Raw genomic sequence first — 57,299 nt, 5'->3', positions numbered from 1 at the left:
AATGGCAAGCACCCAAGTGTCCTTGGTGATGATGGACCACTTGTCAAAAAGGAGCAAGCCGGGGATGATGGGGATAGTCCAAGAGAGTAGAGTCAAAGATATTGCTTGTTTTTTCTTGCAGGGCAACGGAAACGTTGTCTGCGTTGAGTAGGGGCCTGGGACCGGAAAGGAGGAGCAAAAGAGGAAGGCTGAGAAAAGTTGGATCTCTCAGGAGTCTGAGCCGGAGGTTTGTAAGGATGATAGGGGTGCTGATATGATTGATGGAAAATGAATGGTTTATGTCACTGACTGCATTGATATCTGAGTTGTTGAATAGAGTAGGAGTGGGCAATCTTGCGAATTTTATGTAGGTTTTCCATCACCTCGTCAGTCTTGTCGTTGAAGAGGCCTATGCCATTGAAAGGCAAATCCTCGATACGGGTCTGAGCGTCGTCAGTAATCCCCGCAGACCGCAGCCACGCATGCCGTCTAAGGGCAATGGCAGAAGCCAAAGAGGCATTTTTTGCTTAACAGGCACCTGGAAATGGCCACCGTATGGAGGATCTTTGCTGGACGAGCAGGTATTCAGCCCATTGGAACGCATTGAACGGTTTTCAATGCATTTCAATGGGCTTTTTTATTTCGCTTGACATTTTCGCTCTACAGTGATTTCACTGGAACTAATTAATGTTGTCAAGCGAGGCACCACTGGATATCGGTCAATGTCATAAAGAAGCTCTCTATATTCATGAAAGGCATGGCATGGAGATGGACGCAGGACAAAGATTACCTCCCAATACTGCAGAGGTGGAGATATGTGACAACGCTTTTCTGTCCTTTTCCTTGGAGGGGATTGCAAAATCGATGCCTCCGAATTCGACAGGTGTATCAGAGTCGCCCACCTGGTCGAAACAGGGCTAGAAAGGGCCGAGGCCGGGCTGGATATGGTATCAGCCTCAGAACGGTAGTGACTTGGTGACAAGCTCCATACAGAGACGGAAGCTTGAGCCTGATTAGGAAGGGTCGATTCCCTTGCTTCAGAAATGGAGCCTTGGTTTAGGAAGTCCCTCGACGATTCCTCCAGGATGGGAGGTGGTGGGGAGACGTGGAGAACTGGCAGCTCACTAGGCTGATGAGGTTTAGGAGCCCGTTTTGTTTTCCTCTGTTTGATTCTTTTTGTTTATTACCAGATTGAGTCTTTGCCAACGCCAAGGAAGACTTTGACAACCAGTCCTTGGCGATGGAGTTGGAGAACTCAGACTGAGACTGTGGAACTGGGGTAAGTTCCATTGTAGGATTGGTTGGCAGAATGGAAGGTGCCAATCCCCCCCTCCCCCAAAATGGGACCTCAGTCATTGAAGTCGGAGTTTTAAAGCCCGTTTTGTTAACTTTTTACACTCCGGACAATTGTGAGTTTGGTGACTCTCACCCAAACAGTACATGCAATGATCGTGGCCGTCGGTAAAAGGAATTTTACAAGCACATATTGTGCAACACTTGTAAGGGCCTGAGGAGGCCATTAAAAAGGGTGGGAAGAGAAGGAGGGGGGGAAAGGGAAGAAGGATAAGAAAAATAACTCACAGGGAAGGTCCGTAATTGAAAAACTTGATTTGAATCCATAATCTGAAAATAGAAAAGTGTAAGCAGTCCAAATATCAATATGCCATTAATAGAATCACAAATCACAAAGCTCTAAGTCGCAAAGAAGTCCGATTTCAGCGGTGGTAAAAGGAACTGAGGTATTACGGGCGGGCAGAACATGCGGGCCACAGGGCAATGTACTACTAATCACATCTTTTTAAGCTCTAGAATATTGCGAAGAGTTCTGCGCAGGGGCAGTAAAACCCATTTGTGTGCATTCACATAGGCCAGGAAGAAGAATAAAGCATCATTTGAATTATGCAATAATAATACAGAATAAAATTGGTGTGTATGCATGTCATTGTTTCCAAATTTCTGATAGCCAAGACACGCATACACTAATGTTGAAATTCGATGTATGTATCACTGCTGTGCACGGAAAAAAATTCTTCTGGAGAACTTTAATAATGCAATCCTACACATATCAACTTGAATTTCAGCCTCACAGAACCTTCCCTAACATGGTTAGAAATTAAGAGGACAACTTCCATCTTCCCCTCCTAGTCAGCACATGAAGTTGTGACATAAATTGTAGTCCAGCACATCTGGTTGACAGCTGGTGTACAAGATTAATGTGAGAATTACTACGTGATACCAGAAAATACAATTTCCCACTTCAGGGCATGTTTATGATGGAAGACAACAAGCCCAGAGCAGTTACTTTGGTAGGGAGAGAGTCAGCCTCTCTGCATTAGCCAGTTTTTCTTGCACTTCTGTATATGTGGAACTTAATGATCTAAAATTATAACCAGTGGGGCAAAATTACGTGCCAGTAGTGGAAATGTATTGCAAAGTCAAAGCAATGAATGATTGTTTTGGGTTTTTCGTGCTCTTTGGCCGTGTTCTGAAGGTTGTTCAGCTTACCTCTGAAAATGCCGGTGAAACGTTAGGAAGAACAACCAAAGAGCCCGAAAAACCCACAACAACCATTAGATCCCGCCCGTGAAAGCCTTCGCGGATACATCAAAGCAATGAACTCTGCTGGAAATAAAAAAATTGGTTTTTAGGTGGAATGGTCTGCTACTTTTACTTTTGACATGTTGATGTGTTTTGATATGCTGATTTCTTATATCACAATTACCATTTGTTAAAGCAAAAAGCAGGGATGGATTGTTTTATTTTTTTTAAAAAAAATCAGCAAATAAAGCACTGCTTATGGTTGAATACTTAGAACTCTTTGTTATTGTTTAGTCGTTAAGTCGTGTCCAACTCTTCATGATCCCATGGACTAGAGCATGCCAGGCCCTCCTGTGTTCCACTGCCTCCTGGAGCTGGGTCAAATTCGTGTTGGTAGCTTCAGTAACACTGTCCAACCATCTCGTCTTCTGTCGTCCACTTCTCCTCTTGCCTTCTCACTTCCCCAACATCAGGGTCTTTTCCAGGGAGTCTTCTCTTCTCATGAGATGGCCAAAGTATTGGAGCCTCAGCTTCAGGATCTGTCATTCCAGTGAGCACTCGGGGTTGATTTCCTTCAGAATGGATACGTTTGTTCTCCTTGCAGTCCACGGGACTCTCAAGTCTCCTCCAGCACCACAATTCAAAAGCATAAATTCTTCGGCGGACAGCCTTCTTTATGGTCCAGCTCTCAATTCCATACATTGCTACTGGAAAAACCATTTGTCAGCAAGGTGATGTCTCTGATTTTTAAGATACTTTCTAGGTTTGTCGCTTTCCTCCCAAGAAGCAGGCATCTTTTAATTTTGTGGCTGCTGTCCCCCATCTGCAGTGATCATAGAGCCCAAGAAAGTTAAATTGTTCACTGCCTCCATATCTTCCCCTTCTATTTGCCAGGAGGTGATGGAACCAGTGGCCATTATCTTATTTTTTTTTTATGTTGAGCTTCAGACCATTTTTTGTGCACTCTCCTTTCACCCTCATTATGAGGTCCTTTAATTCCTCCTCACTTTCTGCCATCAAAGTGGTATCATCTGCATATTGGAGGTTGTTGATATTTCTTCCAGCAGTCTTAATTTTGGCTTGAGATTCATCCAGTCCTGCCTTTCGCATGATGTATTCTACATATAAGTTCAATAAGCAGGGAGACAATATACACCCTTGTTGTACTCCTTTCCCAATTTTGAACCAATCAGTTGTTCCATGTCCCGTTCGTAACTGTTGCTTACTGTCCTACATATAGATTTCTCAGGAGATAGATAAGGTGGTCAGGCACTCCCATTTCTTTAGGAACTTGCCATAGTTTGTTGTGGTCACCACAGTCAAAGGCCTTTGTGTAGTCAGTGAAGTAGAAGTAGATGTTTTTCTGCAACTCTCTGGCTTTCTTCATAATCCAGCGCATGTTAGCAATTTGGTCTCTTGTTCCTCTGCCCCTTCGAAATCCAGTTGTACTTCTGGGAGTTCCACGTACTGCTGAAGCCTACCTTGTAGGATTTTGAGCATAACCTTGCTAGTGTGTGAAATGAGTGCAATTGTAGGTTAGTTGGAGCATTCTTTGGCACTGCCCTTTGGGATTGGGATGTAAACTGATCTTTTCCAATCCTCTGGCCACTGCTGAGTTTTCCAAACTTGCTGGCATATTGAGTGTAGCACCTTAACAGTGTCATCTTTTAAGATTTTAAATAGTTCGACTGGAATGTCATCACCTCCACCGGCTTTGTTGTTAGCCATGCTTTCTAAGGCCCACTTGACTTCACTCTCCAGGGTGTCTGGCTCAAGGTCCGCAACCACAGTATCTGGGTTGTTCGGGACATCCAGATCTTTCTGGTATAATTCCTCTGTGTATTCTTGCCACCTCTTCTTGATATCTTCTGCTTCTGTGAGGTCCCTGCCATTTTTGTGCTTTATCATGTCCATCTTTGCACAAAATGTTCCTTTAATATCTCCAGTTTTCTTGAACAGATCTCTGGTTTTTCCCTTTCTATTCTTTTCCTCTATTTCTTTGCACTGTTCATTTAAGAAGGCCCTCTTGTCTCTCCTTGCTATTCTTTGGAAGTCTGCATTCCATTTTCTGTAACTTTCTCTATCTCCCCTGCATTTTGTTTCCCTTCTCTGCTGTTTGTAAGGCCTTGTTGGACAGCCAGTTTGCTTTCTTGCATTTCCTTTTCTTTGGGATGGTTTTTGTTGCTGCCTCCTGTACACTGTTATTGGCCTCCATCCATAGTTCTTCAGGCACCTTGTCCACCAAATTTAGTTCCTTAAATCTGTTCTTCACTTCCACTGTGTATTCATAAGGGATTTGGTTTAGATTATATCTGACTAGTCCAGTGATTTTTCCTACTTTTTTCAGTTTAAGCTTAAGTTTTGCTATAAGAAGCTGATGATCAGAGCCGCAATCAGCTCCAGGTCTTGCTTTTGCTAACTGTATAGAGCTTCTCCATCTTTGGCTGCAGAAAATATAATCAATCTGATTTTGCTATTGCCCATCTGGTGATGTCGATGTGTAGAGTCACCTCTTGTGTTGTTGGAAAAGAGTGTTTGTGATGACCAGTTTATTCTCTTGACAAAACTCTATTAGCCTTTGCCCTCCTTCGTTTTAAACTCCAAGGCCAAACTTACCTGTTGTTCCTTTTATCTTTTGACTCCCTACTTTAGCATTCCAATCCCCTATAATGACAAGAACATCTTTCTTTGGTGTCAGTTTTAGAAGGTGTTGTAAGTTTTCATAGAATTGCTGTTTCAGCCTCTTCAGCATTGGTGGTTGGTGTATAAACTTGGATTACTGTGATGTTGTATTGAAATCATTCTATCATTTTTGAGATTATATCCCAGTACAGCTTTTCCCACTTTTTGTTGACTATGAGGGCTACACCATTTCTTCTATGGGATTCTTGCCCACAATAATAGATATGATAATCATCTGTATTGAATCCACCATTCCCGTCCATTTTAGTTCACTGATGCCCAGGATGTCAATGTTTATTCTTGCCATCTCCTGTTTGATCACATCCAATTTACCAAGGTTCACAGATCTTACATTCCAGGTTCCTATGCAGTATTTTTCTTTGCAGCATTGGACTTTCCTTTTGCTTCCAGGTGTGTCTGCAGCTGAGCGTCCTTTCGGCTTTGGCCGAACCACTTCATTAGCTCTGGAGCTACTTGTACTTGTCCTCCACTCTTCCTCAATAGCATGTTGGACGCCTTCCGACCTGAGGGGCTCATCTTCCAGCATCATATCTTTTAGCCTTTTGTTTCTGTCCATGGGGTTTTCTGTCCACTCCAGATACTGGAGTGGCTTGCCAGTTTCTGCTCCAGGTGGATCATGTTTAGTCAGAACTCTGCACTATGAACTGTCCGTCTTGGGTGTCTCTGCATAGCATAGCCCATAGATTCTCTGAATTACTCAAGCCCCTTTGCCACGACAAGGCAGCAATCCATGAAGGAGACTTAGAACTCTAAAGACTTTAAATTCATTTCACATAGGAAAATGAGTAGTTCTCAGCACAAAAGAATTCCCAGTTGCCATTTTTCAGGAACTGTTGGTTTACATAGTTGTGCTCAGGCTGTCCCCTAGTGATAAAAGGATGAATGTACATGAGGAATTTCCCTACATACGGCAATTTATATACAAGTTAACAGATTAAATTTACAACACAGGATGACCCTTCACATGTGCTTTGGTCCAAGGCAATCAGTTGCCCTTCCTATAGAATCTGCAACAGATTCTAGACTCCTATCCTTATGTAGGTGAAGAAAACGTAGCTTACTTTTGCAGTTTAGGGGAAACCAGTGCACCAAATCCCTAAAATACATGCGGTCCAAAAGCGGTGTCCTCAAATAGTCAATATTATGGCAGGGAAATTGTTATTTCTGTTTCACTGCTGCCAGTTCTAGACCTCCTTGTTTTAGATGACTATATCTGGGGATCTACGTGGCACACCCCACCAAAGTTATACACACATCCACAATCACACATGCAACTTTAAGGCCACATTAAGAAAAACTGATTTCTGTAACTTGAGTCCCATTCTTAGGAGAAAAGTAGAATAAAAATTAAACAAATACACATAAAATAATTAAATAAAAGTATTTTAAAAATGTGTATATAGGTTTACTAATGATCGGGTATGAAGAAGCTATACAAGGAGCATGTGGAAGACCTCTCCCTGCCCTCAAATCTTGATCTAGCAAATTAAATGAGCCAATCCTCTTGATTTCTGAATTTGGTCAAGGCAGTAGGAAGCACGTCCCATTCATCTCTAGAGGAAATCACTACGGATATAAGATGGAGAACTGCCAGGTTTAGATTAGGGCAGAACCTCTCCAAACAGGGCAAACACACAAACTGAAAGCCAAAATAAAATATTCAGCAGGTACCAAACCACTCTCTAGCAAACAAGCAGAAGAATGTACATGTAAAGAATTAGAACAGCCTGTGTCCTAGTGGGTGGAATGTGCTGGATTGCTTTGCTTGTTATGGGGTTCTGAGAGGCTGAATTCAGCACAGAATACATCAGATAGACCTGATTGTAGCATAAGTAGTCTAGAGGGGTGGGGTAATCTAGAGTAGACGTAGTCTAGAGGGACGGGGTAAAAATTGAATAAATAAATAAAATAATTAGGTATTGTGGCATAATTAGGTATTCACAGTCCTATACAAAGCCTTCTGTGCACTCAAAAAGAAATGGTCACAATCTCCATGGGGGTGTGGAGAATACCAAGAAAAAAAACGAATTGTTAGATCTTTTAAATTATGTAATTTCCCTTCTCCAAGTACACTCCTACAGTTTAGAAAATTATCTCATTACCAAAATTTCACCAGGCATTTATTATGTCTTTTGAGCCTATCTTCTCAAGGTCTAGAAATCCTCTAAGGTCAAATGTGAATCAAGAAATTCTCACAATGGTGAGATATTGTACCTGTTCTAAATTCCCTGTTTGTAGTGTGTGATTACGGGATGTGCACACTGTAAGTACAAAAGAAAAGAAAAAAAAGGTGGTGCTTTACTTCTATTTCTCTACAAGTTTGTTTTCATCTTTTAAACTCCTGACCTAAAGAATTCTGTGCCATTCAGAAATTTGCAACCTTACTCTTGTTTAGTATTGGATCAACAATCAAGCCAAGAGAAACTGCTCCCTCTCTATCTGACATTGTTATTCCCACTGGAGGTGTGCATGTTTATGGGCTTGAATAAACGGCTTGCTAATTCTGTAAGGGCAAGTGATTTGCTACACATGACTACTTGAGTACTGTCCCACTCCGCCAAGATAAGCTACCCATGAACAGTTTTAAATGCAAAAACAAAAGAGCAAAGAGGTTCCGTTTCTTAAAACTTGTTTAATATCCATATTTTTGTCTGTTGGGCAAAGCCAAAACAGTCTGGCCTAGTTTCAAGTTACAAATCCATACACTTTTCCTCTTTCCGTTCAGAAAATGAACAGTGTGGCAAAATAATAATAATCATAAAAAAAGTTTTGTTACCCAAAATAAAACCCATTCCAGCAACAGCTTAAAAAAGGAAAATCGTCACATTCCAGAGTGATTTAACCTGCTGCAGTGATAAATGCCATGAAAAGGCAGAGGTTTTGCTCAGGCACAACTAATAGGGACTGAAACATCCCACAGCCACTATTTGCAGGGGATGCAGGGAACACATGACTAAAAGGCTGGGATTTTTTTTTTAAAAAACAAAATTAAATTAATCTCATTTGGGATAAAGTTCTCTATAGATGATTGAGAAGCAGTAGATGCCATTCAGAAATGATGATGAACTGGCCAATAAAAATTTTCACCTGTCCAAAGTGAAAATGTGGTTAACCCCTAAAGAGGGAAAGCAAACGGCACAGACGAGAGGCTGGAACATTTATACATACAATCAGCGTAGTGCCTTGGTTAGAGCTGCAGAAAAATAAGATGAACCCTATCCCAAAACGGCTGAGAAAAGGGGCCAAAGCTTATTGTGTCAAATAAGCAGTCAGTACCTGTCTTCTACCATGGCAGCCACACTTGTTCCTGCAACGTGCCACTTTAATATATGACTCCAAGCTGCAATTTGGGAAGGATCTGTGAGGAAACCCTGGCGTAAGCAAATACTAAAAGGAACACAAACATGTGCTGGCTTTCTTTTGAAGAAACGAGGCTGTGGTGTGTAGAGGAAGAAAAAACAAAGCAACTGCCTTTGTATTATCATACATGTCTAGAGGAAACTAACAACTTGATTGAGGAGAGACAGAGAGAGAGGAATGAACTCTACCAGATGCCTCTCCACCCATTCCTAGCACTAGATTCTTCCTACTTTCTCTACCTATCAGGTAGAGTCTAAACTGCAATTGCCCTACCAGCGGAAGATCTACAACTCATAAAAGTTACTCCCCTGATTCTGAGGCACAAGTTATCACACACTCATGGGGAGACTCCCACCATATCCCCCTCCCCCAAGAAAGGCTCAAGACACCTATTTAGGGAGGGATTTTTGAAGCCTCATGAGCCTTTTTACAGTGCCTTCAGATGTAATAAAGACATATATATCATATTTCTTCACTTTCTTTTGCAGACTCGTAATGCCATTTAAACAGAGCAGTGGGCTCACCAAATGGTACATTTAATCAGGTGACTGAGCCCCTGGGGAAGGAGAGGTGAGATACACACAAGCACGCACGCAATAAGAACCTAATACCTTGCCACCTGATCTGCAGAAATAGTTTGAGTTGTGCACGTAGAAATAAAACATAGAGCCTTTACTTCTCAGCTCTGCTCTGCACTCTTAGTCACTCTAGATCTCAATATGGCTTGGTCCCTCCTCATCTCGCTTCCTACCTCTGCATACTCTACTGCCTGTAGGAAGCAAAGGAGGCAGGACTGAGAGTTGTCAGTTATGTGTGAAGAACTGACGTCCTGACAAGGATGCCTACAGCACTGTTTAAATATTCCCAGAAATCATCATTTTGGCCACATGCAGGAGTAGCATTCTGCCACAAGTTTCAAGCAAATGGATTCTTTGGTTTAAACATTTTTTCCTAAAGGTGAAAAAAAGGTTTATTAAAGACTGTTAAAAAAACTGTTAACAAATAAAGGGATTTAAATACAGGAATGAAGATTAGAAACTGTGCCTGTTTCCTTTGGGGGACGGTGGTGGTTAATGTACAGTACAGAATGTATGAAATGAGAGGGGAGAAGAGAAGGTGTTTTAACTTGAGTGTTTTGCCAAAGCCAGCCATTTGTGTGTGTGTGTGTGTGTGTGTGTGTGTGTGTGTGTGTGTGTGTGTGTGTGTGTGTGTGTGTGTGTGTGTGTGTGTGTGTGTGTGTGTGTGTGTGTGTGTGTGTGTGTGTGTGTGTGTGTGTGTGTGTGTGTGTGTGTGTGTGTGTGTGTGTGTGTGTGTGTGTGTGTGTGTGTGTGTGTGTGTGTGTGTGTGTGTGTGTGTTAAAGAGAACACCACTGCCTGAATGAGACCCCAATGAATTGGTCAGAGAACCACACGAGGAGAGTATATTTTTTTTAAAAAAAGAAAAACACTTAAATTTATTGAGCAGAGGGTTGGGGGGAACAACCGTCAAGTGCCTGTCAAGAAGTAACTTTTCTTCTGAGAGGCTTGGGAAGGAGAGAAACTTAGGCTCACAGATGTTATGCAGCTTCCGCATTGCACTGTACTCTCCTCTCACAGAATATGAGGCCAGCTTACGAAGAAGGGGACTGCCACATCAACCTATTTAGTTTACCTTATAACCATAAAACCAATAAAAATGTTACTTTAAAACTGAAATTATTTGGGGGAACATGCTAATGTTGGTACAGTACTGTCAATGGAAAGGACACATGGCTCCCTTACAAAGGGCACAAGGGGCCTATAATACCCCAGTCCCTCAGTGAAATCTCACAGTGTTCAGCTCTGTGGTTTCTTCCACTTCCTTCCAATGAGATGTAGCCTAAATTTTATTTCAAAGAAAACAACATATTTTTAAAATATTGACAGTGGACTAAGTCCAGCCTCTTTACCCTGCTGCCAAGTCCTCATTTCTCCACACAAAGTGTGTGCACCCTGTGTCATGGAACCACTCCCTGGCTCCGTGATATTTGGAAGTTCACAGTACTTGGAACCATCTTTCCTCTCCGCTGCCTCGAGCGGTTAGTGCCTTTGCAGTTAACCAACCTCCTCTTCCGTGGCCACTTAGCTTGACTCAAGTAGCCATAGATCCTTGCCGAGAAGCGATTATGCCTTGCTCTATGGATGGGACAAGAACGCAAGAGAAAAACAAAGAACCTGATGCCGGTTTCTTGAGGCTGTTTTGTGGATTCCTTGCCAATCCCAAGGCTGCATCTCAAAACATGTCTGACTCTCTCGGTTTCTTTCTGCAGTTCCGGTTATATATATATTTTTGGCCTATTGTTCCTGCTCAGTTTGAAGAGCTGTTATTAGAAGATCCAGAGGTTGAGGCAATAGCAGCCCCAGCTGGGCTGCTTGTTGATACAGACTTGCGGATGTGAGGAAGCAAGTAGGGGTCACATGCCAACTGCTGGACATCTATCCGATCTTCCTTCCGGTATGCCAAGCAGCGCCTGATAAATGCCTGAAAGAAAATCACAGAAAAGGTGAAACTGACATGCAAAGTTGGAAGTGGTGTTTCTTTTCTGCATCATCAGCAGACACACAGCAGGTTTACTTTAAAATTTAAAAAGAAGTGACACCCAACACTGAAAAACACATTCAGCTTCCTGAATTTGCTCCTTCCTTGAATGACTGAAGAATGCTCTTCCCAGGCCAACCAAATCTTATCCCCAGCACCTACTGATATGCCCTTTTCACATGGAATGATAACAGCAGCAGCTGCAACTCTTCTTATCCTTTCCTTCTACTACCGTTATCTGCTCCCACCTTCAATCTGCACTAGAGAGCCATTCGCCTGAGACAGTGCAGAGCAGGGCAACAAAAGTAGGTGGACTATAGAACCATGGAGGAGAAGTGTGGGAAGGAATCATGAGTGTTTATTTGCCCACTTCAGTGGGGAATTTGAAGACCAACACCTGACAAAATAGCTGGCAACTGTACAGAGACTTCAATCCCATCTTTTGGATGGCCCTATTTGTCAGCCCTATTCCAACCTCTGGTGGCAGCTATTGTATACCATTTTCCTTGCCACTTTGTACACACAAGGGGCTGAGCAAGGCTGAGACAGTGTGGAAGAGTCTTCCTGCTGAAGTGACAAGACAACCTATATTGCTCTTCAAATTACAGAAAGTAGATGCTTCACACTGGTTGCCTGCTGAGGTATAGGGAGATCGGATTGGTGCTTGACTGGTCTTACTGCCAGAGTGTTCTTCCAGGTTGCACATGTTGAGGCATGGAGGGGAAAGGCCAAACAAAAATGGAGGCAATGTACAAAATTAAAGATAAAGGTTAGAATCTCTCCATTAGCCATGCCACCTGGCTCTAGCTGAAGGAAAGATGAAACTGCACAGATTACTACACCTACTGTTATTTGGCTCCTCAAGCTGTTCTATTAAAAATTATTTTACTGTGTATTGTGTACACTGCCCAGAGTGGTGTTTGCCACATATTGGGCAGTATAAAAACTTACACTGTTGTGGTCTCCTCCTCTCCTTTCTGTTCATCTCCTGTTATTCCCTTACCACTCAAACTGAACTAAATTCTGGAGTGATTAAGCTGTTCACCATCTATTTTACATGAGATTAGGATTAAGAACTCTGTAAATTCTGAATTTGAATTTTCAAGACCTCATGTTCTTTTAACCCTGAATGTTCTTTCTATGCCTTGTGAAGTTATTGTGGTTTTAACTGCTTATTTAATATATAACAATTATGTATTTTTAACTTCTGTACACCACTCAGAATAGTGCATGACACTAATAGGGCAGTTTATAAATAAACAAAAAAACAACAACAGTTTTTTTCGGGCTCTTTGGCTGTGTTCTGAAGGTTGTTCTTCCTAACATTTCGCCAGTCTCTATGGCTGGCATCTTCAGAGGATAGCACTCTGTCCTCTGAAGATGCCGGCCACAGAGACTGGCGAAACGTTAGGAAGAACAACATTCAGAACATGGCCAAAGAGCCCAAAAAACCCACAACAACCATTAGATCCCGGCCTTGAAAGCCTTCGCGAATACAAAAAAACAGGGTCACTCTGTAACTGGAAAAATTATTCATCTGAATTTATAGCACGTATGTTTTCCTTTCCAGACTACTTACTGCATTTTTCAGATTATCAGATGAAGGCAACAGCTTTAAAAATATTTTATAGAGATGAAATAATGTTTGTTGCTTTATACATTGAGGAAAGAAGGTTCCAGTGGTCTAGAAAGTAGGATTGGGGGGGATATGACCCCCACTGAACTCACAGGGGGGCACACCCCACTCCTATATCATACTGCCAAATTTGCTGCTATATTGTCAAATTTCAATATTATAGTAGGAGAAGCATCTTTGCAGTTCCACTTTTAGAACAGAGTGCATATAGAGTACACCCATTATTTTTAATCAGGACCATGCATCTGTGAACATGAATTGGCTCAGAAATTGGAGGAGTAAAGTGTTCCTGTTGTCGCACTGCTCAGATTCAGCAGCCAATCTGGCAGCAGTGGCCACAGAAACAGGGCAAGACACCCTGACCACTGAGAATTGTGGTTCAGGTGTCGATACACACTTTCCAGTTTCTTTGTCGCTTACCTTTGCCTCTGGCGTTACCACTGGCTTGGGAGGAAACTGCACCTCTGTAGCTTTAAGGATTGTGTTCTCCTGCAGAATATCCTGCTGAGACTGGTTGTGGCCAAAAGGCTGCAAAAGAAAACAGCAGCTTTGATAGCAAGCTGAAAACGTTTGGAAAGGGGAAAATGAGTGAGTGAAACATGTGTCAAGAAAAGGGCATATTGCAGAGTCACTCATCACCTTTAGAAGAGTGATGGTGATAATTGTCATGGGTGTGTGAATAAATCTGAAAATATTTATATGTGATTTTTGGAAGTTCTTTTAAAAGTCAGAAATCCTTTTCCAAAAGTCTGTTAAAAACTATGCCAACTTAGTTAGAGGAACATGTATTTTAAAATATTCAAGAGTGAATAACTAAGGATGGTTGAGAGAAGCCCACAAGACTGCAGCATGGAGGTTTTCTTCCCTATTCAGAGTCCACTAATTCCTCTAAAACTTTGCAGACCAGAATGAATTGTACTTTTAAAAGTTAAAACCAGGAAGCTGTAAACATTCTCAGAAATCTGAACTCATCTACCAAAGAATTCCCAAGAAGACTGAGAGTTCACTGCTAGAGCCTGACTGTCCTTCAACAGCTGAATGTCTTACCTTTCTGCCATAGAGACACTGATAGAAGATTACTCCCACTGACCAGACATCGACTTTATTTGAAATCTTTGGAGGTTCTTTTCCAACCACAAAACATTCAGGTGGCAGGTACCTGAAGGAAAGAAAAATTAATGGCTGTGCCCCAGATACATTAATTTATGTTATGTCTGACATCCTTCTTCAGCATTCCATGTCACATAGTAGAATTTATCCATGTACAAAGTTCTATATTGCAAAGTATGGCAGTCATTTATGATGTCTTCATGATAATGTTCATTATGTGCAATAATGCAGATGAACAGATTTATGTTGTACCATCAAGGGAAATGGAACTTTATGAGAGCTACAGAAGAAACATTAGGTTACTGTCTTGAGGACTGTACTAGAATAGATGGCTGAAATTCAGCCTTTCTTTTGTATATTGGGCAATGTCTCAGATTTCTTAAATATGCTCACTTTTTATATGCAGCAAGATGCCAAGATGTTCCCAGTTTCCTGGCCTATTTTTCAAAGAAAAGCGGAATAAACTGGTATCTTGTTGGACCCATGAACAGCTCATAACAGCAACCTAAATCATGTCAGGAAAACAGTTTCTAAAGAATGGGAGATCTCCAGGAAAAATTCCTAATCTGTAACTATTTGCACATAGTTATTAGAGCATAAAAACTGCCGCTACCTCCTCAAATCCCAGCAGAACATGACAGGATAAAATAATGGAATGAATCAATGGAAGGGGGAGGTAATTTGCAATCCTATGCCTATTTATTCAAAGATAAGATCTATTGGTTACAATGAGATTATCTCTCATGGAATGTAACTTCAGCCTCAGAAAAGAGGACACATTTTTTCATGAATGAAGCAAGAGCAAGTGGGACCTGAAACAAAACACTGTAGTACATCTTCAGCTCCTAACAGAGGGTTTAATCTAGCAAAACACACTAGAAGTTCTAAGGAGATCAAGCAAGCTCACTTTTTCTCCATCACACTTTCTTCTTCAACTGGTATACAACATTATGTGGCTCCTGGAGGTCAATGAGCATGATTAATCTACTGTGAGTGCTTTCTTGCTCCCTTTCTGATATTTTAAAAAAGATGTCACTTGCATAACTTGGATCCACCTGAGCATGTCGGTACCTCCCTCTTCTTGGTGGCCCCATTTTGGTTCCAACCTTTCTGGCAATCAGCCAGCTTTGCTACTAGGAGGATGAAAATCTTTGGCAGGATTCAGCTGAACTAATTTGATGAGACTTTGCTTTAGTGATGACTTAATTAGAATTAATGGACTATCAAGATGACAATCTATTTTTTTCTGATTTCTTGGCCATTAAAATGTGACTGATTTATTACTGAATTATAATTCATGATTTTTGCCTTGCCTGTTTGGTTTAAATAAAATATTATATAAAATATTTTACTTTCCATTACTTTAATCTTGACACATTTACAGAGTTTTCCTAAGACAAAAAGAATGAGAAATGGGGTTTATGGGGGCTTCTGATGAAGGGTTGCAAATTTTGCTTTTCCCAAATTAATTTGCTCTTCAGGTGTGTATGCTGTTATGGTTAATTTTAGTGTGTGCTCATTTATCTAGTTTAATTTAAAAAAAACCAAAACTGTTCACATAGAACAGTATGTCACCCTCTACAACCTAGGTCAGGCGGAGGACTGCCAGAGTAATTTATTTATGTATTCCTTCTTTGACATTTATGACTTGCCTTTCCACTAGTACTTAAGGCAGCTAGCAACAAGAAAATACAAGAAAGATACAGAATTGCAATAATCTATAATAACAGAAGAGGATATATGTCTGTCCATCAAGGCCATAACTCCAAGACTGTGGCACCTAAGTGTCCATAACCTGGCATGCATGCTAAGCAGGCGTGTGCATCAGTCAGCTGGTGGTAGATATCCTTAATCAGTGGGCAGGTTTGTCATCAATGTCTGCAGAAAGCTATCTGGCCTGATAAAATGATCATCTGGCCCACTCAGTCAAACCCATCTATTCTTCTCAGTACTGCTCCCATTTTAAAGCCACTTTTTACATGAAGGATGCCTTCATCTGTTCCTGACCTCTGCTTTAAGCGTTCTATGAATGAACAAAGTTCTCATTGTTATGGCTGAATTTAATTACTATTGGCATAGTTTCTAGATCTATGACATCATGGAATGTTTCCAGCACAAAAAATAGATCATGACACCTACCAGTAAGTACCAGCCCCTTGAGATGTCAGCTCCATGCCATCAACTGAGTTATAGCTGTCATCATCCATGATCTTTGAAAGGCCAAAGTCAGTGATTTTAATCTCACCACATGCAGTACCGTTTACCAAAAGGATGTTACCTGAAGGAGTGGAGGGGGGTGGGCATTAATGTAAATAAATCTCTTACATGTATGGTGGGTAAAATAGCAGATTGATCCAGTTAGAGATTTGCTGCACTTTTATTTTGGACCAATAATGACAAGACTAATGGCAAAGAAAACCTGATAATGCAACTGAGACTGTCTGGGCCCTATTCTTCAATAATAAGCATCCTAATGACTCTTTTCTCTGTTTCTGGTTGCCGTGTTTTTTTAGATAGAGCTCAGGAAAGGTCTCTCTAAATTAAGGGTGTCACAAGATAAAACAAGAGTTTACTGAAATAAAGTAAATGATGGTCTTTCCATAAGGGGCAACTCTAATGAATAATGTGGAAGTTTGAAGACCAGAAAGTCATCAAATCCAATTCACTGCTCTAAGACAACAATCTCCATTCATAAATGTTCTCTCGACCTACAGCACAATCTATTTCAGCTGTTAAGAAGAATGCTGGGAGCACAGTAGAAGAAACTGTGTTGTACCACATCAGACAAAGGACAAAGGACAATCTTGTCACAGGAATTAACATTTTTGTTTTTAAAAGGACTGCTAGTGATCTGTTTTTCAAACTACTTCTTCACTGTTAGTGAGATTATTATACCCTGGCCAGTACCATCACTGTGTGTGTAAATTTACAGAGAGGACCTCATTTGAAAAACTATCAACATAAAAATCTGAAAGGGAGCAAGATTACAAAATATTATGCGATTTTCATTGACAGAAAACACTGAAGAAGCAGGGACCTGCAGACGATATGGTGCCCTACCTCGTATCTCCCGTGCTTTTTTCTAGACTCTACTGTAGACATACCTGGCTTGAGGTCGTAGTGAATAATAGGTGGTTTGATTTCATTTAAATATTTTAATGCATTCACAATCTGCATGATTATAGACCGAGCTTCTTTCTCTGTCATTAATTTGTGCTGTTTCAGGTAGAAGTCCAGATCGTTCCCCTCACAGTATTCTAACACTGTACAAAATCTGAAAGAAGCAAATTCAAACATAATGCTTTACATTTTGCAAATGAGTATTGCAAGATCTGCTCTTCTTTCCTTAGTTATTTGTAACTGCAAACCAGGAGTTGGTTGTTAATGATATAGCAGTTTACTCTGTTAATGACAGTGAATGCAGGTTAGCTGCTTTAGAAAAGTCCACCCTTAACTTTTTCTCAAACTGTTTATATCAATCAAAAGGTTGATTAGAGACTGAACTAGGGAGCTTTCTGGATGATTAAAGATGCTTCGGTCATTTGCTCTAACCCAAGTTATTCCTTTTAAAATTTAAATCCTGATTTTCAGGACAAATCTGACCTGCAAGGCACAGAAATTATACACATTTAGAAAACAAAGCAACTTGAAAGAAATCAAGCATTTACAAGCCCTCTTTTCTTCTATTAGTTATAGGGCATATGTTTGGAATTCTCTAGAGACTATTATTGGTTCGCAATTGCTAAAGATGCCTTTTTGTTATGAAGCAGGGCACAAACTGAAGAACACTGAATACAGCTTAGTTTTCCATTAGTCCTGTCCACTGCACTTCTTACTTCCAACTACGTAAGACAATTAAGAGGTTGCAAATGTAATCTGATTCTTACCCCTTTCCTTCCCCTGCTATACAGAAATTCATTCCACAGTGAAATGTAATTGAAGAGTGATAGTTACAATTAGGATAATATAACTCATTTACATGATTTTTTCATTTTGAATCTCTGCCACAGCAAGGTCTTGTGTATGACCTATGTCCTCAATACCAAGATTTTCTCCCAGTGGGACTCCCCTCAACTTTCAGGCAACTTCATTACAAGCACTGAAGTATCCTGTTCTATAGCACAATTTTGAAATGGAGCAGCACTTACGAGTCAGTGTCCAGTGAGAAATAGTCATACAGCTTTACTATGCGAGGATGATCCAGCTCTTTATGAATTCTGTACTCCCTACATGCATGTCTGTAAGAACAAAACATGATGTTTTTATTTTAATTTCTATCTATTTTCTATTCATTCTCAACTTGGGTCAGTTTGCAACTGAAAAAGAAATGCCACATTTAACTTTCTGTTCTACGTCAGGCTGCATAACTGAACTGTAAAGCATTCAGAGACTGCTTTAAACACTATGGGGTGGTATACAAGCAGCACACTTTGCTTAGGGAACCTTAATGTGATCACCAAGATCAAGGCCTCCAAGAAAGTTCAGTCTTCCAAGGTTTTCATGGAAAGCTCAGGAGAAGGGCACTCAAAGGAAGGGCATTTCATGGTTGTGGCAACATTTCTCTACTGCCTTTGCAGTCCACACCTGAGCCAGTACCCTTTCAGCTGGAACCCAAGATGAGAAAAGAAAAGGGCAGAAGACAGACAGATTCTTTGCAGGGTGAAAAAGTAGACAAAATGCAATAAACTAAATAACACTTAATGTATGGAGAAAGCGAAGCCAGATAAAGAGGGAGGCAAAGAGTTCTGATCTGGATGAAGCTAGGAAGAGAGACTGGCAAAAGGGGACAGCAGGAATCCTTCTAACAGCAGTGTTTGAATCATGTGACTCCCTTCCTTTTTTCTGGGTGGTGAAAGGTTGAACCCCTTGCTATACAGATTTCCTCTTCTGTACCATCTGAAGCAACAGCATTGATTTAATATTTTGATTCAAATTTTGTTGCTGCTGTTTGTTCAGACCTAAGTGTCAGGAAATAAAATTTACACAAACATCTTCCTGACTTACGTTTTGATTCAGAGGTTGCAAGCTTTAACAAACAAACAAAAAAACCAAAACAAACACATGCCCTGCCACCTACATAGCCTTTGAACCAAGATTTAGAATTACTTACTTGTGGTAGTTCTCTTTCTTTTCATCCCTCCAGTTTTTATTTAACTGGTGGATTTTTACTGCTACATATCTCTGTTCTGTTAAATCAAATGCCTGAAAGAGAAGAAAAGCTAATCAGCTGTTCCAAAAGGCCATCAGAGATTACATTTATTCATTTAAAGTCAGCAAAGCCAAGGCCAACTTTGATTTTGGATGGGTGTTGCGAAAATTCTATCAAATATCACCAGAATGATACAAAATACTCAGAGCAAATGGCAAAAAAATAAATAAATAATAATAAACAATGACAGTGAAACATTTCGTTCCCTGGAACACAGAATTCCATTTATTTTCACAAACACCCCCAAGGGAATCAAGTTACTGTTGCAGAATATTTAGCAGGCAAATACTTAACATAAAAACTTTATTGGTGGGACAGTGGAAATATGTGTGTATGTGTGTTCTGTGTTGTCAAGTTTGAAACAAATTCCAGTTACCCTAATAGGGTTTTCAAGGTAAGTGAGATATTTAAGGAGTGGGTTTACCCCTTCCACTCTCCCCAGTCAGTATCCATGGCTGAGTGGGTATTTGAATCCTGTTCTCTAGAGTCCTAGTCCGTCACTCTATCCATTAAACTATACTATGTAGCAGTCACTGGGGTCTCCCCAGCAGCACCTATGCTCACAAACATCTTCTCTGACATCTTCCAAGATCTGCTGCTTCCTTTTTTTCCACTGTCATCTTCATTTGGGGCACAGGCACACTGCTAAGCAAAATGTTGTCTTTCAACTTGACATTTTTTAGTTTAGCAAAATACCTCTGGGCACTGAAGCATTCATAGAAAATTAGAAGATCAGGTGGTCTAGCAGTGACTTCCCTTAAAACATGACTTAATTTTCTAGTAAAAAATATTAAAATATTCTTAAAGGTCAAAAGGCTACAGCCTGGCAAACTTGGGCAACAGGGAGGCTTCCTCCCCAGAGGAAGGTGTGGCAGAGACCACAGCGGGGGAAAGGAAACCCCTAAGCTTCCTATAAAAGTACTGTCCCATTCAGTTCCCCTCACTTAACCAAGATGCAAATTCTCCTCAGCAGAGCTGCTTAGAATGCTAAAAGTGCCAGAAAGCATTTACATCATTTCATACATATGCAATTGCATAGCTAGTACCTGAGAATGAAAGTACAGTAGTACATAGCAAGTTTAAAAATAAGACAAGTTACTCAGCTGAGGTAAATGGATGTAACTGCCTTGTATCAACTCAAACCATTTCTCCCTTGTTCCCAGTAATTTCCTCTCAAACTAGTAAGTCTCTCTACAGCAGTGGTCCCCAACCTTGGGTAACCCAGGTATTGTTGGACTGTAACTCCCAGAAAACCTGGCCAGCACAGCTGGTGGTGAAGGATTCTGGGAATTGCAGTTCAAGAACACCTGGGTTACTGAACGGTTGGGAACCACTGCTTTGAAGGATCTAAGGGTTTCTCAGCACTATTTCACAAGACGACACTGGTTTCTGCACTGTTTCACAGCAAAGAATCGTATCATGATAAAAAACAGTAGAATGTTTATCCAACTTACCTTATATACCTCACTAAATCCTCCTCTGCCCAGGAGATGTAGCAATAAGTATCTGTCATTTAGTGTTGGGTGGTCTTTAAACCTGGAAAGGACAAGAGATATTATCCATACAACAGCTGCAATATCCTTGTTTTAACATCAGCTAAATTATTTAGGATGATAAACGTCTTTGCAAATGGGGTCTCTTTCTCTCTTTCTGCTTTGAGCCAAAATGGAGGACTAAACATCTAAAGATAACTATTTTTGCCTGCCTTGTCTCTTGATGCCAATGGTGCTCTTATGAGAGTAAACTACACTTCTGGGGCCCTTAATTACACCATACACTATAGCGTCATTTCTAATAACTCAGTTGGTCAAACAGTTTTGATTTTTTTGTGATTGAAACACAAGTAATTCTTTCAAGGTGTTTTGCACCATAAGCACATGTCTGCCTAGTTCTCTCATCATCCACAACACCAGCTCCCTTAATGTCATACAGTACATATGTAGGAACCACAGCAGAACATGCACTGAAATCATACCTGCAGCACAAGGGCAAGAACTAGAAAGAGCTATGATTTGATCATCTAAAACAGTGCAGGAGACAAACAACAAAAGGGGAGCAGAACCCAGGGGATCCAGTGGATCACTAGCTGGCAAGAGTGCTAGATGAAATAATGCTAAAAGGGAATGGGCCAATTTGTTCCAAACTTCAATATACATTGCAAGAGTAGGTAAAAAGCACACTGCATGTATGGATGACATATCAAATATAAATGTAGGGTGCAAACTCCTTTTTTGTGCTTTTGTTACCCACTGATGGCACTATATTAGCAATGAAATAGCAGCAAAATACCATCAGGAGTTAGACAGGCATATACATTATTTTTAGGTGTAGCTATATTGCCTCGAAGCATTTTGAAAAGCATATTTGACAGATAAATGCATACTGTGCCCTCTTAACACAGCACCTTCACAATTTTTTCAAAGTAGTATTTTGTCCATTTGTCATGTCGTCTCTAAGCTAAAATATGTATTTAATACTTGGACTAACTTACTAAGCTTAGACTTTGCACTGTTCCTTTCCTCAGTACTTACTGTGAATTATCTTCATTGTGTATCCTTTTCAATTCCCTGATGTGCAGATTTCTAACCCTTTCTAACCGCTCCAGTTCTGCCTGGATCTCTGCTTCTTCCTGCATTAAGTGAAAAACCAATTTAGGTTAGATTTTGCTTTAAATTAACCCAAGAAGTCTGCCAGGCAATGAAACATAAAACACTACTTAGTTGCAACATAGTTTCCTTTATTAGACAAAAAGATAGAGAAAAATGCTCAAACGCATGTTGTAACACAAGGAATAATCAACTAAACTGTAACACTACTTTCTAATATATGTGTTACAGTACTGTGTTAATCTCCTTTTCATATATGAATAAGGAAATGCTGTTTTGATATTGCTTCATTTTCACTCTTTCAAAATTGTCTAAGTCACTGTCCAACAGAAAAGTTATATTTATTGTACTTGTTTAACTGTATAAGAAAAAGAAATTATAAAAATATTAAAAGAAAAAACAGCATCAAATTACTACAACATTTGCCACAAATTTAAGACAGCCAACACTGATTATGTGAAATCAAGCCATAAAATGCATTATTCTTTAAAGTGAAACACTATTAGTAGTAATTTGATGCTATTATTTCCTGTTGAAATAACAGTAACAGTAAGAATAATTTTATTGCGAAGTTCATGTTGCTTCTGCCTGATTGACATTTTTCTGGAGTTGCTAGTCACAAGATCCTTAAGACAAGGAAGACAGAAGGACTTGGGTGTCAGTCTTTTGCAGCATAATACACGTAACACAGAACTACTAGAATAAGGACTATATGAGCAGCATGAAAAGCCATAACCAGTTACAGTGCTAACAGGCTAAGAACTAAGGCATGGAAATGGGAAAAAATACTATCGGTAAGTCTAATTTTTCCTTCCTTATTGTGGGAGACAACTTGTTTAAATTCAGTTATTTCCAAATGACATTGCTAGGAAGGTCTGAGGTTCCTAAATGAGAAGATCAAACAATTTATCATTCAAAACCAACTGTACTGTTACTGCTAATCTCCTCCTCTAACATACTGACTGAAATCCAGTAGTGAAACTTACTATGTTATCAACCGCAGCATATATCATGCCTGCAGGATGATTTTCAGAAATCAAAGACTCCCCCGCACCCAACTGACAGCAAAAGGGATCCCAATAGAGCCTTGAGATTTTTTGGAGGTGGGTGAGAATCAGAAAATTTTAATTACCAAAAATACCACTGTGGTGTCATTAGTCTTACATTGTTGTTGTTTAGTCGTTAAGTCGTGTCCGACTCTTGGTGATCCCATGGACCAGAGCATGCCAGGCCCTCCTGTCTTCCACTGCCTCCCGGAATTTGGTCAAAGTCATGTTGGTAGCTTTAGTGACACTGTCCAACCATCTGGTCCTCTGTATTCCCTTCGCCTCTTGCCTTCACTCTTTCCTAACATCAGGGTCTTTTCCAGGGAGTCTTCTCTTCTCATGAGATGGCCAAAGTACTGGAGCCTCAGCTTTAGGATCTGTCCTTTCAGTGAGCACTCAGGGTTGATTTCTTTCAGAATGGATAGGGTTGTTCTCCTTGCAGTCCAGGGGACTCTCAAGAGCCTCCTCCAGCACTACAGTTCAAAAGCATCAATTCTTCAGTGGTCAGCCTTCTTTATGGTCCAGCTCTCACTTCCATACATCGCTACTGGAAAAACCATAGCTTTGACTATGCGAACCTTTGTCGGCAAGGTGATGTCTCTGCTTTTTAAGCTGCTGTCTAGGTTTGTCATCGATTTCCTCCCAAAAAGCAGGTGTCTTTTAATTTCGTGGCTGCTGTCCCCATCTGCAGTGATCATGGAGCCCAAGAAAGTAAAATCTGTCACTGCCTCAATATCTTCCCCTTCTGATTGCCAGGAGGTGATGGGACTAGTGCCCATGGTCTTGGTTTTTTTATGTTCAGCTTCAGACCATTTTTACGCTCTCCCCATCCTCATTAAGAGGTCCTTTAATTCCTCCTCACTTTCTGCCATCAGAGTCTTACATGGTATAAGTTAAAGCAACAGGATTTCAGCCACCGTGTTGCGTATGTCTTAGGGCATGGTCTTGGTTCATACAAGATACACAGCTGGTATCTGCTGCTATGAAGTGGTTGCATAGAAAATGCCCCAGAAGCCTCAATGCCACCAACTGTACAATTTTCTGTCAAACATGTTAATAAGTAAAATGAAGCAGTCTAGACTGCTTGAGAAAAATGGGTGACAATATTAAGATCGGTGACAATATTTATACATAGACAACAACAGAATCAGGTGCTTGATGGATGGAATATTAAATAGCAGCTGAAACCAGCACACCTATGAAGCTATTTGTAATACAATATATACATATATTCTACCTTTTTAAGATGACCTAGCCGGAGTTTGAAGATTTCTTCCTGTTCATGGTATTCTGCTAACGTTAACCTGCACATGCACAAAACAAGACGATCAAAGATTAAGTTGCAGAAAGCATGAAAGGGAAATGTGAGGAGAGGGGAGAAAAAACATTTGGGACCAACATTCTCCCTAAGCTGCAGGTCTGTTCAGGCACACGGCGCTGCACTGGTACCACACAGCTAAGCCAATGTTGCCACCCATTTGCTTCCTGCCCATCGCTAGAGGAAAATCAGAGGTAACATTGTCTGGAACTCTATGTAATATATTAGAGAGATTACCAAGACAATGCGAGTCTCATAAAATCACTTTACACAAATGAGCACATTTGTCCATTTCAGCCCAACAATGCCTTGTTTGAGCAGCAATAGCAGTTAACATGATAAACACCGAGGTCTCTCCTTGTCTTAATATCCAAAAAATGACTGGAGATGCCAAGCACTGAATAGAGACCTACTGCTTACAAAATGTGGACTCTATTGCTATTATTTTACATGAAGCATTGCACTGTAAGAAAATGATGAACTTGCCCACAGGTCAAAAAACTTTTATTCTACCTGCATTTGCTAGCAAACAGATTATCTTTATGGATTATGTTGGCAATCCTCAGTCATCAAGAAAAAGCTGTTTTCACTCTGCAGAACCTAGAAAACCTATGCCTGTGCATGAACACCAACAACTTTCTCAGCACACAACAAGTCCACACCTCAACATGGACAGGAGTCTCCGTCCTTAAGCATTAAGAGCAGTTACCTCTTATTTAAAACAGAATGTAGCAATGTGGAAGAGGCTGCAACTATTTCACATGAGCTGGAGAAATTTAGTAGGGTAAAGCTTGACATTTTCAACCCTTGCATTTTGATGGCCTGGAAAGCATCCTGACTGTTATTTTTGTGCCACTTACGTCTCATTTTCTGCTCCATTGGTCTTGTTTTTACGCTGCTTCTGTTCATTGGTTGCCGGAGGAACCTGCCCCATGGCAGGTGGCTTCCGCTTTGCTAACATTTTCCTTTGCCTTTCTATCTCTTCCCTTTGGGAATTTATCCTCTCCTGCTGCCTAAACAAAAGCAAGACATGGGGGCACAAACACCCAGGTTTAGAGAATATAATAATGAATACATTGGCAGGCATATTAAAATAAGTGATTTCTGGTTGCATCAGCTAATCAATACAATTGACAATTCTCATGTGAATGGGTACTGAATTCAGCTTCTAAGAAACCTCTGGGTCTCAGCTTTTAATTAAAAAAGCAAGTATCTAGTTGTCACAGCTGCAGGGAAAGACTGAAGAATCTCCAGGTAGGTATTCAAGCTATCAGAAGACACTAAGATCACTCTAATCACTTCTGCATCATTTCTAGCACTGGGTTCAATAGTCATACTTGGACTGGAGCTCTTGGAATCAAGGGACTTAAGGCTTTAATGACTAATTTGTCTCACTGGTTTCAATGGGTCTGCTCCAAGTATGAGAAAATTTAGAGTCAATTTCATATCCTGATTCACTCAAATTTCCTCCTACATCTTTAATATGGGTTGCAATCTTTAAGAAACACAGGTTCCCTGATATAAGCTGCCAAGTCACATTCAAGGAAACAAAAATACAACCCAAGCTTTCACAAATATGCCAGCTACACAAATCAGGAAAATTAAGTAAATGTTTACTAATGTGTAAGCAAGTCCAAGAACCAACTGGCTGGTATGGACACGGGTCATGCTGGCCGATAAAAATTCCTAAAAATAAAATGAAAGGAACTTTCACAATTTCAGATTGTGCCTCCATCCATAACATTAAAGCTCCTTATAAGATTTTGATTTCTAGCAGCAGAATTAAGGATTTATTTTTGTTTCAGATTCTTCTACTACATGTTCATATAAGTTACGCAAAATTACAAACCCAAATTAATCTTGGAAACATTAAATTCAGCCCATTCTTATGATCATAACACACAATGTACACCTTAATTCAGACATGTAAGGCAAGCAAGACGGGACAATGCCTTAGTTGAAGTGTAGTCCTGGTTACTATGAAGGTTTCCTTATGATACCATGGAACAGCAAGAGTCAGTCTTCCTAAGGGAGTGGCCAGAATGCTATTGCTTAGTTTTGCTAGCATAGATACAATGGTGTGAACTGCAGCAGCAAATTGCTGTTAGTTAATGATTTGGCACTTGTATCCCTCACTGCACACCAACTCATGCAACAGGCTTATGAGGGACACAAGCAGCGACTTGTTAATTAGTAGCAATTTGCCACTGTATTTATGCCAGTCTAAATATACAACAGGATTCTGACCAGTGTAGGACATCTAGTAGCTGCCTGTAAATATCAGAGTTACTTTTATTATGATTTAAAAATATGCGTTGCACTCCTACCTTCACAGCTGATGCCTTTATATAGCCAATATTCTTTTGGTATTTTGTAAAATATGTCACTATTCTAGAGCCCACAGGAACAGTATTGTTAAAATGTAGACTTTTAACAAAGACAGGGACCTTAGCCTCGTGTAGTCACAAAATGAACAAGTCAAGTAACAGCCACTGATCTTTTTTTTTTAACTTCCCCCTCCAGAGATGGCAGAAAGGGCACTTACTTGATAAGATTCTGGAAGGCATAGCCATCTGTCCACTGCTCAGTGTAAGAGGCTCCGTGCCGGACTGTTGCAAAGTGACCCAACCGTAGTCGATCCTGCATACTTTTATCTCGGCATGCCATCTTTTCCTGCTTTGACTGGAGAAGAAAGCATAGATGTGTCAAGATTTTTGGTGGCAACTCACCACATTGCTAGCTAGCCAGTGAAGAGAGAGCAGTGCTTAAGAGCCTGGCAGTTCTAAATTTCCATGAAGAATTTAGGCTGCCATGTGCACAAGGGAAACTTCAGTCAAGTCACTGACATGCAGCTTAAGAGCCACTTCTCCTCAAAGGAGTAAAGAGCGCCCACACCTACAAATCCAAGCCACGCTCATGTATATTCATGAACAAGTTGGAGAGGGAAAGAGACTAAAGATGACCATAAAACCTAGTAAGATTTATAGCCTGCTGAGCCCAATTCAAGACTGTGCTTATAGGTCAAAGGTGCTATACATTTTGTTTTTATTTTTCCCCTGCAAGTCTTATGGGAGATCACCAGGGGTTCTGTCCAAAATAAATAAATAAATAACTTTTTTAAAAAATCCAATTCTTGACTGCAAGAAAAAAAATCTTAATGTTTTATTGTGATGATTTTATACATTTCTTTGTTACATTTATATCATGGCTTTCAGTCAATGGCCCAAAAGAAGTGTACATGGATTTCCTCTTCTACACCATCTTACCCTCTCAACTATCCTGTAAATTAAGTGAGGCTGGAGAGAGTGACTGAAATAAACTCAAAATGTTCATCAAAAATGTAAAACATTATTTGACTGACACAGGACTTATTGATCTCTAAGTGAAACTAAAATCAAGTTTCCTAAATGATAAACACGAACAATTAGGTTTAGATTATATTAATCAGAGAGAGTCTATTTGATTGCCCCATACTTTTTGGTCTGTCCCCCCCCCCCAATTAAACACTGTTATCAGTTCCCAAGTATGCAAGTTGTGAAACGATACAAGTTCAAGCAACTAGATGAGTGGACATATCTGAAAGAATAGGATCAGAGGAGAACAAGAGAAGAGTGGGAGAGTATCAGGACACAATTGGAAACCCAGACTCACCTTTTCTATAAGGAGCTTCTTGCTCATTGTCACACATCTATTCAACCGTTCCTTGTACTTTTCAAGCATTTTTTGTTGTTCGTCTATCTGTCGCCTTAAGTCACAGTTTGCCTAAAGACAAAGTGATGATAAGTAGCTGAACAAAATATATCCCTGCCAATTCTGTCATGTTTAAATCCACTGCTCACAGGCATGTTATATAGCCACGGAAGGAGGCTGATAGGCCAAAACTCGTGGGGCATTTTAAACTGATATAAAGAACATTATATTTTCTACATCCTGGGACCACAGTTCCTCCCTTTTCTGACCTAGATTTCAGCGGATGTACCCGTTCCTTTTGTTATTTTCAGGCATGTGAAGGGAACAGTTGAAAATGCCAGTTATCAAGGCAGCCAGTTTAGATTAACTAAGCCACCTCCTGAATCTTTTATCATTCAGGTTCAGCATATAACTTCAGGTTGTAATGTTGTTAAAATGTTTGGCTACAAAGGAATTCTCACATTTTTAATTGTTGAAATCATGAGAAAAGTAAACCTTTCATGGAGCAACCTTCTGTGGACCAGTTTTTTTTAAGGTAATGTAAGACTCCATTGTTTTCCTGTGCCAGTCCAGATTTTCAGATTCAATTAGAATGGGTTGGGAGGCTGCAAATTATCTGAATAATTGAGAAGAGAGGATCTCCTTCCATATCTGGAATATCAAAAAAAAGAGATCCTTCAAATGAACCTGCAAGGTCCCATACCTATCTCTCATGGAAAAAGGGTAATTTCCTTCTTAACAGGATCATTGCTTCCAGAACAATGTAACCCTGTCCCCAGCTGTTTGTATTTACAGCTTAGATATGCCCTCACTTCAAAAACTGAGGAACATGGACTTGGGCAGAATTAGTAAGTGTGACTACTTACTCTTAACAAGTCATCTATCCTGCCTTCTTTCTTCTCCAGATCAGAATTCTTACTGTTTTCTAGTGCAGATATTTTCTCCGCTGTAAGATCAGACTGTAATGTGTGAGAAAAAGATAAGAGATCACAAACTAAAAAATGTTATTTGAAAGTTAAAAAAAATTTCTGAGACAGAAAAGTCTGTGAAATATCAACCTTCCACCAGCTAATATCATGAAAGGCATCACCAATGCTTAGACAAGCGAGTTTAAAACAAAGCATGAGTTCTCCCCAGGACTGTAACAAAATCCTTTTCCAACTCTTAGAGCACCCCAAGCATAACAAAATCATCATTTTATATGTGTCTTGCTTCAGGGATGCTCAGCACCAGTTGTAATGTTGATAATTACATGAGCTCCCATAAATATAAGTTTTCCTTTGGGTAGGGGACAGCTCTGTCTGTGCACTCCATTTTAAATAAATGGGAAGGGCTTGGCCTAGCAGATATGCACTGAGTACCTATTTTACAGAAGGGAGCCGAGGAAAGCATTTTCACACCCAAAGCAAAGATGACCTTAATTACTAACAAGTGGTTCTTATTTAGTTAAAATACAGAGATGGGAAGGAGACATAGCTTCAGCAATGGAATTTGCTGCCCGAAGCAGACTGTTCCATTTCACTTCAACAAGGCTGTCCTCAAGGCCAAACAAGTTGGATCTTACTTCTGGCTCTGTTATCTACCAGCCCTGCCTTCCATTTCTTCCTCAATTAAATGACACATATAATTCAAATCAGACGCGATCCAGGCATTCTATTACAGTGTTCATGTGCTTAATACCTGTGTCTGTTTATGATGGACGGAAACCTGTTTTTGGGAGGTGCAGGAATGCTCTGTGTTCCCTGAACCTGTTGAAGAAGGACTACCTTGCTGGGCCTGCAATAAAAAGAATAAATAGTATGTGGGCTGCAAATTAACAGAGTGGTAAAACATTATGCTAGCTCAAAAACAGTGATAAAAGATGGCTCCCTTATCAGCAGCACACAACAATATCACAGTGTCAGATATAGCTCTGTTATCATGGACACACTATAAAACAATACAGAAAAACAATTTAGAGCTATTAACACTCAAACCCATGTTTCATTCTCTTACTAATATTTCACTTTCATATTGTTAGAACAAGAGAAACTTTTTGAGTTATTTCAACATCGGCCAACATCCTGTTGCTTAATGTAATAATTTGCACTAGAGGTGGTCCACTGAATCAATGGGGATTTAGTGAGTCAACTCCTCTGTAAGCTCCGTTGATTCAAATGGATCCACTCTGTGGCATACTATACTAAAGTAAGTTACAGTTAGAGTAGGTCCATTCCAATCAATGGAGCTTGCAGAGGAGCTCAATCACCAAATCTCCATTGACTTAGTGGGCCTACTGCAGTGCAACTTTATGACACTAAGCAACAGGATCTGGGCCACTATCACACATAAAAAGGAAAAGTCAACCATTAACAATTTAAAACTTAAAAACCATGCCTCAGATACCACAGCAAAATATTTTACCAAAAAACAAAACAAAAAGAAATCCCCAAAAACCACTGTAACCCATAAACAGAATACTAGAGAATTTTCCCTGTTTCAGTGAATCAGTCTTATACGCAAGTTTCCACCCATCAACTAAATTAAAGGGTATTAGATGTGCTGGATAAAATACAAGTAAAGACTTGAATGCCAGATTGATCCTCCAAAAACCAACCCAAATAGAACAAATTAGAGTAAAATAAATCAAAACAAAGAAAAACAGAAGAAAACTCTCTAGTCATTTTACTAATAACAAATAATGGCTGTGACTAAAGGGATTACTTGAACGTTTTTTAATCTGTAAAAAGACTGGTGGATTTATTGATAACCAAATGATAAGCATTCCCTGGCATTTAAAAAAAAAAAGAAATATCTTGGCTAGAATTCAGCTCTCCCAAAGGAAAGCCGCATTTTTGTTTGGTTAGTATATGTCTCATAAAAATTGTATTTCTTTCTTTTAAAATGTTTGGTGTATGTATTATAGCAATTTGAAAGTGAAAGCAGTATCTTTACATTTTAAGTTGCTGTGGGTTTGTCTTTTTTATGAGCCATTTTGGATCCTTTTAAGGCGAAAAGCAAGGTAAAAATATTTTAAATTAATAAATAATAAATATAAAAAGGTATTCAACTGACACAAATTTGTATAGTTAAAACAACAATATGAAAAAATATGAATAATGAAAAACACACAGGATCCATTAAAAATAAACTATGGTACATTTTGGGACTTCATCTCTATTTTTAGGTCGTGCCTCTGTCTTTATTTTTTTGTTCCTATGCCAAAGAAACTCGCTACTGTTACACTGGGATAAAGAACACTTGTATGGTCTCACTGAGTACTGTCTGCCCTGGCAGGCAAGATGTTTGCACAGTTCTCCAGCATGTCCCAGGTGGCAGCCTTTCCTACCCTGTTTCCTTGAAAATAAGACCTAACCTGAAAATAAGCCCTAGTATGATTTTTCAGGATGTTCGTAATATAAGCCCTAACCCAAAAATAAGCCCCAGTTAAGTGAAACCCTGCTCCCCACCGTTGTGCAGCAACCAGAAGATGACATGACCATATCTGAATAAATGTAGATTGTTGTACATGAAAAAAATAAAACATCCCCTGAAAGTAATCCCTAATGCGTTTTGGAGCAAAAATTAATATAAGACCCTGTCTTATTTTCAGGGAAATACAGTAGTTCTATTCCCAAACAGGAATTAACAAAAAGATAAAAAGGATAACACTCGGACTTCCCTGTAAAAAGCACACACTTTCCTCAACACTAGGCAGTTGTAAATTCTCATTGAGAAGAGGGATTATTAGTGTATCCATCTCCTCATGTTCAGAGTTAAAATAATGTAAATTGTGTCAGAGATTATTTTCAAAGAAAGAGCTCAACAGTTTTTAAGAAACAAAACCATCCACAAAACTTCTATATGTTCAGCAAATCAGGGACACAAATGTTTGGTTGTTGACATTAACCTTTAAGATGGAATGTGTTATAAAATTATTTAACACATTTTTATTCTGCCACATTTCTCCGTACCCCCTTCCCATGAATGCATGTCAGAGTGGGATTTTACAAAGCATTACAAAAGAGAAGTGGGTGGGTGCTTCATTCGGGGTACACATTTGAAGTTGAAACTTTGTATTTCTAAATAAGACTAAGGTGACCCCATGGTCCCAAGATGGACATTCCACTTCGTGCTTCACAGAGGGAAACTGTTCTGCCTCCTCTTCCAAGCTAAGTAGGGGAGCCTACGCCTTATTAGGAGCAAAGAGGTACAGTGGAAGATTTATCACCCCAATGCTATTTTGCACACCACAGTTCCACCTAACTTTATCCACCTGCAGTTTCACAAACATCATGAACCACTGTTGCTGAAAGCACAAACACATGTTTTGCTTCTGTGATCTCATTCTGAAACTGAAGCTTTTAAACAATAGCAATAAATTAGTACAAATCTTGGGAATTGTGAGGATTTGAAAAGCCACAGTTATGTGACCTGCTATTTATGTTAATGTAGATCATCAATATATTTATGTTAATGTAGATCATCAATACTTGAAATGGAAAGTTAATTTCATCAACATGCAGGTGTGGAAGAGATGCCAAGACAGAAATATGGAGGGACAAGGGGGGGAGGCTGGGATTAACATGAAAAAAAAGTATGTCAGGGTAGGATAAATGAAAGCTGGCTGAGAAGTAGAGACCTCAGGGGGAAAAAATTCCAAAACAGCTTCCTTTATTCTAACCCGTCATATTTGTTGTCATATGTTTAACAGCTGCAATCACTAAAGACTACAACATTAAGAAACAAAGGAAACAGATTCTATTAAGGGGACCATATAAAATGTGGAAGGGTGGGGTTTTGCATATAGTCCACCTATGTCAGGCATATTCAGTCCCCCTTGAGTTTGGTCATTAAGACCGTGCTCACCGAAGCAAACGGAAAACAGAGGCTTGTACCCCTCTGAGCCAGCTGCTCGCCCTCTAGCCGCTGTTTCGCTAGCATCGCCGACACCAGAGTTGGCAGAGCAGAGTGCTCCTCCGGCAGTTCCTTGGCTGCGCTGCTGTCTACCCCATAAAGCGGCTGCTCCATTCGCCGCTGTAATACATTTAAAGAAAATGTAAGATATTTCAAAGGAAAAAAAGAGAGAAGTTTGAGTGGGAAAGATAATAAAACTTGAGTCATGCATTGGTCAAGACAGCAGCTCCAAAAAAAAAGCTAGAAGCACTGGATTGGGACAGAGAAGGTAGCTATCAAACATAGCCTTATCGCTACTAAAGAGCTCTTTACTTTTGAAAACAAATGAAAAGAACAGTTGCAATACTTCTGATATTGGAATGTACTGCATTTTACTATAGCTTCTACTATAGCCACAAACGGGATTCGCCAAGTAAAGAGTTCTACTGTCACATTGATTCTATGGGCAGCCTCTTGAGTGTTCAACTGGAACCTACCCTCCTACAACTTAACTCTACTAGCTCTAGTCCTGATCTCTTGAGCAGGAGAAATTTGCTCCATACTATGAGACAACCCTTAGGCACTAGTAGACTGTTATCAAGAGGTAATCTACCACCTTGTCTGACCCATTGTTCTCTTCTTCAGGCTAAATGCACATGCAAGAACCAAAAAGGAGTATTACAAAACACTGGAAGTTCATAAATGGCAAGCTACAATTTTCATTATTGGGCCTGATACAAACTTGTGACGTTGATTATCCTTCCGATAGCATTTTTATACTGTTAAGGTACCTGCTCCACTCCAATTGGCTATCACATACCATTAGCACCTCTGGCCTCAATACAGAATCTAAGGAACTCTGAGACTTGCCATTGTTGATGCAGAAATGGCTCAACAACAAATCCTGCTCCTGATCTAATTCTCAACTGAGAAGCCCCCTTCTTCCTCTTTTCAGAGGAAGGTCAAAGCCAGAAGCACACTGCTTACACTACTGTTTGTTCTGTTCTAGCACTGCTCATGGCTGGTTCCGGCTACTCTTCCTATATTGAAAACATAATATACCAAAACATGTCCACATAAATATCTCCAAGCATGAGCTACATTTTCAACTCAAAGCAACAGATCCACAGCCCAAACGAGGACCCCTGGATATGGTGAAATATTTCTGTGTGCAGACTGGCTTGGTGAGAATGGAGCATTGGAAAAACTTACAGTGGTGCCTCGCTTAGCGATTGCCTCGTTTAATGATGTATTCACTTAGCGATGAGGTTTTTGGAGTGATTTTGCGCTCCGTTTAGCAATGTTTCCTATGGGGAAATTTCGCATAGCGATGTTCGGGACCTTGCCTCGCTTAGCGATGACAGTTTAGGTCCCCCTTTTTCGTTTAGCAATGTTGATTTTTCATATTTTAAGTGTGTCTTAAAATGTTCAAAAACTGTTTTAAATGCTTGAGATTGTTAGTGCACCTTGTAAAACCTTTGCAAACTTAATTTGGCTTTGTTCTGACTCTTCATTAATTTTTGGTGAATTCCCCCCCATTGGAATGCATTGAACTGTAGGTTTGACAGCTGGGAGTTATAAGAATGAGATCTTGACCAAGGAAAGTGGAATGGAGTCAAGTCCTTTTACTAAGGCAAGGGAAGGGAAGAACAAAGCCCTTCAAGAGCCTAGTTATTATCAGTCAAATTAAAACATGTGAACTCTGCCTTTCCTGAGAGACAACAGGACTTAACCCACTCTGGGATGTTTCCTTCACCACAGAGAAATGTTTCATACAATGTAGATCTGCAGCTTGAGGCAATGATGCATAAGACTCCTCAATTTTTCTGTTTGACTAAACTGTAAACATATTTCCTGGTTTTGGTTATATGAACAATGCTTCAGAGCAATTTGAAAGAATGTATGCAGATCTGTCGACATGCACACATATTTGCCTTAACAACAAGGGAACAGATATGTTAGAGAAATTACAGTTAGCCTCTCAGTTAACTGCTTGCCCTGGGATGACCTTCTAGCTCCATTAACCTTAAATAAATCAGCATTTGTCAATCTCAAGCATCTATTTATACAACAATATGTGCCAGCAACAATGGCACTGAGTAAAAATCTTGGAATTTCGAGGACACAAGAGCAGGAGTTCTAAAATGCTAAAAAGGCCTATCCAGGCAGACAGCCTTCAAGATGCAGTCATAGTGGCTTCAACAATATTCTAACCAAACCTCACACCTCTAGAATTATCTTGTTAATATGAGTTAACTCTTTTGCACTCTAGGTAAAGGTAAAGGTTCCCCTTGACAAATGTCAAGTTGTGTCTGACTCTAGGGGACGGCGTTCATCCCCGTTTCCAAGCTGCAGAGCCAGCGTTTGTCCATAGACAGTTTCCGTGGTCACATGGCCAGCGCAACTAGACACAGAACACTGTTACCTTCCCACCGTAGTGGTACCTATTTATCTACTTGCATTTGCAAGCTTTCAAACTGCTAGGTTGGCAGGAGCTGGGACAAGCGATGGGCACTCACTCCGTCGCATGGATTCGATCTTACGACTGCTGGTCTTTTGACCTTGCAGCACGGAGGCTTCTGCGGTTTAACCCGCAGCGCCACCAGATCCCTCTCTTTTGCACACTAGCTGCCACCTAATGTAGCACATACAGGTCCTGTACCACAGAGCACAAAACCAAGTAAGACAGGCAAAAGCAGCAGGGAATAACAATCACAGGGGAATGATGGGGAGGTTCGCATTCAGATTTCATCACCCTTGTCCTGGAAGACCTGCAGTGCCTCCTTCCATGTCATATGAACCACTGTCTATATGTCTGTAAGCATTGTTTAAAATTAAGAACTCCAGAAATGTGCTTTCAACAGTAAAATCTTGTCCTCATCAGTAACTCTAGAGGAGATTTCATCACACAGAGAGGTCACACACTGTTTCTTCAAGTAATTACTTACAGGTAAGGGATTTGATAAGGAATGCTGTGGTGATGATCGTGCAACCGGTGGCACACTTCTGCCAGGACTCGTTCCTGGGCCACTTCCTCCAGCAAACTAAAACAAGGGGCCGGGAGACAAAAAAAGTAAGCAAGTAACTTCCGAATAAACATATATGTGGAGATTGTGTGTGAAGAAATATTTACGTGAGAAATTGGTTTACCTCAAAATAATCACTAATTTTATGTCCTCTTGGAGTGACTTTGCCTGAAAGAAAAACAGCAGTGTCATCAATGAGGTAGCCTTAAGCTTTCAAAATCATATTGAAAATACTACAGTACTAATCTTCACAAACAAATTATTTTAGCTAATATTGCCTGGGTTTTGAGGTAGGAAGGAAAAGGAATAGTATGATGATGGGTATGCCATTTCATTTTAAAAGAATTTGACATCTCTGAGAGCCATATACTCTAGCATTCCTTTACCAAGTACACAGTTATGAGGAAAGTGGATTCTACATGGTAGCTGACTCCTTTAGTGAAATTTGTTTGTGTATATCCACTGGAAACAGTAGTAGCATTTCTGAAGGACTCAATTTCCATACTTTGATATATACCTGAACGATGGCGCTCAAGGAGAGAGCTATTGGCTTGGTAGGAGTAAACATCAAAATCATCTGTGTTATCTCTGGAAGCAGACTTACTTCACAGATGGCCCCTAAGAGACCAGATGTGAGGAGTCTGCTCTCACAGGCAGACCACTCTTAGGTGGTCTGTAAAGCATGTCGAGAGGGACACATGGCATGAGTAAGAAGAGAAAGTAGCACCAGAAACACAATCGAAAGAATAATGTGGAGGTAGTCACTGATAAGGGAAGAACTCAAAGGTGGATGAGGTAGGCATAAGATATGTGCCTAGATACAGAACAATAATGGTGGAAGCAAAGAGAAGCTACTTCAGAAACACTTCACTTTTCTGAAATACATTGGTTCTGATACATGTTTAAGGACCACTAGTGCTTTAGTGACTAAATTATCATTAAAATCCTATTATGACAGATTTCTAATTTTTCCACATGGCTATACTGCAAAATCAAGAAAGCCATGCCCAACTATGATATGTATGTACAGAGAAACAGATGTGCAATAAACCTGCTGCAAGGTTAAAAATAGTTTTCGTATAATGGGGACCTTGATTTGTCCGTAAGGGAAAGGGCATTGATGAAGAGCTAGATCTTAACAAGTTGCCCAACATACCCTAGAGGGAGGCACATAATCTTAGATAACAAGAGAATTCTCTAACAACTAGACTCATTACAAGTTGTTTGGAGATCCTAATTAGAGGGGCCTACCTTGATTCGTGTCAAAGCCTTCCGATTTCCTCTTCCTGTTGCGCTGGTCATTCTGTTTTTTTTCAGGAGTCTTAAGGGGGAAAAGGAGAAAAATCCCAAATCAATTTCTGCTATCATCCCAGAATGTAAGAACACAAAAATATTCAAAAGATTATGATGACTGCTGCTCCTCACAAGCTTTTCTATTTTATAAACAAGAGGGCATTTTCATTATTGGTGCTTTTAATCAGCAGCCATCAAGTTCCCATTAAAACCAAGTGTTCAGACAGAAAAAAATCAACTACATTTTGTCAAGTCTGCAGCAATGCACTAAGTGCTCAGATTACTTCTTTTCAAGTCTCTGAAAATTATATGGTATACAACTGCTTTTTTTAATTGCTGAAGTTACCGTATTTTTTGCTCCACAAGACACACCTTTCCATAAGACGCACCAATTTTTTAGGAGAAGAAAACAGGAAAATATAATCTGTTTTCTTCGCTCCATAAGACGCAGATTTCCACCCCCGTTTTGTGGGGAAAAGTGTGTCTTATGGGGCGAAAAATACGGTAGTTGCTGCAATGGGCAATTAAAGAGGACGAAATACTGCTTATTTTTCCCCCTGCTGAAATAGATCCATGCACTTGTTTTCACCTTGGTGACAGCTACAATGCAATAGTCTTCTTGCTTTCACTTTGTATTTTAGACAACATTAAAAACAAGGTTATCACATGGAAGTACAGGGAAGGTAAGCAGCTTTTCATGTGACAGTCAACACATAAACTGGTTGTCCTACTCCAATAAGACACAACCAACATCCTGAGGCAGGAAATGTCTTTCTCTACCACTGTACCTATCTGCACTCCTCTGGTTTTAGAAAACAGAGAGAGCATTAGGTAGCCTAGGAAACATAAGGCTCAATTACCTCCAACTCTTTGTCACTTAGAGAGCCCACGCTGCACAAACTTTGATTGGAAGATTCACTGTTCAAGGGACCCTGGTGCAGGGGGATGAGAAGAATCAACAAATCATATATTTTTAACAGAAAATGCATATTAAAATGTATCAGAGGGTGACGGTGACTCACAAGTAACACAAACAAAACATTTATGCAGCCTTCTAATGTCCCTTTTCAGTACAGTACAATGTCCAGTCTGAAAGCCAGAAAAGCAAGTAATCATCTCCCTCTGTGGTCCATTTGCAAGAATCTCAATTTGAATGCAAAATAAAACAGCATCAGTAAATTTTGTTATTGCTAATTAGCATCTTGTTTATTTACATATTCTTTGTGCAGAATTCCTGACCAATCTCCTCTCTTGGTATAGCATACAAACTGACCAGACAGCATTTCCAGGATTATCTATGAACTAATTCACAACTTCAAGTTCAGGAAAACATACATGATATATTTATGTCATTTACAATCAGACATGCAAGATAGCTGTACACTTGTATTGTTTTTGTACAATGTTCTTTGGTTCATAGGATATATGGTTTATCTGAAACCAAGCAGACAGGAAGAGGGAAAGGATGCATGCATATCCTATTTGGGCTGAAGATACGGAATTCTCCATCTTACATGGATGCTACATCTCATACTGAAAACAAAAGTTTGGAACACCAGCTGTACTCTTATAGATGTACTGTGATTCTTCCTATCCATACATACAGAACTAGACAAACAGGCCACGCAGCTTGAATGTATTAAATATTTTTATACACTTTCAAAATTGCAGGACAACATAATAAGCAAAGATGCCTACTTTGACCTCAAATCATTAAGCTACAATCCACTTCTTTAAACTTTACGCAAGAGCTCCCAAATCTGTATGTGAGTTTTTTTAAACGCTTCTGCAAACAATAGGCCCTGCTTACATTACAAATCCAGTCTTTTCTAAGTTTGCATGGTCTACATTCAATTGTTGGTCTCAACCACAGTAGAAACATTGAAATACCATAATAAGAACTTAGTAAATCAACAATTATAGAAGTTCCATTTATTCAGTGGGCCTACTCTAGCTGGGACTAGGAGTTGGATTTAGGCAAAGACTTTTTGTGACATAGCAAAGAGAGATTCTGTTCAAAAAAGAAAATATCCAATAGCATGTTTACAACTAGCCACACAGTTGCCTAGATCACAAAGATTCCAATTCAGAGCTTACACTAGTACCAGTCCTCCAGATATTGCTAAACTATAGCTTCCATCATTACTAAGCTCCCACTCTGTCATTACTATATTTTCTCAGATTCCTGAAATTAAAAATCTTTTTGCCCAACACAAAATGAATGCAAATGATGATGATGTTGTCCTCTTAAAACATGTATTTTTGGGGGAGAGGAATGCAATCTTATTAGCATCTGAGGACTAAAGTACTGCCCCCCCTACTTATTTACTTTTAAATTTTATTTTATAATTTAATTTATATACCATTCTATTAGTGTTAAAACACTATTCTGGGTGGTTTGACAGCAGGTTAAAACTAACTTTAAAACACTCAAAGTATAGAAACCCGATGGCACCAAAACAATTTACAAAAGCAGCAGGACAAGGAGATTAACAAAATATCAACCTGGGCCAGCAAGAAAAGCCTCCCTAAAAAGAAAAGTCTGAAGTTGTTTTTTTTTTTTTTAAAGAAATACTATATACCTGTAAGATATGAAACAACTGATGTCTGGAACGAAGACAAATTTTGGAAAGTAATACTTATACTGTACATGGTTTCCATTCCTTTTCATTCTCATTAATGGGCTGATGTGCGATGGAGTTGTAACCTTTAATTCTCATTTACTGCAGCCACTGATAACACACAAACATTCAGAAATATGCAGTACCTTCTTTATTTTCAGACAGTTAGCAACTGATAAAGGCACTGTTGGAACTAGGCTATTACCAGGATATTCATCATGTTTGGGCATTTCAGCCTATACTACCGCATGTGCATTCATGCATTCTGTATCGTTTTTGTGTTGTCAAGATATACACTGGAGTATTCTGATGACTGGTCAGGCATACTATACTAATCACTATATACTAGATGTTCTCATATTAAAAAAATATGTTTTAGTCAGAGATATGGGCTGCAAAGTTTTCTAGACTGATACATTTTGATGGAAAATTTTCTATACCACACGTTTGAGTCTATCCACAGTTGTCTGGGGTACTGTACTGTAATCAGTCATGTAAAATGGGCTAAATATCAGATATGCACTCGTAAGTTATTCTCCCAAGAAAAGCACTGACTCACCCTAACACTCAGTTACCCCTAGAAGAGCTGGAAAATATGACATGACAACAACTTCCCATGCACAGTGCAGTTGCATCCTGGCTGGGTCTTGACCAGACTCTTCCATGGAGACTCTACTGCTAACACTTTTAAGTAACAAAACGACGATGCTAACCAGATACAGTGGTGCCTCGCTTAACGAGCGCACCGTATAACGAAGAATCCGTATAGCGATCCCTTTTTGGGGATCGCTATACGGAGCTGCCCCAATCGCCGCACTCGCTTTGCGATGATTGGGGCGTCCGGCGGCCATTTTGGAGCCGCCGAACAGCTGATCGGCGGCTCCAAAATGGCCGCCGGATGACCCGAAATGGCCCCCTGTCAGTGTTTTCGCGCTCTCCCCTTGCTTACCGAGGTCGCGAAAACGCTGCGGGGGGCCATTTCGGGTCATCCGGCGGCCATTTTGGAGCCGCTGAACAGATGATCGGCAGCTCCAAAATGGCTGCCGGACCAGCGAAAACATCGCTGGAGGGGTAAGTTTTGGCGCCTATTGGAACGCATTAAACTAAGTTTAATGCGTTCCAATAGGGTTTTCCTGCCCCGTACAGCGATGTTTTCGCATAGCGAAGGTTAATCCGGAACGGATTAACCTCACTATGCGGGGCATCACTGTAACATTATTTCAAGCAGTTCAGTTTTTCTACTTTTCTGGGAAACCTACCTCTCAGATTTCGATAATCTTTTGCACACCGCTATCTGCATCTAGCAATTCTTTATACATTGCATTACTGCCGATGCCGTTTATCTGGTAGATCTCCAAGCCTTTTAAATACAACTTTCTCTACTAGTTGAAAACAGTTTCTGACATTTTTAAAAAAATACAAAAGCAAGCATTCCCAGAATACCCTTGCAGTGTTTTTTGTTTTTGGAATATTCAGCTATTACAACAATCTGACTAAGATGGAACTTGCTAACTCATCACTCTCACAAGCATAATAGGGACTGGGGATAAAAGTGAAGAAATTACAAAGACCAAAAGAAATGCAGATTAGGTTAATATAGGAAATTCTGCATGAGAACAAATATACAGCAAAGAGACAGTTGAGAAAGAAGGAGATGCACAATGCCCATTGCTCTTTTGACATTTGGAATAACGATACAAAAAACACAATGTTTCATATCAAAAGTTGTATCTGTGCCAAACTGCATTACATACAGTATATATACACTGTGTGCCATCAATTCTGACTTATGGCAACCTTTTCCAGGATTTTTGGGATAGAGAATACAGTATACAGAAGTGGCCTACCATTCCATTCTTCAGGGGGCATATGGGACTGTGCAGTTTGCCCATGACTACACGGGCTGGCTTTTCTCCTGTGAGGTACAGTGGGAAGTCGAACTCACAACCACTGGTTCCACAGCCAGACATCTAAACCACTGAACTATTCAGCCTATTTGCATTACATATACAACTACATTTACTGTGAATGACTCATATGCAATATAAACTGCAACTATCATAAAAACAACGAAAAGCATACTTGTTCCCAAACAATTATTATAACAAATTTATATTGGGGTAGCCAATTTGAGCTCTTAACTTCTTTTTTATTCTTTCTTTTTTAAGTGCCAAAATCAAAATGCTTTACTTGCCTTTAAAATCATTACTTCAAAAGAGAACATACATACAAAACAGGGACTCTGGATATAAGATTGTGCGTCCCTTGCGCTGAGAAAAAGCATTTCTGCTCCCAAAGAATGAGCTGAAGCTAGCTTCCATTAATTCCAGGTACAGTACGCTCAACTTCGCTCAACTTTTTCACTATTTAAAACATCGCAATGTGATCGCTTTTGCAATCGCAAAAACTCAATCGCTATGCGGATTCGTCGTTAAACGAAGCGCTTGTTATGCAGGGCACCACTGTAGTTAAGATGGAGAAAAGTTGACTCAACCTTTGTGTTGTGTGTGACACTGAGCATGGAGAAAAGAATGAGGTGTAAAGAATTGACTGTGGATTTGAGAGAAAAAATTGTGGAAAACATAGCGAATCTAAAGGCTAAAAGTCCATCTCCAGAGATCTTAATGTTCCTATGTCCACTGTGCGCAATCATCAAGAGGTTTACAGCCCATGTCACTGTAGCTAACCTCCCTGGACGTGGACGGAAGAGCAAAATTACTGAAAAATTACAATGAAGGGTTGTTCGAATGGTGGATGCAGAACCCAGATTAATGTCCAAATAAATTCAAGCTGATCTGCAGACACAGGGTACAGCAGTGTCAGCTCGCACTATCTGTCACCATCTGAATGAAAAGGGACACTATGGTAGGAGACCCAGGAGGACACCACTGCTGACACAAAGGCATTAAAAAGCAAGACTGGAGTTTGCCAAAACTTATGTGACAAAACCACAATCCCTCTGGGAGAACATGCTGTGGACAGATGAGACAAAAGTAGAGCTTTTTGGTAAAAGACATCATGGCACTGTTTACAGAAAAAGAAATGATGCATTCAAAGAAAATAATACAGTCTCTAAGTCAAACATGGTGGAGGTTCCAAGATATTTTGGGGTTGCTTTGCTACTTCTGGCACTGGATGCCTTGACTGTGTGAACGGTATCATGAAACCTGATAATTACCAGAGAATTTGGGGGCACAATGTAGAGGCCAGTGTCAGAAAGCTGCGTCTCCACCAGAGATCACGAGTCTTCCAGCAGGACAATGACCCAAAACACACTCCAAAAAGCACTCAGAAATGGTTACAAAGTGCTGCAGATGGTTGTTGTGGGTTTTTCGGGCTCTTTGGCTGTGTTCTGAAGGTTGTTCTTCCTAACGTTTCACCAGTCTCTGAGGCTGGCATCTTCAGAGGACAGCACTCTGTGCTCATTTTATCCATCAAGCGCTGCAGAGTTCTGAAATGACCAGCAATGAGTCCAGATCTGAATCCCATAGAACACCTGTGGAGAGATCTCCAAACAGCAGTTGGGAAAAGGCATCCTTCAAATCTGAAGGCCCTGGAGCAGTTTACAAAAGAAGAGTGGTCCAAAATTTCACTAGAGAGGTGTAAGAAACTCATTCATGGTTACAGGAAGTGATTGATTTCAGTTATTTTTTTCCTAAGGAGATGCTACCAAATATTAAGCTAAGGGTGTCAATCATTTTGACCAGTGCATTTTTGGGTTTCTGTGTGGAATTGTATCAGATTTGACTTTTCCTCTCTGTTTTTTTATGTTGTTCCAAACTAAAGAAATGAGCATGTGAGTACCAAGACATTTGCAACTGCAACAATTTTCTGAGAGAAGGGTTGCATTTTCTGACAGAATTTCAAGGGTGCCAATATTTTTGGCCATGACTGTAAGGCTCTGCAGCCCCAAGAGGTTAGGAATGCCCTTTTGTCACAAAGGAGACTTTGGATTCATGCTGGTCGTGGCGTTGTTTTCCTACTTCAAGGAAGATTCTTATCATAAAACACAAACTAAGTGGGCCTTCCTGGATTATTGCACAGTCAAGTGATAACAGGATGACAAGATTTAATGGTGCAAAACTAAGTATGCTAAATTTGGCTGCATATTAAAGCAAACTTAAAAACCAAAACAAGTAATAATGACTTCATATCAAATGTGGTCTATGACACATTCAAAAAACTAGGTTTTCATAGTACTCCAGATTACTATTAGGAAATATAGCAACCTGGCAAAACATATTTCCTGTTATCTATTTCAAGTGGGTTTTGAGTCTAGCTTTGGCATTTAAATTGCTTCTGTAAGCCTGTGGGAATATATGTGTTGGGAGCGAGACATGGGAGTGCAACCTTGTTGGCTCTTCTTGATCTCCTGGCTCTGTGAGATATCACTGACTCAGGTACATCTCTGGAGTAGCTGAGGCCACAATCTAACAACAGTCTTCCACTGACATTACAGCTGGATCCAGTGGAAACAGAAGAGTAAAAAACTGTTTTCCCACTACAGCCCCCTATGCAGCACCAAACCTGGCTTCACAGAATCATAAAATTCTCTGGAGCCTTTTTTTTGGCACAGTGTGAAGAGCTGAAGTCAAGGAATGGGAAGAGAAGAAAATCTCATTATAATAATGAACAGTACTTTAGATTTAGGCCTGACTTCGATGTGCCCTAGGTTGCTTTACTTTCAGCTCTGCTAATACTAGTACGGTTGTGTCCAGATTCTGGTACTGAAGGATTTCTGCTTGATTCTGTGTCTGCCTTGTCATGGGATCCCACAACATTCCATCTTACCCATCATGGCATTTGATGGTGACATGGACCTGCAGAACAAGGTCATTCAGAGATCTGAAGTGTACTGCCATCAGCATATTGACAATGTGTAATCCACAGCTCTTCAGAACCAGGTGAGGCTACAAGCAAGGTACATTAATGCTTTTCTACTGCAGTGTACCAAAAGGAAACTCAGAGACTGAGGCTTAGTTTGAATAAGACAGAAAGGAGTGGGATTCAACTTATTTTGGAGTGGACAGGACTCTACCTGAAAGACCAGAAGACAGCTTAAGGATTCTTGGATTCATTGCTGTTTGTACATGTTTGATTGGTTACTACAGCACAATAGTAAGTACCCACTACCAGATTAGGCTGGTGTTTAATTATTATCCCATTTGGAAGCTGACAGCCTGGTTACTATGAATCTGGCAACCTTCTCTTTGATGAAACTTCTCTGAACACAATCATTCAACATGAAATTTCAATCCATGCAAAACATGGTGAGAGTTTTGACCAGGGCAAGGTACCATGAACATCTTAAGTTGGTCCTGTCTTGCTTTTACCAAGTTTTGAGAACATTTCAAAGTCTTTCCTTGACAATAAGTCACAAGAAGGCTTGGGCCCTTACTTCCAAATGGTACAAAGGATTCCTCTGACACTTATTTTCTGCTATTATGTGCTTTCAAGTCACTTTCAAAACATGGAAGTTTTCAAGGTATGTGAGATATTCAAGGAGCGGTTTACCATTGCCACTCTAAGGCTCCACAGCCAAAGCAGAGATTTGAACCCAGGCTTCCTAGTCTGAAACAGTATCCACGTGACATGAGCTCTTAGCTTGTTCCTACTCAAGTTAATCTCTTATTCTAAAGTTGGGAAGGTTACTATTAGATTTTTTCAGAGGCCCTCACTATGGAATCCTCAAGCTCAAGTCCCTGTCTCCTCCACTATCACTTCTGTCTTGCTACAGATATATTGTCTGAAGATAGGTTAAGATTGCTGCATCCCTCCCAGAAATAAAACATGGCAGATTATCCCTAGGGGTAGACATGTGGATTTGTGTAGTAATATTGTTGTGCTCATGCTCACCTTTGCAACTCCAGCTCCAGTAAACCTGGCCTCCAACAGTTCCTGTCGTCGTGGGTCCAGGCTGTGCAATTCTTCCATCATATCTGCTAATAAAGCAATATGCCATAAGAAATTTGCCACTATACTGACAAAGTCTAAATATGAGTTAGAAGCAATCAAACACAGAGATGCATAAAAGTACAATGTTGCCATTGCATAGTATTACTATCACTGTACTGTCTCTTTTGAGGAAGGACTTGAATTTCTAATAATAATCATGTGCAAGCAAGTCAATTCTGACTTACGGTGATCCTTTTCAGGGTTTTCTAGCTACAGAGTACTCAAAAATGACTTATCAATTTCTTCTTCTGGGGGTGCCTTGGGACTGTACAGTTTGCCCAAAGCTGCACAAGCTAGCTGTTCTCCATGGAGGCACAGAGGGAAATCAAACTCCCAACCTCTGGTTCTGCAGCCAAATATGTAACTCAATGAACTCTCCAGTATTTCTACATGTTACTTTTTCCTTGATTTGATATTCTGCAATTGCACAGAACACATACACCAATCATTCCCACAGTGCTTCAATTTCTTCTGTTTCTCACCCCAGCAAAACACTATGCAACAGCAATTCAAAACATTAATTTTAATACTACCAGAAGGGAACATAACTGTAAGATCACCAGGAAGAAAAAGAGTGATACAGTAAGAGGAAAATACATACAGCAGTACTACAGATACTGCTGAGATTTGGAAATAACTTACTGCTTCTGAAAAAAGAAAAAGAAATTCCATTTGAAGCTAAGTTTATTTTGACACAAGAGTTAACATTCTCATTGCACCAACCTATAGCGGTGATTTCTTACTTGCAATGTTCTTTTGGGATGAAGAACCATACTATGTTCTTAGAGTACCTATGCTCTTACCTCAGTTTTCATTTTCTGTTTTATTAGCAGCTATGCTTTTATTTTCTGTTCTGCTTTCTCTTACACAGCCCAAAGTCCATAAGAATTAGATAATACAGCCATTGGCTAAAATCCAGCAGTACGTTGCAACTAGAGTAGACCTACTGAATCAATAGTGTTGACTCACCAAATCCCGAGTCAATGAGCCTATTCTAGTTGTGACTTAGTATTGGATCTCAGCCACCGAATTACTGTATTTGGAGCAAACCAAAGAATGCTGAAGTACAAAATCTCAGCTAAAAAAGCCCTTAAAGATGGACAATCTAATCAGTAGCCAAAATCTCACCGTACAATTATGCCTATGGAAGGCAAAGAATGTAACTTAAAGTAGCTTCTCACAGGGCATTAATAAGTTTCTGTTACTGTGTGTGCCTTTCATGGTATAATTAAGCAACAAGATTTTGGCCTCTACTTAAAAAACTGTAGGTAAAGAAGAGTCTACTACCTCCTAAGGTCCATTCTACCAAACAGTTCTTGCTGTCTTGAAGTTCTTCCGTATATTGAGCAGAAATATTCTTTCCTCAACTCCTACTCTCACAACCTGCAGAAAACAAGCTTGCCCCAACTTCCGCATGACAGCCCTTCAACTATATGAAGATGGCTATCACAACTTTAACAATCTAGCATTCTAAACATACCTAACTCTCTCCATCCTTGCCACTACGGCTTTGTTTCAGACCCTTTATTATTCTGACCCCCCGTTATTCTGAACATGTTCCAGCTAACCAATATCTTTCTTAATCTGTTTAGCCCAGAACTGGACCACTGTTCCTTAGAGCTGTATGACTCAAACAGAAGAAAATGATAGTATTACCTCCCTTCATCTGGACACTACATCTTTGTTGACTAGATATGCTTTCTTTGTGGTCAAATCGTATTGGTGACTCACATTTCACATGCAGTTTGCTAAGAGTTCAAGATCCTTTTCACAAGCACTACTGGATGTGTCATCCATCTCATATACATCTGATTCTTTCTGCCTAAATGTGAATTTCACATTTTTCCCTGTGGGAACTCATTTTGTTTGTTTTGGTGCAGTCTCCAATCTGATGAAGTTGTTTTGAATTCTGATTTTGTCTTCCTCCCAGTTTGGTACCATCTGCAAATCTGATGTGCATCACATCTATTCATTCATCCAATTCATTTATAAAGATGTTGAACAAAATCCTCTGATATTCTACTTGTTACTTTTCACCAGGATGACGAGCAACCACTGGTGACCATTTTTTTGGCTACAAGGCTATCAATCAGCTATAAATCCAATTAAGAGCAGCACCATCTAGCACACATTGCACCAGTGTGGACACAGGAATATCACAGGATAAATTAGTTCAGTCCTGTAGGACCCACAACAACACTAAAAGGAAAAGGGATTTCATTATTTAAGCACTTTTTTGACCCCAGCATGATCTTCATTTTCAGAAAGGTACTGGTATTACCCAGTACTATCTTCCAAGGAACAAGGGAACACTGCTGAGGCTAAATTTGCAAATGATTCCCTGTCACAGTATTAGCACAATGGCCTTGGCTTTCCAACATGAAATACTAGAATTCTATTCTTCTATGAATGTCATATCTTGGAGCTTCTGGTTTGAATAGATTCTTTCAAGAGTTTTGCCTAATGCTGCACTTTGTTAACTAGGGGGGAATCATACAATGCAATTTTGTGAAGATAAAATTTTAAGAAGAGGCCCTGCATACACATGCAGAGACATACACTGCCAATATGAAAGAGTGTTCCACAGGGTTAAAAATAACAATTTAAATGTCTGCGTAAATCCATACTTGGTCACCTTCAATCTTCAGCTGAATCTGCCAATATTTGGTCCATGACAAATAATTAAAACACAGAAATAACCCACCATAAACTGAACCATAATTGTTTCAAACCATAGACAAATAGTCCTGAGGCTGAATAAACATTTCAGACTTTGTTATCGTCTACTTTTTGCTTGGAATGCAGATAAATAAATAATCAGGTGACCACAGAAAAAGAGTAATCCCATACCAGTATTGTAGTTCTCTCACCATAAAGTACTCTACTCCAAAATTTCTCGCCAAACCTCTCAAATTTTACAAAGATAAGAATGCCACATTAATGAAATATAGATAACAAAAAACCTATTTCTATGTACTGTATTCCTCTTTAGTGAATAACATTCCAGACAGATCTACCTTGGCCTTAAGGATACCCAAAAACAGTAAAGCAGAACCATGACAGAGAGAAAGGAAAATACTTTGAATCGTCTCCACTCCTCTCTGAAACATACTATTTGACAGCTTATTTTCAAAATGATAGAATAGCAAAGAGCATCAGGCCCTGTGATTCATAAATTCCCAAAGGTATTGTTCCCAGAAGTATTTGTTCTAGCTTCATTTTCCCAACTAAAAGATAAAGTATTGAATCATTCTCCATCAAGCACATGCTCATAAGGAATATTCCTGAAGGGCAACAAATGCCCTTTAGAAAGAAGAGGGGAAAAACACATACTGACATCATACCAATTGTTCTGTTTGCTCTCCATTTTTCCACTGTCACCACTCATTTAAAAGACTGCTGAAGAAGAAATAGCATCAATGGAACTTTTTAAGCTCATCAGTCAAGAGAAAAAGCAGAGAACTTTATCAACACTTGTCACAGGGTCCCAAAATTTTGATGTCAGTGAGCACCTCTGTAATGCTGCACGGGTGTTATGTGCACTCGCGCAAATGGGGGAGGGATCTTGCCCATTCACAAAATGGCTGCTCTGTTGGACACACATGCCAAAAAAAAAAATCCATTTGCCACAGGCAAACTGATTAGGCTAAAAAATAAATAAAAATAAAACTCAAAGAGCCAAAATACAAGACAGGTGGTATCCAAAGTACAAATCACAAAGCCACTTATTTAAATGTTATGTTTTAAGCCCATATTCTATGAAAGCAAACTGCTGAGTCTTGGAGGCAAATAATCTAGCCAAAAAATTGAATATAAGATATGTCACATATTTGCATCCCAGAAGAACAATGAAATACTCATTTTACAAAAAGGCCAACCAGTGATATTCAGACACCAGGGGGGATTAAAAACCATCAAACAAATAAATTTGATTTAAATCATTAAAATTGATTTTTAAAAATTTTAAAAAATGGTGGATTTAAATCAAATCCACCGTGTTAGACACACACCTACACCCACAAGAAGCATACGACAGTATACTAAAGGAGAACAGCCATTTCAAACTCACAGAAGACAGTTTTTTTAAAAAAACCCACACATAAAACACAAGTGAAGCATTCTTCTTTACACCAGCCTGTGTAGTTCTTGAGCATATTCCACAACCACCTTGTCCTTTTTCAGGAAGATAGCACAACACACTTCATAATAAGGCACTAAGCAGTAGCCACCCAAAATATTTGCATTTTCTAAGAATGTTTTGGTCTTTATGTAGGGCCCAGAGGCATAACTTGATAATGGGATTTAGCACTTTATAGTATACCAGTTACAGAGATAGTTTTAAGTTTTAAAAAAAACAGACAAAATAAAAATAAAATAAAGAGAACAAACTTTTTGGCACCTTGAAGACTAATTGCTATATTTTAATGCGTGCTTTGGTGGACAAATCCACTTCCTCAGACATAAAAGTGGGACTACATGACACATATTTATACATGCCCTCGAACCAAAGAGATCAGATGTGTTGGCAGGCTCTAATGCAGTCTGGCAAGCATCAAAAAGGTATTTGTAGGCAAACTTTGGGGATACTAGATATAACACACAGTTCTATAGTGCCAAGATACCTAAAGGACTGACCACGAGCCTGCTTCTTAAATTTTTTTGGAGAGGCTCCTTGTGCTCCACTACTTCCATACCTCATTTTGTCTGAAACTCAAGAAAGACCTCTCTTGCCCCCTTCTCCATGTGTACTTTCCACTACAGATCCTTCTCTCCTGCCAAGCATTGGGCTTGTTCAGTCTTTTTCTCCCAGACCCTTTACAAGTTAACTATTTGGTTTGCCCTCTCTTTCCCTTTAACTGTATGTCTGTCTTACAGATTTCATGCTGTTTCCCACTTGGAACATTTTTAATTATGAAGGCAGAATATGAATTATCAATGATATGGCCATATCTCTGTATTGCTGGCAATAGTCAGAAAACATGTTATAAACAGGAAGGATTGCAAAGAACTGTTTTACTGCAACTAATGGGGTTTCCAAATAAATGAATTTAGGATCAAGGTGTCAGGATAATAAGCCTCAATGAGTGTACTTATAAATGTTCTTAAGGTCTAAGAATCAATATGTTACAAAGCAATCAATAGAGAAAGCTATGAAGTCTGTACAAACATTGATGGAGGTTTCCAGCATGAATTCGGCACATTAGGTCACTCTAGGTGGCCTGCAAGGCCTCCAGGTAGGCTATCTCCCCCTTTTCATAGGCCCGCCTTCCCAAGGGAAAAAAAAGAGGGGCCAGGAAAGCTCTCCCACTTGAGCCACAACCTCAAGATAATCGGAAAAAGTGAGGGTAGAGTGAGGCCACTCACTTAGGGAGCGTTCCACAAGCAGGCAGCTTGGTGAGGTGAAGGCTGGATGAAGGGTGTCCCACCACAGAGTTGTCACTACAAATTGTCCTGGGACTCCACTCCTTATCTGTTCTAAGAGCTACAAAGGAAGTAAAAGCAAAAGCAGCTCAGCATATCTGTGGAAATCTGCTGTCTGTGAATAGTGTGCATGTGTGCTTGTGTGAAACAGAAAATAAGTACAGGGAGAATATGTGACAGCAGTAGCCCTGCACATATGGCATATCATCATCATCATGTGCTGTCAAGTCAATTCAGACATGGCAACCCAGGGTTTTCCAGGTACAGAAAGAAGTGATTTACCATTCCCTTCTTCTGAGGCCACCCTGGGGCTGTGCAGCTTACCCAAGGCCACACAGGCTGGCTCAACTCACAGGAGGCACAGCGGGAAATTTAACTCCGAACCATTGGCTCTGCAGACAGATACCTAAACTACCGAGCAATCCAGCCAGCAGTGACATATTGAGTTCCATAAGTAGACATCAAAAATCTGAAGACAAAATTGTGGTGGGTATGTATGTGCTAAGTTGGAGGTAACAAAAGACACTTTTATGTGATCTGAGGCAATGTACAAAGAAGTAATTATTAAGAAGTCTACGGAGTTAGTTTCACAAAATGCCTTCTCATTTCAACTTTGACTTCCTCTGTTTCAGTGAGCAAATGAATTTTCTGTTTAAGCGGTCACTCCATCCCTTCTTCCTAGCTTTCCAACAGATGTTCCTGCTGCATCTTACAATCTACCAATTCCAGTTCCTGTGCCGCACACAGGTGGGAAGGTGCTATTTTACACATATCCTGCTTGCAGGCCTCCCACAGGCATCTGGTCGGCCACTCCAGGAACAGCATTCAAGATGAAGCAGGTCTATGGCCTGATCCTGCCTAACTTTGTGTATGTAGACTTTTAAGGGAAATATAAGAATGCCCCCCCTCACTTTATTGAGAAACCTGTTGTACAAGGATTCTCTGAAGAAACAAACCATCAAGAATTAAGAGGCAAAAGAAACTGCCCACTCCCCACATCTCTCCACTGGCACTTCCATGGGAACCACCCCCACGATTCCTAAAGCGAATGACAGGACAGAACCTCCCCCTCACCCTCGATTTCACCACTACCGACCGTTTGGCAACCTGCTGTAAAAGAACACGTACCCGCTGCGAGGGCTCCCATCTGTGGGGGCCTCCCCTCCCCCGAAGACGGGGTCGCTGCCATCCTTCTGATCTCCCCCCCCCAAACGCCCTCGGGACACACCCGACAATTGCCCCACTTGCAAGCCGAGGGCTCAACTATTCCTTAAACTAAACCTATCCAGCTGCCTACAAACCCCCCACCCCACCCCACTCCCATGTTTACTTTTAGGAGGACCCAGGCGCACGCAGCGACACCCCCACGAAGTTACCATGGCAACGCAGGGTTTTTTTTTTCTCGTCCCTCTTCACTACTCTCCTCCCCCCCCCCGCCAGAAAGCAGCTCTGGCCCCACCATAACCGATCAGAACACTCCCACAGTAACAATCCAGAAGTTCGCCTTTGCCCCCCACCACGAAACAGGTCGCCCTCTTTGAGCCTTCAGACGCACCCTGTTCAACTTAGCAACACAGGCCCGCCCCAAGGCCTACACGGGAGGCGGCAAGTGTGGTCGCCACTAGCACGTATCAAGCGCCCTCCAACCCCCCCTACTATAAATGACCATAATCATGATGATAATCATAAAATCATCCCCCCCCCGGGATTTACCACAGTCAACCGACTAACCACCCCCTCCCCAGCCGAAGGCCTACAGGCATGTACACGCGAGTGTGTGGGTACGTCTCCCCTACAGCGTTACCGTAGCAACCAGGCCCCCTTTCCGGAGGTCCGTACCTGGGGGGCCCGCTCTCCCCCTCCCTGTACAACGATACTACAGGGACCTGTGGAGGTTGAGATGGAGTGGGCCCCTAAGGCCTACACGGTGAAAGGCAGACCAGTACGCCCCCCCCGCAAAGCGTTACCACAGCAACTGAAAGAGGGTAACATCCCCCTTTTTTAAAGGAAAAAGACCATACAAACATAACGCCCGCATACAGGTACCTGGAATGTTCCGGGGACATCTCCTACTCAGCCCCCCGAAGGCCTACGAGGGAGAGGAAAGGAGCCCGGCCTGCTCACCCGCCCAACTGCTAGTCCCGGCCTTGAAGGACGATGGGAAGAAGTGAGTTGCTTTTCCCGCACAGAAATGTGGGGCCAAGGGAAAGATACACGGGACGCGGTCTCACCTGCGGCGGCTTGGCTAGGCTTGGCTCCGCTCCTGGCTAGCCGGTTGCGGGGCCTTTTTGCCACAAGGAGACGATGGGGAGCGAGAGAAGGAGGGACCGCTGAAGAAAGGGGGGGGGGGGGAGAAGCAGCGGCAGCGCCTTCTCAGCACAGACCGAGGGATGCAGGCCGCAAAATCCCCGGTCTCGCGTAGACTCCGCGCCCGGCAAAGGCAGCCTTGTTCCCGGGAGGATTATGGGACTCTCCACCTTCTCCCCCCCTACCCGGATAGGTTTAGAGAGGGAAGGAAGGTGGGTGGTATAGGGAGATTTTTTTTTTAAAAAAAAAGCTTTTTAGGTGTTTGTGTGGGGGGGTTGCAAGATGCAATCAAGGGGGGCGGGGCAGCCCCCACATTTCACTTTTCCTCCCCCCGTTTCTATACCCCCCTTGTCTATACACCCCCCTTCCTCCCGCCCTTAGTCATTTTTTTTAAGCCCGGCCCCCGGATCGATTGGTGCAAGGGGAAAAAAAAACCACTTGTGAAAGCGCATATTGTCTCGCGAGATTTGCACGGATGGGAGGGGAAGTTAGTGCTGGTGAGAAAAGGTTGGAGGGGGGGAGGGAAGAGGTCAGTGCAAGGAGGTGCTAAAAATGCGGGGTGGGGCGACATGGTTGAGGGAGGGCCCAGAGAACGGGATGTGATTGTACGTGGACCACGAGGTCAAGCCCGGTGACAGGGGAGAACCGACAGCGAGCGAAGGGATCGTGGCAAAATTAAGGTCCGCCGCAGCATCAGGTGAAGGAACGTAAGACGGAGGGAGGGTGCCGCCTTTTCTTCAATGAAGTTGAAGCCTATGGATGCCCTTCTCTCAGAGGGAATCATTGCAAAACACGAAAAGCATCCGTGTATCCGGGAGGAAATATGTTGGAAGGACTTCCGTGCATCAAGGAGGAGGCGTGTCTGTCATCGCCTAGCAGCAGCCAAGTGTACATGCCCGTGAATGGCAGCGGGTTGGGCAGTCGGAGATACAGGAATGTCTTTCGTCGGCAAAGCCTGCAGGCAGGGTCTCCTTAAAAGCATGGAGGTGTGAGTGTGACGCGCCGGATTGAGGAGCCCTGTACAGTACTTCTAGGGACTTGTAACCTCAAGGAGATGAATGGGCCGTTTATATTGAAGTGGACAACTCGTGGGGGGCTGCGCATACCCAAGATACAGGAGTACATAAAAGTTATTTCTGAGTTCCGGAGTTCTCCGGTCGAGGAGGAGAAATTTCATAAGCTTGTGGGAGAATATGAAAGGTACAGTATATGAGCATGCTATGGTTGTGAAAAAGTTGGCAGTTTATTGGGACAAATCTAATGCAATGGCATACATGTTGTTAGCTGCCATCAAGTTGGTTCCGACTTACAGTGACCCCTCTGAATAAGAGATCTCAAATACTGTACACATCTACCCCCAAAGTAAATCCTGCTGAATTTACTGAAACTTGCTTTAAAGTAACAGAGTATGGGGCTGCTTTAGCTGTTGAGTGGGGAGGCAGTTTCTGGTGTGTAATATTAATGTAGAAAAAAACCTTCCTGCTGACATAAGGGGAAATGTTGCAATGAAGTCCGTTATGAAAATGTATGCTTTATGTAGATTTTTGCTTTTTGTGGGGGACACCCCTCCGCCAAAAAAGGATGTGCAATAACCATATAACCCATTTTAGTTACTTGATCCTATGCCTCTTGAAATACTTTCGGCTGCCCAAATTGATAACAGGAATGTACCATCATTGTAGCTACTTCCCTTTGTCCTTTGCAGTTTTAGTTCTTTGTGAACTTCTCAAACCCAGAGCAGCTGCTGGGCACCAGCACACTAATTGGGTACCAAGTCAGTTATAAAATCGTTTAAGCATCACCACTCAGTTTAGTTGCCATTCTAATTCCCCATTGTGCCTAGAGCAATATGCACATGGTATCAAGTTACTGTACTTGTTTTCTCTCCATCACACTCCTCTTATCTTCATCAGCTGTTTCCTAACAGATATGGATCCTGAGCACTATCCTACAGTGTTGAAGCAGGAGGCTGTCCTACATGCCTGCACATGGCACTGTTCCAAAGGCTTGCCCTTTCTATATGTACATCTGTGAAAAACTTTCAGCCAAGCTCATGCATAGTTGCCATCTGTATGACAGCAAGCACTGGCTTAAGTCACAGCTACAGTGGTTCTTACTGTACTAGACCTACACACTCTGCATCTGCCTCTCTCCTGTTTGTTACTTCAGGTACCACAGCATCTCTTCCACATGCTGTAAATCAGTGGTTCTTAACGTGGGCAATAATGCCCCCCAGGGGGCGATTTCATTTTTCAGGGGGGCGGTAGAACGAAAAGGGGCGGCGTGGGGGCGCTGGAGCAGAAGGGGGGCGGTAGGGGGGCGCTGGAGAAAGCCAAACCTGTGAAGATGGCTGCAGCCTTTTTACAATGTGCATGAATATATATTTTCCTCCAATCTTAATTTAGTTCCAGAGTTTTCGTCTTGAAATTTTTAGTTCCTGCATTGCGGTTTGTTTTTATGCCCTTTTAATATTTCTTTTTGAGTCTTAAAATTCGCTTGCAACTAAATCATTAAATGTTACTTTTTGGGGGCATTTCATTTTCTTGGAATTGAATTTTGTTTTCAGGGGTCATTGGATCTAAGTGTCTTAAATAAATAAATAAATAAATAAATAAATAAATAAGATATCATCACCGCGGGGAGGGGGGGGATGATAACTTCCTCAATGGCTCAAGGGGGCGTTTCTTTCAAAAAGGTTAAGAACCACTGCTGTAAATAACAACTTCCATCAGTCCTGGCCATGCTGGCTGAACCTTGTGAGAGCTAAACTACAAAGCACCCGTGATACCTGAAACAGTGACTCAAACCTTTTTAGTTATGTCTGCTGTTGGGAATCTAAGGAAAATTTAGGAAACACTGTTGGTCCAAAGCATGATGATGGGTGGGAATTCAGGTGAAGAGGTGGAAACCCCATCAGGACTAAGCTATCAAGAGGCCAGTGAGCAGAAGAGAGGGAGAAGTGGACAGGGCTAAATGCAGCTCTCAACTCTATAACTGCACATAATCTAAGATGCTGGCTTGGGTGAAATAATTAGACATGGATTTGCCATGATGACTGGGAAGTTGGATGGAGATGTGAGTGGGCCAGTGTGCATAGATGAGGTCATCAAACTTAGTTTTTGAATAAGTAGCCATATGCAAGCATATCAGACCAAAACAAGGAAAACAAGACAAAATGTGGCATCTTAAAGGCTAAATGCTAGTTTGATGTTAGATTTCATTGATCAAGCCCACTTCCTCATACATAAGAGTCTTGCTCAGATTAAAATATAGCAGTTAATCTTTAACGTCCTGCACTCTGGGATGATCAAGAACAGATCCTTCCCCTCCTCTGTATGACAGCCTTTCAAATATTTAAAAAGTGCTATTATATCACCCCTTAGTCTTCTTTTCTCAAGGCTAAACATGATGATTCTCTCAGCCTTTCCTCATAAGACTTGGTTTCTTGCCCCCTAATCATCCTTGTTGCCCTCATCTGAACTTGTTCCTGTTTGTTAGCTTGCTTCCTTGAAGTCTGGTGTCCAGAACTGGACACAAGACTCAAGGTGAGGCCTAACCAGTGCTGAATACAAGGGGACTAGCACCTCGCAGGATTTGGAAACTATACTTTTATTAATGCAGCCTAAAATAGCATTTGCCTTTTTTGGCCACATCTCACTGTTGGCTCATATTTAGCTTGTGATCTGTGACAATTCCAAGATCCTTCTTGCTCGTAGTTTTGCTGAGCTAGGTCCCCATCTTGTAACTGTGCAATTAGTTTCTTTTTCCGAGATGCAGTACTTCGCACTTATCCCTGTTGACTTTCATTCTGTTGCTTTCAGCCCAGTGCACTATACTAACAAGATCATTTTGAATTTTGTTTCTGTCTTATAGGGCAGCGGTCACCATTTTAACCCTGTGGACCAGTTGGGAAGGCGAGGCACCCCCCATGCACATGCACAAAGGAGTGGGTGCAATCTCGCACAGGCATGCACCTGCGTGCATGCGGAAGGAGCAGGAGGGCGCTCGTGTGCATGCACAAAGGAGCAGGAGGGTGCTTGTGCGGGCGC

General features: G+C 40.8%; 1 protein-coding gene across 6 annotated transcripts; it reads right to left on the bottom strand.

Annotated features, from left to right (window-relative positions):
* Positions 1-7,832: 7,832 nt before the first annotated feature.
* Positions 7,833-53,316, bottom strand: TLK2 (tousled like kinase 2). Of its 6 annotated transcripts, none has more exons than XM_020811693.3 (22): positions 53,175-53,316; positions 45,424-45,509; positions 37,807-37,878; positions 36,905-36,974; positions 35,778-35,821; positions 35,576-35,671; positions 32,601-32,768; positions 29,433-29,528; positions 28,619-28,711; positions 27,714-27,824; positions 26,608-26,744; positions 24,923-25,075; positions 23,982-24,048; positions 21,624-21,721; positions 20,547-20,628; positions 18,994-19,085; positions 18,032-18,121; positions 16,988-17,157; positions 16,023-16,161; positions 13,821-13,932; positions 13,194-13,301; positions 7,833-11,080 (listed from the first exon to the last, which is right to left on the bottom strand). In XM_020811693.3, exons 2-22 carry the CDS (start codon positions 45,502-45,504, stop codon positions 10,907-10,909), a joined length of 2,253 nt encoding a protein of 750 aa, XP_020667352.2. In that variant the 5' UTR covers positions 45,505-45,509; positions 53,175-53,316; the 3' UTR covers positions 7,833-10,906. The 6 variants fall into 6 exon arrangements, with proteins under 6 accessions (XP_020667352.2, XP_020667351.2, XP_020667353.2 ...); XM_020811692.3 differs by having other exon boundaries at positions 45,424-45,506; positions 53,175-53,309; XM_020811694.3 differs by lacking the exon at positions 53,175-53,316 and adding an exon at positions 52,990-53,145 and having other exon boundaries at positions 45,424-45,506.
* Positions 53,317-57,299: the final 3,983 nt, after the last annotated feature.

This window comes from Pogona vitticeps, chromosome 6 (genome assembly GCF_051106095.1).
Source record: "Pogona vitticeps strain Pit_001003342236 chromosome 6, PviZW2.1, whole genome shotgun sequence".
Classification (NCBI taxonomy): domain Eukaryota; kingdom Metazoa; phylum Chordata; class Lepidosauria; order Squamata; family Agamidae; genus Pogona; species Pogona vitticeps.
This window is presented reverse-complemented; position numbering and strand designations above follow the sequence as displayed.

What these genes read in the sequence shown, in the direction of transcription:
- TLK2 (XM_020811693.3), bottom strand. Translation starts at nt 45,504, where the DNA reads ATGATGGAAGAATTGCACAGCCTGGACCCACGACGACAGGAACTGTTG. An exon ending in AGGCTTTGACACGAATCAAG is followed by an intron (nt 35,822 to 36,904) that starts GTAGGCCCCTCT and finishes TTTTTCTTTCAG; the next exon opens with GCAAAGTCACTCCAAGAGGA. An exon ending in GATTTAGTGAGGTATATAAG is followed by an intron (nt 19,086 to 20,546) that starts GTAAGTTGGATA and finishes CTTCTCTTTCAG; the next exon opens with GCATTTGATTTAACAGAACA.